Here is a 72,089-nt window from a genome sequence, read left to right on the forward strand (position 1 = left end):
CAAGCGTTTCAAGATAAAGAGATGTGCCTAAAGGAGGCACCAAAGGTCCCTTTTAAGAGGCGCACAGCAAACCTTTATAGTATGTAGCCCTTTTTCTGAACGCCTACCTAAGGGACTACTGGTAGCTGTATAACACCTGCGGCTCCAGGAGATCTGAGCCTCCGCTAGCTGGGAGCCTGGGGTAACGCTTACATACTTACAAACACCTGCGGCTCCAGGAGATCTGAGCCTCCGCTAGCTGGGAGCCTGGGGTAACGCTTACATACTTACACAGCGCAGCGCCTCCACCTGCGATGGCTCCCGCCGAAGGGGGAGTGGTTCCTCGCAGGACACTTAATAAACACATACACAGTAGGGATAATAACTAACACTTTACTAACACACATATAAAACATATCATAACATCATAACCTGTGTCCATCTCATTCTCGGGAGACACCACCCGTACGTCCCGCCGGACGCTTTCCCAGCACCCGGTGAATCCCCACCCAGTGTTCAAAGGAACCCCTTAAAATGTCCCGTAATCCTACAGAGAGTCAATGGGTGACTGCGCAGTCACTAGGAACTACTAGGCCTGTTGGTGCACATATGTTTGATACCTGCCGAGCACTCCGATGCTCGGGTCAGCAACGATCTTCTCAAAGGGTCAGTCGGCGATGACTCCTCCAACCGAACTCCTGCACTTATGGACCGCTAGGGCGGTCCCCTCTGGAACACAGTCTCTGTGGACCCCAACGTGGGTCCAACCGCTTCACGGGAACAGCAACCGCCTTACGGAAACAGCAACCGCCGCTCTTTCCCTATCTATCTACAGAACACTAACTTGACAGGAACCCTAACCTAGGGCCTGTCCCTGTTGTACCGCAACCTGTGGTGTCTTTGGGGAAACTCCTAGGGCCTGCGGGGTAATAACCTGCCCCACTCCCCTCGCTCGTCCCAGTCCTACCTCTAGCTACTAACTCGCTAGAACTAACAACGCCTGCAGCAGACACCCGCTCACACAGTCAGCCTGCAGACATCCACACACGCTGCACACACTGCACTCAGTACATGCAGCGACAACACACAGCAACAATACACCGCACCTGGAACCCGCAGCAACACTCTACGTACACTCAGCATCCGCTGCACACCCTGTGTCTATTTGTCAGTGCTCACAGCACTACCCGCTGTGGCACTGCCAAACCTGCACCCTCACACGCCTAAGGGTGACCTCACTATCTAGGGCCGTCCTTCTTCAGTTACCCCCTGCCCTAACAGGGATTTGGGGCCTGCCTGGGACTTGGGGAAACCTTACCTGGTGCAGGAGCCACTCGCTCCCTGCACCCTTCCTTCCCCTTCCTCTTCCTCAGCCTGACTGACGTGACACAAAGCCCGCGAACTGTATCTATTCTCCCGGGCTGAGAATCCTCCAGCCCTATTGGCCGCTATGAGGCACCTGGTGCCTGTCTCCCTATGCCTCCTGGGAGTTGTAGTTCCCAGGAGGCTGCTACAGCATTGGGGCCACGTGCGCGCTTCTCCCGCGAATGCGCGAACGCCTAATGGCCGCCGCAACCTCTCTCTCCCCTTTCCTGCCCTCGCGCGATCTATCTGGGGCCTTCCCTGCGCCTGCCTGTCCCTGCGCATGCGCGAACCAACGCGCAATGGCGGCGCCCTGTTCTCTGAGCCGCCCGGACCTCGGCAACACGATCGCGGCCCTAACAACGGGCCGCTCGCGTCCCCGGCAACCGGCCGCATCAGGGAACAGCGCACAGCTCCCTGCACTAGCCCCCACCCTCGCGTTGAGCCGGCGGGTCCGTCGCTGGCTCCGGCGGCACCCGCGATCGCTCGGCACGCTACAGAGGGGGTCTCTGGAACAAAAATAACCTCGGGGCTACAAGTATAACGTGGTCAGGGGTGAATAAATATGCATAAGGTAAATGCCTCCTAGGAGTCTCCACTGAAAACAGGTCAGGTATTTTCGGTAAATATATACAATGTGGGGTGGTCCCCTCTATGTGTTGAGGAAAAGAAGGGATCCAGCGCTCCACGGATTTCTGAATAAGAAAGATTTATTGTGCCACACTAAATCTTTCTTATTCAGAAATCCGTGGAGCACTGGATCCCTTCTTTTCCTCAGTGTACTTTGGAGTTTATGGCAGGTACTTCCTTGAACCAGCAGCACCGGTAAATTATATGCATCTTTCTCTTTTTTGTGGAGTGCAGCCTTAACCCCTCTTACAGTGTGATTATTTCCCCTCTATGTGTTAACATATATATTTGCAGTGTATATTTAGACTGCAGTGTTGGACAGGATCGCGATGTCACACTGTACACGGCAGACTTGCTGCAAATAATGTCGGAAGGCTCTCCAGAACTCCTCTGTTCACCGGGTGATAAGAGCACAGCAAAAAAAGTTATAAACACCTCTTTAAATGGGTGTATCAGGAATAATAGCCATGAGCATTGTTCAAAGTGCAAATGGCAAGTATTAATACCATGAGTGAGTTAATTGGTAGTGTTAGGTAATAGTCTGGTAGTACTTTGTCGGCAAAGGACCCCATCGCGACCACGTCCATGACATATGCATAGGATCCAGCCCACTGAGAGCCTTTACTTTACTTACTGGCTTCTGCTAGCAGATATCCACTGCATACTCAGGTCACCTATGTGAGACTTAGCACCGATAGCAACGGATTTATACTATTTAGTCTGGACTCAGTGATCAGCTTTAAGCAACAACACTTCACGCCCTGGTAGCTCTCCAATGAGTGCCACTCCAGTATACCGTCTCTTTAGCATTGTTCATCATTGGTAGTGAATAGGATAACTGAGCAGTACAATAGACTCAACTAGTCTATTTTTATCTGTGTCATATACATCACACTACACAACACGATTTTAACGAAGTTATTTAATAAACCTTTTTTATTTTATGCATATTTATTCACCCCTGACCACGTTATACTATAGAGGTTTGCTATGCGCCTCTTAAAAGGGACCTTTGGTGCCTCCTTTAGGCACATCTCTTTATCTTCATAACCTACACTCCCTTGGCAGCACGCTAATACCATCCAGGGGTTTCTGAGCGAGGTTTTTTCCATAAAGAGATGCAAAGCTTGAGGAAAGATATGAACAGCATAGGAGATCGGACGGATGAGTTGGGTACTAAAATGGGCGCCTACATTAGGGCATAAAAGGATACTAACGGAGACTTCCGGTGACATCACCGTGAATGTTTGGCTAGGTGGAGAGCTCCCTACACCCTCCAAAGAAAGCGACTAAATTAAGCACCCCACACAGCGAAAAAAAAACCCAAAAGTGGCCAGTACCCTTCCTGAAAGCACGGTCATGGCTGGAAAGCAGCAGAGGAAAACCCAAAACCCAGTTACAATTTTTTATCCGCCTGCACAGCGCCAGATGGAGTCGTCCTCTGACCCCCAAGATGGCGACGAGGAGCACGCGCACGCCGTGGAGGCCGCAATGCTCGGCCAATTCAATCCGGCCCAGCAGTAACTGAATAAAGACTTTTTTGAGTCCCTGTTCCTCAGGATGAGAAGGGGCTTTCTTGAAGACCTAGAGATGGCCCTCCAGGGAATCAGATCAGACCTAGGCACCCTCACCACGCGAACCGAGGTCTTAGAGGCCAAAATGGACGCTGCCACGATAGCCCAATCCAACACAGAAGATGATATGGCCAGAATGGGTCACGAAATCGCAGGACTAAAAAGCGCCCTCGAGGACCAAGAAAATCGAGACCGAAGGCAAAACCTGCATTTCAGAGGTATCCCTGAGTCAGTGCCACCAGAATCTATTCAAACCTACCTCAAGAAAATATTCCTAAGCTTGGTTCCTGAGCTGTCTGAGCATGACCTCCAGCTTGATAGGGCACAAAGAGCCCTGGGACCTAAATCCCCAGACCCGAATCGCCCTAGGGACGTGATAGTGAAGTTTCACGCCTATACCGCAAAGGAAAGGATAATGTCGGCCGCAAGAGGGGCAGGGGATATCCAAGTAGACGATAACACCATCCAGATCTTCGGCGACTTATCCAGGATCACTGTCATAAAGAGGAAGGAGATGAAGCCCCTCACAACTCTCCTACGAAACCGGGGAGTTAAATATCGATGGGGCTTCCCCTTCAAATTAATAGTGCCCAGGAATGGCAGATTCTTTACCATCTCGGACCCAAAGGACTCCAACGACTTCCTAAAGGCTCTCGGCATAACTCCCCCGCGGGATGAGGACCGCCCCTCTCGCGGCATGGCACGGCCAGAGTCTACGGAGACCCCACGAGCATCCGAACGTCTCGCTAACCAGAGGATCCACTGATCCATGCACCAACCAGCTATTTGCCAGATGGCTCATCTTTTCACTCCCCCACACGAGCACCCCCATACTCAGCAATCTACTTATTTTCTTAAGTACAAACCTGCTGCTCCACCCCGTTAGCTGTTAAAAGGATGCCCCGTTAGTGGCTGGCACTGCATTCCCCCCTCCCCCCTGCCCCCACAGTGGCATACCCCTGACCAAAACTGTCCTCGATACCCAACCCCCCTCCTCCCCTCCCTCGCCTTGCTTCACCTCGCCCCACCGTGCCCAGACTTACCACACCACTCCTCGCCCGGCTGCCGTCGTCCTGTCCCGTTGAATCCCGCTCGAGGAACCGTTGAAGGGAAGGCTCCCTGCGAATCCTTCCCTCCTCCACGCTGATAGATCCGGAACCGCGAAAGACCTGCTGCCAACGCACTTCACCGCACAACGATCCACAGAGACCTGAAGAATGGAGATTATCTCTGAACGGAGGCGCAGAGCACATCCCAGGACCGCTTTCTACCGGATAATTATGTTCACCAAGCCTCAGTAAACCAGACAAGATACAAGGGAAACCTCCAGGAATAACAGACACTGCACAAGCTCGGAAACCCTAAGTAGAGGACTTGCACCCCTCTCCAACAGCCCCTGAGGGAAGGTCGTATATCTCCAATCTCCCCCTCTCCCCCCCCCAACCCAACCCACAACCCAAAACTCCCCGCTCATGTCCATACTCCCACACCCAATGGTATTACCCCCCCAAAGGCTCACCACAGAAGAATATTATAATGTTGAATGTACACGGCTAACTGAGTCTTATATCTCTTCCAATGCAATGTTTTGAACGCACTCCACCCCCTTGTCCCCCCCCTCGTCCCCTACCCCCCCATCCCCTACCCCCCATTTCCTTCTCTCTCCCCCCGTTTCCTCCCCCCTCCCCCCTCTTCCCTCCCTCTTCCCCCCACCCGCATCCCGTATACACGAGTAAAAAGGACGATTCGAGCTTTCCCTCACAATTGTTTGCACAGCCCAAAGCATGTGATGGCCCCCCAAACAACCCTCAAGGGGGAAGAATATTATGTTGACTGCACAGCCATTGAATTGTTTTGTAACGGTCCTAACGCGATGCCTCCAAAAGCACCCATCTCCCCTACTCTCCCCCCCCTCCCACCCCCTTCCCCCCCTGCCTTCTCCCCCCCCTCGCCTTCTCCCCCCTCCCCGCCTTCTCCCCCCTCGGCTTCTTCCCCCTCCCCTCCCCCCCTCCCCACGGATATATGAGTACAAAGGGCACTTTGAGCTCTCCTCCGCGACTGTATACTCCTCTCATGACATGTGATGACCCCCCTAGCAGATTCCAAGGGGGTAGAAAACTATGTTGATTATAAAGTGATAGCATTGTTTTGTATCTCTCCTAATGTGATGCTTCCAAAAGCGCCTACCCCCCCCTATCCCCCCTCCCCGTCCCCACGCCCCTACCCCCCCCCCCATCCCCTCACCCACACCCCGTATATTTAAATAAAAAGTGCGCCTTGGGCTCTCCTTTACAACTGTATACACCCCTCATGTGTACCGGTACTAATGCGATGCTCCCAAAAGCACCTATCATCCCCACTCACCCCCCCCCTCCCCTACTCCACCCCCCCCCCCCACAGTTATATGAGTAAAAAGGGTGCTCAGAACTCTCTTCCGCGTCTGTAGGCAACTGCCAGAGCATGCAATGGCCTCCCAAACAGATTCCAAGGGGGAAGAATACTATGTTGATTATACAGTGATGGAAATGTGTTGCACCTGTCCTAATGCTATGCTCCCAAAAGCACCCATCTCCCCCATCCCCTCCCTCCCTCCCCCTCCCTACCCCCCCCCCACCCCCACAGATATATGTGTAAAAAGGGCGCTCTGAGCTCTCCTCCGCGTCTGTATGCACCTCCCAGGGCATGGGATGGCCTCCCAAACAGATTCCAAGGGAGAATAACATTATATATATGTTGATTGTATAGTGATGGAAAAGTGTTGTCCCTGTCCTAATGCCATGTTTCCAAAAGCACTCATCTCCCCCACCCCCACCCCTTCCCCTCTCTCCCCTCCCTTCCCCCCCCTCCCTCTCTCCCCCCCTCCCCCTCTCTCCCCCCCTCCCCCTCTCTCCCCCCCTCCCCCTCTCTCCCCTCCCTTTCCCCCCTCCCTCTCTCCCCCCCTCCCCCCCTCCCCCTCTCCACCCTCTCCCCCTCCCCTCCCTCCTCCTCCCCTCTCCCAACCACCCCCCACACTAGTCCCCAGCACAATGGTTTATAAAGGTTAATATGTTCAATGTGTTATCTTCCCCCCCCCCCTGCAACTCGCAGGGACCTGCTACAGTGCGGCAGAAATGTCTCTAGTTTCACTGCGTTATTCCCCCTCCCCTTCCTTTCTGGAGGGTGAACTGATCCCAGGCACAAATAATGTCGTCAATTAAAATCATCTCCCTTAATGTTAAGGGCCTTACCTCAGTCAGAAAATGTAAATTAGCACTCCAAGAACTTAGAAAAACCAAAGGCGACATTATCTGCATTCAAGAAACCCACTTTAACTCGAATGACCCCCCTAACACGTTCAAGCACGCCTTCCCCCAAGCTTTCTTCGCATCCTCCTCCAACAAAAAAAGAGGAGTAGCTGTACTGATAAAAAAAACAATGTCCCTTTCGTCCCCACAAAGATAACAAGAGACCCGGAGGGAAGATACTTGCTCCTACAGGGCACCCTGTCGGGATCTCCGATCTCTATCATTAATGTATATGCCCCCAACGAAAATCAAGTCCAATTCCTCCAGAGCCTACTTGACTCCCTAGACCAAACCGTTCTTTCCTCATTACTAGTGGTTGGAGACTTTAATATGGTCCTCTCTCCAGACCACGACAAATCCACACTGCCCGCAAACACCCACACCGCTCAAACTCAGAAAAAGGCCAAAAAGTTCAGAGAGATCTTACAAAACTTCTCTCTTATGTGTATCTGGAGGACCCAGCACATAGGCCAGATGGACTATACGTTCTTCTCAGCTCCGCATCAGTCTTACTCGCGGATTGACTATTTTCTAGGCACCAATAATGTTCTCCAGGCTTCCTCCCACTCCAACATAGGTCCAATCACATGGTCCGATCATGCTCCAGTCGAATTGACCCTCTCCCTGCCCTTTGTCAAGAGCTCCGCATATAAATGGAAGCTCAATGACTCCCTCCTCAACGACCCGCAGGTAGTGGAGTCAATCAAACAAAAACTAGCCTCATTCTTTGAAATAAACAGAGGTTCTGTTTCAACAGCGGCAACGCTCTGGGAAGCACACAAAGCTACAATTAGAGGGGATCTTATCTTGCTAGCCTCCCACAAGAAAAAAATGAAGCTTAAAACGCAAAAAGAACTAACAGATAAGATCCTAGCCCTGGAGCAACAACATAAAAAGGCACCCTCTAAAAGATTATTCAGAATACTCGACAAAACATGAACAGAGCTAAAACTATCCCAGCTCGAAGAGGTAGAGAGAGCGCTAAAATGGACCAACCAAAGGTTTTATGACAGGGGTAACAAGGCAGACAAACTCCTGGCCTCAAAACTTAGAGGTATAAAGGCAAAAGCCCAAATCACAAAGATTCGCACCAAAAGTGGCCAGATTTCCTACTGTATGTCGAGAAAGAGATTGCACAGGAGTTTGCGAACTTCTATGAAGATCTTTACAATCTTCACCCCCCTAACCAAAAGAAGGATAGTACCGAAATATCCTCACAATACCTGGCTCGGTGTAATCTACCCTCTCTAACTAGGGAGGAGCTCGAAACCCTGAACCAAAAAATCTCACAAGAGGAACTGACCCAAGCCATAAGCTCTCTCAAAATAGCCAAAACACCAGCCCCAGACGGTTTTTCCAATGCCTACTACAAAAAGTTCACAACATCCCTTTCCCCCTACCTAATCGATATGTTCAACTCCTTTCTGGAGGGTGAACCGATCCCAGGCACAATTTTGGCCGCCAACCTAGCTATTATCCATAAGGAAGGAAGGGACCTGCTACAGTGCGGTAATTACAGACCGATCTCCCTGCTTAACACAGACCTCAAACTCTTCAGCAAGATCCTCGCAAACAGGCTAAATCCTATTCTCCCCAGACTAATTCATATAGACCAGGTGGGCTTTGTGTCAGGAAGACAGGCATCTGACAACACCCGCAAAATCATTGACATTATCGACCACGTGCATCTCAATAAACTCCAAGCCATGATACTAAGCCTTGACGCCGAGAAGGCATTTGACCGAATCAAATGGGCCTTCCTTGACCAAACTATGATTACATTTGGCTTTACGGCCCCTGCCTCGAGGGAGTCCATGCCCTTTATCAGAATCCCATCGCATATCTAAAACTCCCAGGTGGACAGTCAAACCCAATCCCAATAAAAAATGGAACCAGACAGGGTTGCCCCCTTTCCCCATTATTATTTGCTATCTCAATTGAACCGATAGCGGCCCAAATTAGAGCCGGACCAAACATCAAAGGCATAACAATCGCAGATATAGAATATAAAATCTCCCTTTTCGCTGACGATGTTATACTGACCCTTGCCGACCCACATATTTCCCTCCCCAATTTACAGAAACTATTAGACCAATTTAGCCAGGTCTCAGATTACAAGATAAACATGGATAAATCCAAAGCGCTTAACCTCTCCCTCCCAGACCCCATTTGGAAACTGCTGCAGTCGAATTATAAATATAAATGAAACACCTCCCACATAAAATACTTAGGAATAAAAATAACTAACTCATATAGTTCTCTATATCAAACTAACTACCCGCCCCTATTTGACCAAATCAAAAGAGACTTGGACGCTTGGAACTCCCACCAGATCTCCTGGTTTGGTAGAATTGTGTCCGTTAAAATGAATATCCTTCCCCGTCTACTTTACTATTTCCAAACACTTCCAGTGGCAGTCCCATTATCGGACCTAAGGAATATACAATCTCATATCCTGCGCTTCATATGGAGACAGCGCAAACCCAGGGTCCCGAGGTCAGTACTCCTGTCCTCAAAGATGAGACGGGGTTTGGGGGCCCCAGACGTGGTCAGATACTATCAGGCAACTCAGCTGAGACAAGTGGTGGTTTGGAATAATCCCCCGAACTCCAACTGCTGGCTGGCGATAGAGTCCCACCACGCATCCCCCACCCCCCTCCCGGTACTGCTATGGTCCCAGGCGCACAAAGAAAAGAGACCCCAGAAACTTGAGCTTGGGGCAATGAAATGCACGTGGTCCACCTGGATTAAAAACAAAGGAAAATATGGCCTAGCTTCATCCCCCTCCCAACTCACCCCAATTTTCGGAAACCCAGAATTCCCGCCTGGGTGCTCCCGTCAATTCCAGGACCTAGATATTAGAATGGTTGCAGATCTGCTGAAGAATGACGAAGCTCTGACCTTCCAAGAGCTCAAAACTAAATTCTCCGCCCCCGACCTCCCCATCTTCAAATTCCTTCAGGTAAGGCATTTCCTTGGAGCTCTGTCCCAAATTTCCAAATTCCCCCCGCAGACCAGATTTGAATCCCTCTGCCGAAAACGCGACTAATCTCTGAAATTTACAGAACGATCGAGGCTTCACACCCTCCACCCTCCCATACCTATATGCAAAAATGGTGCACTGACCTAAACATACAAATGGACCTTGAGGACTGGGAGGATGTCTGGGAAGCAGCTTCCAAAACATCGATTTGCTCCATCACAAAAGAAAACATCTATAAAATACTATTTCAGTGGTACCTGACCCCGAGCAGACTGAGCCAGATCTTCCCTGGCACAGATGACTTGTGCTGGAGAGGATGTGGTCAAAAGGGTGACATGGCCCATATCTGGTGGTCATGCCCGGAGATCCAGAAGTTCTGGTCCAGAGTCCAAAGACTCCTATACGAAACCCTAGGACTGGAGGTCCCCTTGGACCCTCTGACTTACGTGCTGGGAAAACCAATAGAGGACCTCCCCGCCCCACCATCCAGGCTGATCTCCACTATACTAACAGCAGCCAGATGCTCGGTCGCGGCGGCCTGGAAAAAAATAAAAGCCCCCTCCAGGAGGACAATTGTGAACAGGATAAACACAGTTATGAATATGGAAAGGCTCACGGCCATGTTGAAACAGAGAATGCCCCAATTCTATAAAACTTGGGAACCATGGCCGGGCTCGGGGGCACCATCCCTTTTACAGGTTCTAGTCAACAACTGACCCACCCCGGTCTGGGAGTGATCGGAGACTCCCCTGACCCACACCCCCTCTCCCCCTCCCCTCTCATCCAACTTCCCCCCCCCTCTCTCTCACTCCTCTTGTCATCCCCTGTCCCTCGTCTCCCCCTCTTTTTAACATAAAAACGGGAAAATGATTTGTTGGTGCATCCTATACATCTCGCAGTCATGTGCCTATGACTTCTAATTTTTTTTTGTATTGATTTGACTGTTATTACTGTATGTAATTCCCATATATGCTTCCAATAAAGGAAAAAAGATTGAAAAAAAAAAAAAAAAAGGATACTAACAAAGAACTGTCCCACATAAAAAAAAATTGAGGAAATTGCAGAAAGGCAAGAAGATATTGAGAAACGGGACTGCCGGAATAATCTCAGAATACACGGAATCCCTGAGTCAGTGGTAGATATAGACGACATGATAGGAAGATGGCTGACCTCCCTTTTGCCCAGGAAACAGAGGCAGAATTACTGTTGGACCGGTGCCACAGAGTGCTACAATCAAAGCCACTGCCTAATAATCCTCCAAAAGCTGTGATTCTACCATTTCATTATTTTAAGATTAAAGAAGAAGTCTGCCGCATCACAAGATCATCCCCCCTATCTATGTTTGAAGGAGCAAAAATACTTATTTTTCAGGACATTTGCCCTTTCACGCTAGGAGGAGGAGGGCAGTGCAGCCCATAATGGGCATCCTCAGGGATAAGGGAATAAAATATAAGTGGGCTTTCCCTTTCAGTCTAATAGTTATAAGGAATCAAACAAAAAGGGTGTCAAAACGCTCACCAAATAAATCAGTATTGGGTATTTGAGGTTGCCTATGTTGCCAAGATTGGCAACTGGTGCTACCTATGTGCTGAGATAATGTCGGTTTATCAAAAGAGGACAACAGTTAGAAGGATAACTGTTACCCCAAAAAGAAGCACATTTGAATGGTGCACTCTCAGGCGGTTAAAACTTAACTTTTATTTCTGCAATTGTAATACAGAGGCGGCACATTTTATTAGAGTGCGGCTAGTTCCGCAAGCCGGGAGATGTCCCGGCTTGCTAGCCGAATCCCCTCGGCGTGCCGCGCGTCACCGATGCGCGGTCACGCTTCATCGGGTGCCTGCGCCCCCTGCGCGCGTGCCCAGGGCTCCCCGAGGGAGCCCTGGTGTCCTGCGATGTGGGGGACGGCGGTGGGGGGTTCCGGGGGACCCGGCGGACCCGGAGAGGGGAGGGGGAAGCCCCGATCGGAGGGCACTCCTCCGAGGCTTCGGCGCGCGCCCGGGACACCCCGGCGCGCGCCCGGTTACTGTCGCGGCCGAGACCGGGCAAATGCTCGAATAAACTTGGCCGCGACAGTATATGTATATACACACATCAATGAATTTTTACATAAGTGTATGTTTAAAAATAAACAAATAAAATGACAGGGTGTGAAGTATAATTATTTCTGCTGTGGTACAGTACTGTTATTGTGTGAACGTACAAGACCGTATATTGTTGGCTAATGATCCAATGGGATGGTAATGTCTTATGGTGCAAGATGTATAAACGAGATGGAGATATAGAGACTATACACTAGATATGAAAGTCGCGTGACGCAGCTCTAACATCACTGACAATTATTAATCCTCATCATTAATTTATGCTAATCTCCATATGATGCATAGGTAAGTGGGCTGTGGAAGATGACAATTGTGATCAGAGTGTTGTTTGTGCTGGAGTGTAGAAACAAATGTTATATCTATGGCGCTGGGTCAACAATATGTATGAATGAATAAAAGTTATGTACAACCAGTAAATGATGCACTCCGCTGGATCTCTTCCAATGAAGACAGTGAGTCATGCAAAAGAAACAAAAACAGACATAGTGTAATACAGTCACTAACAATACATTAAACACTACTAGACAAACATGTGCTGAGACAAGAGACAGTTAAAAATGATCACATTTAATAAAATAACATTAAAAAGAAAGGTACGTCTGCACCGCAGCCTCAGGAGAAATGCCCGCTTACCAGACACTCAAAGGGTACAGGCAGTGGATAATTTGGAGAGTATCCCCTCTCATGAGAACCACACCACGTGTCCTGGCGTCTGACCGAGGCCAAGGGGGAGTCCTTTGCTGTCGGTTTTGCCGTGGCCTCTCCTCCTCGGATACACCGGCTGGTGTGTGCTGGGACAGCCGCCGTCACGTGCTCCTCATGGTGCCAGGATACGCATAGACGTGAATAGCCCAGTGATCAAATGCACAGCCGGATCTGGATGCCTTCCGTCGCGACCGGAGACCGTAGCATCAGGGTGCCCATGGAGTAAGTCCAGGTGGTGTGGGGGGTGATAGAATGGCAGCTGTGCAGACGAAGAACCACCCTACGCGTTTCGGAAGTCTGCGCTTCCTTCCTCAGGGGTAATAAAGTAGTTGTGCTGTGTGCTGTGTGCTGTGTGCTGTGTGTAGTTGGGAGGTGCAGTGGAGATATAGTTCTATAAGCTCATGTGGAGCATGACGCAGCTCTAACATCACTGCCAATTTTTACTCCTCAACCAATTAATTTTAAGCTAATCTCCACAGTGTAATAGCCTGCATATAATATTTATAATGATGTATGTAAATATTGCAGGTTGTCTATTTATGGATGTGTAGTATGATCTGTGGTATGATTGAATGTGTGCTCATAGAAGTAGTCTCTATGATGTTATGAGAGAGAAATATGCCTTGATTCCATCAATCAGAGTTGCACCATAAAGGTGCCACAGTTTAATAGTCCTTGTGATTGGGACTCACTCTGATTGTTTAAGTATAAATTAATCTGGGCTCAGGCATCTAATGTTATTCCCTTCAATATACACACAAGCTAATTGCAAAGATCTAGCAAATTAGCATGCTCATAACCATACTAAAACACAGCCAATATCTGTAAAAGCCTTTTTAAAGCAGCATGGCTTATAAAATCCCAAGCAGCATAAATACAAGCCGTTTGAGAAGCCAAGTAATGCAGCTTGATGGCAGTTCAGAATATGGCAATAGACATGTGGGATAGCTTCACTCCAGTAAGACACATTTTTAGTTGGCTGACGTCAGTCGGCCTTTCTTTAGAAGGGCCGCGCGCGCGCACGGCAGGGAGAGGGGAGCCGACAGACAGCGACGAAGATGAAGAAATTAATCTTTTCGTGCCTCTGTCTGCGCTCAAATGTATATATTAGTGTTTATGTGTGTACTGTATGTATGTATGTATGTATGTATGTATGTATGTATGTGTGGATGTGTGTTTGTATGGGTGTGTGTGTGTGGGGGGGGGGGGTTAATAACTGCACAAATAAAAAATAAAAAATTATTAAACTTTTTTTTATTTAAAAAAATCTTACTTAAGACTTAATTTCACTCACACAACACATACACACATATACACTTACCTGCAGCACCCAGCACTATATACAGGAAAAGCATGCGGCACGTGCACGCGCGTTCGCATAGGAACGCACAGCCGCATCCTGTATATAACAGCCGTAACATAGACACTGATCATTCAGCTTGTACTGATTGCAGGTTAATCATAGATTGTGAATGGAGCTTGATACAGCCCTACATTGGCAGCTTGATTGCAATGCCTTACACACAAGACCTATGTAGTAAATATAGTCATGAGTCAATGATTTAACTGGTAGTCTCATTTGTAGTGCACAAATACAAGATGTATATAATCACAGACAGAACTAATGTCATTTATCTGTTATACCTTGTGCAACTAAATAGCTGTGAATGCAACACCTTCAAGCAGTATAGCCTATCCTTAATGATGCAAGAATAGACTACAAATCATGAGCTGGTAACAAGCTGATAAGAGTACTGTTTGTGTGTATACTTCAATTAATGCAATATGATACAGCCCTTTGCTGGAGTCTGGAGACTGGCTGCAGATCATGAACTGTTAGCACACTAATATCAATTATATTGGTGCTATTTGATACAGTTGTACAATCTAATGCAGCCCTATAATAGCGTCTGTAACGGGTTTTCTGGACTGGCCTGACCCACCCAATCTCATATTGGCCCCTGTGGTCTAACCAGTCCCCATTACAGTGTAGTGTCTGGTGGTGCACCTGTTGGCTACAGGACTCCTGAGTCTCCCGCATGATGGTGTATGGGGATTGCCTGCCCAGACAGGCAGCTGAGGTAGTGTGCATGAGTCCTACCTATATCCAGTGCAGCGCCTCCACCTCATCAGGATCCCGGCGTCCGCTTGGAGATGATTCTGATGAGGAACTCCTCTGTGGTGCTTCTCTCTGTGCAATAACTCCACACTTGCACACGAGAGTGTTGTTAATCAGGAACATCTTTATTAGTACGGTGGGCCAATTGCCCTCCACAATGGGGTGTATTCAGCCCTCCATTGTTCACCGTACTTCCCTTTGAAAGGTATTGTCCTCCTTTATTAGGGATTCCCTATCCCCGCAGGGATGTCTATTCGGTGCCAGGTCCCTGGTCACAGTCTCATTATTTAGCTACTATAACATAACCACTTAGCAAACTACTCCTCCTCCTCCTAATCACTTGGCAACTCCTAACTTTGAATCAGTGCTGTGCCTTATGTATCCTCTGGGGGCTGGCACAACTCTGACATCACTAACCATGGAGTCAGAGCCTGTGACCACTCCCATCCATACATAGGGCACCTCACCAGGGTGTGAGGGCAAACCTCCATGATTACTGCTGGCATGCCCATAACTTACCAGGCCTTACTGTCAGCAGGAGAGATGACTGCAACCATTTTACAGCATGGTTACATTCTCCCCCTGGTGAATCCCACCATCCCCGGCTGGGACCTAAATTTGAAGTACCTTTCTCCAGGAAGCACTGTAAAATGGGAACACACACATTATCAGTGAACATATAACATAATTGACATCCCATTGCGCCAAGCCCGCCCCGTCCAGCAGCCGCGAGCTCACACAACAATATGTCTAGTACCACCTAAAAATAGTGACTAGGGTCAGGCTTTTTAACCTCCCGACCACCCATGTCCAGGACAGTAACGTGGTAGTGGCGCGGCAATCCCCTCTCAGGTCTATATGTTACCCTGTGTTTGTGAATATTCCGGCCAATACTCCAAACCCTCATTAGGTGATCTATCCTATCCTCGGCCTTGCGTCCAGTTATCACGCCCCCCCTTATTCACCATGTACATCTCAATAGTTTCCCGTAGCCACCTATCCCTATTCTCCTCAATCTCCTCCATAAGGAGTTCTGGGACATACGGGTACTCCAACCCTTGGGACGCCTTGTACTTGGCGACAATGGCTCTCTCAGCCCGGCTTATTCTGGTCAGCTCAGCATTCCCTGCTCATCCAGGCAGCACCCATGATAGGGGTTCATCAGGGTCTACTGGGTCTGATATGATGTCAGGACCCATAGGCTCTATTTCCCTGCGCTCGATTTTGAACCACCTCTCTTGTTAGTTCCCTATCCCTCTGCGCGGGTGTGAATTCTCCTACTGCCCACCAATAATCTACCACGTCCTCCCTTCGGATGAGGAATCGCGTACGATCCATCCAGGCCACATAGCCGTCAAATAAGGGGGCCCACCGCCGGGTCTCCTTAAATCTATCGGAGACCATGGAGTCACCTTCCTCCGTATCCCCCCATGAAAATACTCCCGAGGTTCTTTCAGAGCGCGGTTTAGACCATCGATATGACCCCGGTGCCTTTCCCTCTGACTGCTCGGGTACGTTAGGCACCCACCGGTCCACCGCTGCTTTACCCAGTTGCCCTCCACCCCTGGAAACACCCTCCGAAGCGCAACTGCTCAGTCTCTCCCCAGTCCGTTCCTCATCCACCCCCAAGGACACCTCCACCACCTCCAAACTAGGCGGGGACCCCCGAGGACAAGTGGCTGGGGCAAAGGCCTTATCTAGGGCGTGGGGTTGGGCATAGGGGCAAGCGATCGGCCGCCACGGGGTTACGACCCGTTCCCGGCTGTCAGTTTGCTTTTCGGTAGATGAGACCTCACCCTCCGCAGTCCGCTGCTCGGCCTGCCAGCTCCGTGTCCTTTGTGGTGATCGGGAACACCCACCCGATCGCCGAAGCGTTGATTCTCCTCTTCCGGCCGCTCCGCTGCTTCTGCCGGAAGAGACGTCCTCACCGGACCCGGATGTGCCGCCATCTTGGGTTGGACCCCCATGCGGGATCTCTTCCTCCACTATGACATCCGGAAGCTCTTCCGCCGTCCCCTCACGTGCTGCCCGGGCCTGGCACGGCCTCTCCTCCGTTACGCCTGCAACTGGAGCCAGATAAGTGCACGGACTGTCCTTACCACTATGCTGGGGTGTAGGCGTACCTCGCCCGTTGCCACTGCACCCGCCGGTCCCCGGAACGGAAGGACTCCACCTCTCCACTCGCCGATCCACAGGCAACACCAGCTTCTCTTACCGCTACTCATGGTAAGTGGCGTCTCTCTTCCTTCTCCTTGCCGGAGGCCTCCTTGATCCCAGACTGGGACCTCGATAGTTCTCGGAGATCCTCGTCGGAGGAGTCCCCTTTCGCCGGCTTAGGGGTCACCAATCGTGGCGACCGCCTTCGGCTCTCTCGGTCGGTATACGGCCCGACCGCTTCCTTTTTTTCTGACCCAGCCGATGGAGTCGGCTCCGATCCCCGTTCGCCGGGACCTGCACTGTTAAGCCACAGTGCACCAGGGGACTCGGCGGACAGCCTAGCCGTATCCCTCGGGGGGTCGCTGAATTGAATTGGCACGAAAGTAGGCATCGGCCAAAGATATTGAGTGCCACATTGTGGACAGCGCGACGCCGTGCCCCCAGTGCCTCCGGGCAGTCTGCATTGCAAGCAGAGCCCCACCACGGTCTCAGTGTTGGCCACCCTGACCACCAGTACCCCGCCGGGCACTGCGTAGGGCTGTGTGGATACCATTGTGGTCACAGTCGAGGAGCAGGCCATGGTTTTAGTGGGAGCCACTTTTAGCACAGGTCTGTCCTTGGAGCTGGTTCCTCGTGAATGACCAACAGAAGTTGAAGGGCCAGCCACTCCCTGGTTCGGCTTCTCCTTGCTCTGACACAGTTGAAACCCGCCCCCAATGGTAGCAATTATGGGCGGGTCCCACAAGGGAATAGGATGTCCTTTAATTAAGGCCGCACCCTTCTCAGTCCTAGCGGGTGCGGTCACAGTTTTCGCGCCTTTATCCCCAACAGGGTGGGGTTCTTCTTTTGCCGCCAATTCCCGCCTTTTCCTTTCAGCTGCCTTGCGTGCAAAGTATCCCTCCTTTTTGCGCGCTGTGCTCCCTTCGGTAAGTGGTCTGGAATGGGCTAGAGTACTCTGGCTCTTCCATGCAGTACTTGGGCGTCTACCTCTCTTGGTCAGCCTAGCGCAGACCCTCTCCAGGATTCCTGACCACGTTAACAGGCTATCCCTTTAGGCATCCTACCAACTAGCACTACCTCAAGGTGACTAGGACAGCTATAGCCTGGCTCCAAACCCCTCACTCCTTTCAGGCCCCTAGGTCGTCCCTGCGAACTGACAACTCCATCAGCCCCCTGACTACCCCTAGGTCCGTCCCAATGCAGCACAAAGTGGCAGCAGACACTTCTCCCTGTTTCCCAGTGTGCCTAGCAAAAGCCTGTCCTGTTGACAGGTCTACTTATCTCAGCAGCGCCTCCAAATGTAACGGGTTTTCTGGACTGGCCTGACCCACCCAATCTCATATTGTCCCCTGTGGTCTAACCAGTCCCCATTACAGTGTAGTGTCTGGTGGTGCACCTGTTGGCTACAGGACTCCTGAGTCTCCCGCATGATGGTGTATGGGGATTGTCCACCCAGACAGGCAGCTGAGGTAGTGTGCATGAGTCCTACCTATATCCAGTGCAGCGCCTCCACCTCATCAGGATCCCGGCGTCTGCTTGGGGATGATTCTGATGAGGAACTCCTCTGTGGTGCTTCTCTCTGTGCAATAACTCCACACTTGCACACGAGAGTGTTGTTAATCAGGAACATCTTTATTAGTACGGTGGGCCAACTGCCCTCCACAATGGGGTGTATTCAGCCCTCCATTGTTCACCGTACTTCCCTTTGAAAGGTATTGTCCTCCTTAATTAGGGATTCCCTATCCCCGCAGGGATGTCTATTCGGTGCCAGGTCCCTGGTCACAGTCTCATTATTTAGCTACTATAACATAACCACTTAGCAAACTACTCCTCCTCCTAATCACTTGGCAACTCCTAACTTTGAATCAGTGCTGTGCCTTATGTATCCTCTGGGGGCTGGCACAACTCTGACATCACTAACCATGGAGTCAGAGCCTGTGACCACTCCCATCCATACATAGGGCACCTCACCAGGGTGTGAGGGCAAACCTCCATGATTACTGCTGGCATGCCCATAACTTACCAGGCCTTACTGTCAGCAGGAGAGATGACTGCAACCATTTTACAGCATGGTTACACGTCTAAGATCAAGCTCATCATACGTAATACATATAAGATAGCTACGGTCTTGGAACACAACACTTTGTACGTATCACACGAGCAGCATCTATTTCCCTGTCATGACGTCTTCACATCGTACGCCCTACGCGCTTCTCTCCGTGGGCGGTGCTTCGTCAGGGGCAGGAAAGTGCATGGAGGACAGCTCTCACGTAATAAATAGTGTGGACATTGCCATGGTTACTGAGGCGCCAATCATGGTGAGTTGCCACAAATCACTAGCAAATAAATGATTTCAGCAGACTTCCATTACTTGTGTAAAGGTGTTTCCCTCAGGGCCCTTCTGATCCTGACCCCTATGTGAGAAATTGCCCCAGTTACATGTCAGTGTAGTGTGGTGCACCTGCTGGCTCACAGGACTCCTGAGTCTCCCGCTCATTGGTAGTGGGGATTTCACCATGACAGGCATATGAGGTAGTGCTGAGTTCTACTCACAATTGGTACAGCGCCTCCATCTCTTCCAGATCCCCACGATAGCAGAAAGGAGTTTCTGGAAGAGAACTCCTGGGTGCATCTTCATGCTGAATAACTCCAGTCTATGGCAAGAAGGGTCTCTTGAACAAGGGCATCTTTAATTGTATCAGACATGGCAGACTGCCCATCATAGTGGCCGACACTTAGCCGCTATGGCTAACTCTCTCAATGTATGCTGTCACGATCCTCCAGTATGTGCTCTGTGGTAAGTAGTCTGGTTACTGGCTAGAGTACTCTGGCTTCTCCCATGCAGTACTAGGGCGTCAACCTACTCTTGGCTACACCTAGCGCAGACCCTCTCAGGAATTCCTGACCCATGTTAACCAGGTTATCCCCTCAGGCATCCTACGACTAGCTTCCTCAAGGTCACTAGAACAGCTATAGCCCTGTCTCCAGACCCACTTTATTCCATTCAAGGCCCTAGGGTGTACTTTGCGAGCGGGCCGTCACGCTCCTGACTACCCCTAGGTCCCGTCCACTCCACAGCACTTCCTGGCAGCATACAATTCCTGTTTCCCAGTTAGCCTAGCAAAAGCCTGTCCTGATTATCTCAGCAGCGCCTCCAATTGTAACGGTGTTTCCCTCAGGGCCCTTCTGATCCTGACCCCTATGTGAGAAATTGCCCCAGTTACATGTCAGTGTAGTGTGGTGCACCTGCTGGCTCACAGGACTCCTGAGTCTCCCGCTCGTTGGTAGTGGGGATTTCACCATGACAGGCGTATGAGGTAGTGCTGAGTTCTACTCACAATTGGTACAGCGCCTCCATCTCTTCCAGATCCCCACGATAGCAGAAAGGAGTTTCTGGAAGAGAACTCCTGGGTGCATCTTCATGCTGAATAACTCCAGTCTATGGCAAGAAGGGTCTCTTGAACAAGGGCATCTTTAATTGTATCAGACATGGCAGACTGCCCATCATAGTGGCCGACACTTAGCCGCTATGGCTAACTCTCTCAATGTATGCTGTCACGATCCTCCAGTATGTGCTCTGTGGTAAGTAGTCTGGTTACTGGCTAGAGTACTCTGGCTTCTCCCATGCAGTACTAGGGCGTCAACCTACTCTTGGCTACACCTAGCGCAGACCCTCTCAGGAATTCGTGACCCATGTTAACCAGGTTATCCCCTCAGGCATCCTACGACTAGCTTCCTCAAGGTCCCTAGAACAGCTATAGCCCTGTCTCCAGACCCACTTTATTCCATTCAAGGCCCTAGGGTGTACTTTGTGAGCGGGCCGTCACGCTCCTGACTACCCCTAGGTCCCGTCCACTCCACAGCACTTCCTGGCAGCATACAATTCCTGTTTCCCAGTTAGCCTAGCAAAAGCCTGTCCTGATTATCTCAGCAGCGCCTCCAATTGTAATGGTGTTTCCCTCAGGGCCCTTCTGATCCTGACTCCTATGTGAGAAATTGCCCCAGTTACATGTCAGTGTAGTTTGGTGCACCTGCTGGCTCACAGGACTCCTGAGTCTCCCGCTCGTTGGTAGTGGGGATTTCACCATGACAGGCGTATGAGGTAGTGCTGAGTTCTACTCACAGTTGGTACAGCGCCTCCATCTCTTCCAGATCCCCACGATAGCAGGGAGGAGTTTCTGGAAGAGAACTCCTGGGTGCATCTTCTTGCTGAATAACTCCAGTCTCAGGCAAGAAGGGTCTCTTGAACAAGGGCATCTTTAATTGTATCAGACATGGCAGTCTGCCCATCATAGCGGCCGACACTTAGCCGCACATCTTCATGTTGCATTTCATTAGTAAGGTTCCTACTGACTCTTTATTCAGCCAGGTATATTCTGCCACCTCTCCCCTAAGGGAGACTACCAGCTGTGCCAGAGCCCTGGACACAGTGTGAGATCAGCTTGTCACTCTGCAACTCACTGCAATTGACTCAGCCTTGAACTCTGCAGACCAACTGCTAGAACTGCAGAGTTGAACTACTAACTTTAGGAAGTGATGCGTAATATATATGTTCCAGAAAGACCCACCTCTGAGTCACTAACAGTGGACACAGAGCATGCTGTCACTTCCTTTGCTACATGTCACACATCACAGGGGTTGAGGGCAACCCTCCATGATGACTTCTGGCAACCCTGCCCTGTTAACAGGAGTTACTGCTCAGAATGAGAGAGCTATGTAACACCAATTTTACACATGGCTACACTTGTATAAATGTATGTATAATTTATTACAAGCGCGTTTTAAGGATCATTAAATATTTATTTAACTTTTAGGTTATTTGCATGGACGGAGTTGAAATTAAATGCTGGCAGAAAGCGACGAGGTGTAAATCCACTGAGAGTAGATTTATACATACTGTATTGTAAAGATACAGCTACAAGACATATACATAGAAAGAGGTGAATACCATACTTAAATGAAGGGGATATATGTAAAACCCTCATTTAGTCCCCAAGGACTGAGCGTTTTGAGGTTATATCCACTCAGACTCACATCTGAGTAGTTTAAGGTCACGATCACCTCCTCTCATATTTCCAACAAAGTGATCTATGCCAATGAAGCTGAGACATTTGACATCTCCATTATGTACCATATTTACATGGCGTGCCACTGGTGTATCCTGTTGATTAGCTACTGAGTTGACATGCTCAAGGACACGCCGTCTAAAATCTCTGATCGTTTTACTGACGTAGCACAGACCACAGTCACAGATAATCAGGTACACAATATAAGTGGTTTTGCAATTGATAAAATGTCTTATTTCGTATTGTTTAGGATTACCTGGACATTGGAATATCTTAGTTTGTTGGATGAAGTTGCAAGCCTTGAAGGTTTACATTGATAGCATCCCTTCAGATTAGAGGTTAGCCAGGTCTTTGAATGTTTCCTTTGGAAGTGGCTATGAACCAGTGCATCATGTAAATTTGTGGAGCGTCTACTAGTACTACTTGGTGTAGAGTGTAGTATTTTAGCCAAATCTTCGTCTGAACTGAGGATGTGCCAATGTTTGGCAAATATAGACTTGATTGTCTTCCATCGGTAATTATAAGTGCCTATACAACGAATGTCTGTTGATGGTGTTGTGACATTCGGTTGGAGTAGTGTATCTCTATTGCTATTTAGTGCACGTTTATAGGCCCATTTTACATGGCTAATGGGGTAACCTCGGTCAAGGAATCGTTGTTTTAAATCCTCTGCCTGTTTACAAAAATCCTGCCTATTAGAGCAGTTGCGTCTGAATCGTAAATATTGGCCCATGGGTATAATCAATAATTAATCAATTTCTCAGGTTAAAGAGAAATGATTCTAAGGCTGTGGATTATGAAGAACAATCTTTCTTTTTAAAGAAAAGATTCCTAGACAAAGAATATGATAGCGATTTAGTAAACTCTTCGCTCAAAAAACTAGAAAGGATTCCTAGGAAATCTTTGATGAAATATCATCATAAAAAAAGTGAGAAGAGACAAAATCAAATCCCAGCATTTATTACTCAATTTAGTGATACCCATTACAATGTTAGAAAAATTCTGCAAAAACATTGGGGGATATTAAAAGCTGATCCCATTTTGGGTCCCCAACTAAAGTCCAAACCAGGGATAGTGTTCAAACGAGCACCTAACCTTAAACACATTCTGGCTCCAAGTCAAGTCTCCAGAGAGTCCATCGTATCTGGAGATATTAAAACTCGCCTAGGCGTTAAAGGCATGTACAAATGCGGAAAGTGTAAAGCGTGTAACCATATCTGTCAAGGGAAAACAGTTACATCAGGAGTTACTAACAAGGTCTACAATATTACAAGTTTCATTAATTGTCAGACAACGCATGTGGTCTATGCCTTACAGTGTAGCTGTAATTTACAGTACATTGGTAAGACAAAAAGACCGTTTAACATGCGCATGTTAGAGCACCTGAGAAATGTTAAAAACATACCAAAAATAATAGCAAAGGGTATGCCATTAACTCCGCTTTTGAAACACTTTAAAGAAGTGCATAATAGTGAACCTGGTTGTATTAAATTTAAGGGACTTGAAAGTGTATCACTAGGTAGTAGACAGGGAAATAGAGATAATCATTTATTGAAACGGGAGCAATTTTGGATTTATGAGATGCATACTAGACATCCCTATGGTTTCAATGAACTAATTGAATTGACTCCTTTTTTAAGATAAGGTATTCCGTTTTTAATAAAATGAATTTATTAACATTTATTTGCATTAACATTTATGTATGTTTTTATATTTATTTGTTTTTATTTAATCATTTGTTCTTTTTTCCTTTATTTATATACAGGTTTCAGCATGATTTGTTTACATAGTATATCATTTATGTTGTTAGAGGTCTTTTTCCTGTATTTTTTCATAGGGGTGAGTGCAATGATTAATTTATACTTGCACTCTCCAACTGCAATCCAGGGGGAGCATAAAGGGAAATAGAACAAAAAACAAAGAACAATCTGAGTGCAGACAGTTTTTAAAAGGGTGTATAAATTTGTGTTCTGTCTTGGCTCCTATGTGTTGCCTACTTACAAGATATAAGTCAAAAGCGAGCGGTTTGGTCCCACTTCTGTGGGGGCACCGCCGACCCGTAGGTGCGGGGATGATGATGTGTGGTCCCACTTCTGTGGGGGCACCGCGGACCCGTAGTGAGCACTCGTGAGTTCCCCAGACCCCCGTGGGAACCACCCGAGGCCCCGCAGACACCTGTGGGTCTGACCCGGGGCTCCCAGACATCCGTGGGCCTACCGTGGGGACCCAATTGTGGCCCACGGTGACCCAAGGAGACCACCTGGAGACCACCATATAATATACTGCATTACAATTCATGAATTTATGCCATCTGGCGGACACGCGAAGCATTGCAGCCTATTAAATCCTGAACCATTATCAATTAACACATCAGCCGTGCGTCAGCCGGGCATGACCCGTGACTGGGAACGCAAAAGGAATGCGGCATGCTCCAGGTGAACAGTGTCGCATTCCAGGAACTAGCCAGGGACAAACCGGTGATTTGTTAGAATAAAGTCTGTCGCAGCAGTATATACCAATAAAGGTTAATTTTATCCTAGTACATTGCATACACCACTTCATGAGTGCTTGTTCATAGGGGTTCTTGTACTTGTCTAGGCAAGTGTATCTGTTTGCTTCATGTCTCCCTCACCCCTGGCACCATTCCACAGACTGTAGCTAGATCTTACCTCCTCTCCTCTCTCCCCCATTTCCCCATTATCTAACATAAGATGGCAATGATGTTACAAACGGTCGTAAAATTTTATTCAAGTACAGCTGAACCCCGTTATAACGCGGTACTCGGGGTCCACAGTCCACAGACCGCGTTATAATCGGGATCGCGGAAGGAGAAGGGGGAAAAAAATACATTTTAAATGGCCGCCGCGATCGGGACTTATCCGGAGGTGCAGGGTATCCGACACCACGGGGTGGGAGGGGGGGCGATGTGCAGTGCAAACTCCTCCGGTGTCCCTGGCTGCTAACCCCTTCTCTGCCTGAGGGGCCAGCAGTGTATTGCAGATTGGGAGGGGGGAGGGGCTAAGCTGTGTAAACTCCTCCTGTGTCCCTGGCTGCTAACCCCTTCTCTGCCCGAGGGGCCAGCAGTGTATTGCAGATTGGGAGGGGGTATGCTGTGCAAACTCCTCCTGTGTCCCTGGCTGCTAACCCCTTCTCTGCCCGAGGGGCCAGCAGTGTATTGCAGATTGGGAGGGGGGAGGGGGTATGCTGTGCAAACTCCTCCTGTGTCCCTGGCTGCTAACCCCTTCTCTACAGACAAAAAACACAAAGAAACAGCGCAAACTGCATAGTGAAGTAATTCAAATATTATTATTCCATATAAAAGGGTAAGTATTAGGCGTACATTAAGTAGATAGAACAAGCGCATTGAGTGCTAAAAGCACAATGAGTTACCACTCAGCAAACAGGCATCAGGCAACCCTGGATATCGCAGCAACGGAGATTCATGAGGTCATCGACACGTCCTCGGTACACGATCCTGCAGAAATCAAGTCAATCCGGTGGAGCTGTCTCTTTCGGAGGTAAATTCCTCCCAGCGGTGTCGGCAGGCGTGTTCCCGTCGGACTTCCGGGTCGCGTCTAAATGACGTCACGGCGACATGCATCAGTGTCCTCGTGGTACACGTTGATCGTGCAATGAGTCCAGTATGTGCCAGAGTCCCGGTGCACACAATCAATGGGGATAGAAGGTCGCAGCACCAACAGTTCAATAAGCCACCAGGTAGTATAGCACAAATAGCAAAGGCTAAAATTGGACAATAAAATCAACTAATCCTACTCGTTTCGTAGCTCACGCTACTTCATCAGGGAATAGTTTGACAATGAATTCTGTCTGCATTAAGTACACCTCCCTCTGTCCGTATTGGACAATGATTAAATGTTAGCCACCAATCGGACTAATAATAGGAAGGGGGTGGAAAAGAGGGGGAGTTACCCAAGCAGAACAGCAACTCACTGACAATCAAACACATTAAACACATTATTTTTTGACACAAAAAGATACAAGCCTAAAATAAAAAAGAGAACAGTGTTAATAACAAAATCTTAATCTATAAAATGGCAAACAAAGTTACACATAGAAATATATAAAAAATAGTAATAAAATACCAAAACCATGATCAAACTAGAGAGAGAGAGAGAAAAACTCCTAATAAATCAGTACAGAGCCCAGACATCTATATCCTCATTTAGCCCCTTAGGGGACATTGTATTTAGCTTAAATATCCAAAATGTTTCTTGAGTAGAGAGTTTCTTAACTCTATCACCTTTCCTCCTTTCACAGGGTATATGCTGGATACCCCTAAATCTCAGACCTGAAGGATCTTTCCTATGATGTGACAAAAAGTGTCTGGAAACACTATGTTTCTCATATCTACTTCTGATGTTTCTGATGTGCTCCTGAATGCGGATTTTTAGACAGCGCTTAGTCCTGCCTACATACTGTAAACCACATCCACATTCAATTACATAAACCACAAACATTGACGTACAGAGTATAAAGTCATCCACTGAAAATATTTCGTTGTTACTTTTCGAAATTATCTGTTTCCTATCTGGATGCATATATTTGCAAATAGAACACTTCCCACAGATATGATTGCCGCTAGGTTTACCACTTAACCAATTAATGGGGGTAACTATAACGTAGCTCAGAAAGATATCGAATACATTGTTGGTAAACACTGGGGTATTTTGTGCAATGATGTGGTACTAAGCCCTCATCTTGTGAAATCACCCAAATTTGTATATAGAAGGGCTAAAAATCTGAAAAATGTTTTAGTCCCCAGTGACATTGGCAGGAGTGTTATTAATAAAACCCCCATTAATTGGTTAAGTGGTAAACCTAGCGGCAATCATATCTGTGGGAAGTGTTCTATTTGCAAATATATGCATCCAGATAGGAAACAGATAATTTCGAAAAGTAACAACGAAATATTTTCAGTGGATGACTTTATACTCTGTACGTCAATGTTTGTGGTTTATGTAATTGAATGTGGATGTGGTTTACAGTATGTAGGCAGGACTAAGCGCTGTCTAAAAATCCGCATTCAGGAGCACATCAGAAACATCAGAAGTGGATATGAGAAACATAGAGTTTCCAGACACTTTTTGTTACATCATAGGAAAGATCCTTCAGGTCTGAGATTTAGGGGTATCCAGCATATACCTTGTGAAAGGAGGAAAGGTGATAGAGTTAAGAAACTCTCTACTCAAGAAACATTTTGGATATTTAAGCTAAATACAATGTCCCCTAAGGGGCTAAATGAGGACATAGATGTCTGGGCTCTGTACTGATTTATTAGGAGTTTTTCTCTCTCTCTCTAGTTTGATCATGGTTTTGGTATTTTATTACTATTTTTTATATATTTCTATGTGTAACTTTGTTTGCCATTTTATAGATTAAGATTTTGTTATTAACACTGTTCTCTTTTTTATTTTAGGCTTGTATCTTTTTGTGTCAATAAAATAATGTGTTTAATGTGTTTGATTGTCAGTGAGTTGCTGGTCTGCTTGGGTAACTCCCCCTCTTTTCCACCCCTTTCCTATTATTAGTACGATTGGTGGCTATCATTTAATCATTGTCCAATACGGACAGAGAGAGGTGTACTTAATGCAGACAGAATTCATTGTCAAACTATTCCCTGATGAAGTAGCGTGAGCTACGAAACGCGTAGGATTAGTTGATTGAGGACATTAGTCCTTTGAGGACATAAAAAGGTGTCTATCAGAGGGTCCCATCCTTAGAAGCCCAGACTTCAACAGCCCTTTTATAGTGCAAACAGATGCATCAGAGATAGGGTTAGGGGCAGTGTTGTCACAACAGTTTGAGGGAGTTGAACATCCTATCCTTTTCCTGAGTAGGAAATTGTTCCCAAGGGAAAAAAACTACTCAGTGATTGAGAAAGAGTGCCTCGCAGTAAAGTGGGCAATCTAGGCTTTGAGGCATTACCTGGCAGGAGTCCATTTTACTTTGGTGACGGATCATGCTCCACTGAAGTGGTTAAATAGCATGAAGGATTCCAATGCTAGATTGACCAGGTGGTATATGGCCCTCCAACCCTTCTCATTTGAGATTCAGCATAGGCCGGGAAAAGAGAACGCAAATGCTGATTTCTTTTCTAGAGAAGGGGTGGATGGTCGGGCTTCAGCCAAGCGTAGCCCCAGCCACACACTAACAGGGGCGGAATGTGACAGAGTAAATAAAAGCCGCCAGTTATATGCCTGGAAAACCTATGTCTAGTCTGCAGTGCAGCACTGACTAGCTTAACTTCAGCTGGGAACGTCAGGACAATTAGTTGGATCCTAGCTGCCTAATCAAGGTGTGTTAAAACCCAGGCTGTAGACACATGGAGCCTGGCTGTTGAGGAGTAAGCTGCTGAGAGATTTCCTGATACAAGGTCTGATTAGAAAAGTAGATGAATTGTGAACTGTCTGTCCCCTGCATAGAAAAGGGCAACTGCATATACACTGTCTGCTAAAGAGAAACTGTTTTTGTCTGTCTGCTGAAGAAAAGCCATTTTCCTTTTGTTGCTGATGAAAATCTATTTTTGTTTTGTATGCTGTATATTTTTCAAGGCTAAATAAATAAGCCTTGTCAAAAAACCCGCGTGTGTAGTTACATGTACCCTGCAACAGTTACCAACCAGGATATGTTGTAGTCATGCCCCTGTGTCTGTGTGAGTGAAGCTTGTATGTTTTATGCAACAAAAAAAAACTTTTTTTTTTTTACTTTGAAAACGGGAGCCACGCCAGACCGCGTTATAAGCGGATCCGCGTTGTAGCGGATCGCGCTATAACGGGGTTGAGCTGTATATACTGTACTGCTGGTTTCCATAAGATTGTTATTGCCGGACACAATTGGACGGCCAGGAGGTTTCTGATAGTTCTTATGAATTTTTGGAAGTGTGTAAAAAGTAGCAATGGTTGGTGCTCTTATATTCATAAATTCATATTCCTTCTTATCCAGCAGATTTTGATCCAAGGCTCCCTTTAATATAGATTGTAATTCTATTCTAAATTGTATAGCTGGATCTCTGTCTAATATGCGATAGCAAGTTTTGTCCTTTAATATCCTTTTATTCTCTGTGATGTAATTAGATGTGTCCATAATTACAATGTTTCCACCTTTGTCTGATGGCTTTATTGTTATATCTTTGTTTGATGTTAACTCTTTAAGAGCTGCCTTTTCATCTTTAGAGATATTGTATTTGGAGGGGTGGCTTGGTTTAAGTTTTTCTAGGTCCTGCGTAACAAGATCAGTAAAGACCTCAACTTGGGGACAAACTGACATGAGTGGGGTACATTTACTCTAAGGTTTGAGACTCATAAATGGACCTTTTTTATGAGTACTGGTGCTCTCATTATCTTCAAGTAAAGATACAAGGTCATTCAGGCACAGTTGGTCTTGTGCCGAGATTCCAACAGTATCAATCTCATGTCTTGGATCATTATCCAACAACATACGGTCTTGTACTTTCACACAATAACACTACCACAGCAGAAATAATTATACTTCACAGCCTGTCATTTTATTTGTTTATTTTGAAACATACACTTATGTAAAAATTCATTGATGTGTGTATATACATATATTACAATTGCAGAAATAAAAGTTAAGTTTGAACCGCCTGAGAGTGCACCATTCAAATGTGCTTCTTTTTGGGGTAACAGTTACCCTTCTAACTGTTGTCCTTTTTTGATAATAGTTATAAGGAATGACAGGACCCACACACTTAAGGATATCTCATAGGGAAAGGGGTTCCTGAAAATATTGGATTAAATGTTGAATTTACTCACCAGGTGGAGAAAAGACCCTCCCTCGACGAAGGCTGGAAGAAATTAGAGCGTTACTGATTGACTATTTACAACTCTCCAATAACTCAACTAAGTCTTAAAGGGGCATGCCTGTATGGGGATTACACAAAGTTTGGCAGTTAAAAGGGCATTACCAGCTGCCAGTTTATGGTTTTAAAGCATTTGGTCCCAGTTGTGATCCGATCCGGTACTTTTACGGCCCATGGAACTCTATAGAAATAAATAAAAAGTGGCAGACATTTTCCCTGGCTTGGTGAGAATTCCTGGAAGAACAAGGCAGGACTTACCGGTCCAAGATGGAGGAGCCGCAGATGCAGCGGGAAGAGGGAGGAGAAGACGGAGGTATCAGTCAGCGTCAGACGGACAGTGGTGTACCGGAAGTGGCACTGCTCAGCAGTAAAGGCTCCAAATCACAAGAGCTGCAACATCGGAGGTTTACTGCCACAATGGGGGCGAAGGCGATCCAGTTAGAGGAACGTCGCAGCTACTGGAACATTATGCGGCATGTGAGATCTGGAGCAGTAGAGACAGGCAGGGAGTTAACAGCAGCACCCGGCATGGGTCCACGCATTCCACTCCACAGGTAGAGAGGGAAATTTAAGGGGGGAGGAGGAGAGGGGGGGGCGAGGGAAAGACTGTATGGACAATGAACGATAACACATAAGGGTCCCTACTGGTACATCTGTTGGGGTATGATACAATAATAATAGGGGAGTGTGATGGTGAAGGGGTACCCAGGCCATTAATAAAGGTATTTGGCCCGGCTGGGTGCCCCTGAGCCATATTGGGGAATTGTGAGTGTCAGCTCTTCAACCCAATTGTGGCATCTAACTTCATGTGTAATAAAGATATGTGCGTTTTTACTGTTCCAGGAGTGCTGACCAACGGAGATGTGCAAGGCGTGAGTTTCAGGGATGATTTTACGGTAAAATGTTGTCAGGATGATTTTGGGTAGAAGGGGCCAATGTTGCGGGTTACCCCAGACTCCTGAGGACATGAGGAACATAGACCACAAGATAAAATCCTCCCTAGAAAGCAGTTTGCAGCTCACAGCCAAATCTCCCTGCTTTAGCACAAACCAGGGCAATAAGACCAGGCAGGGAACTGGGTTACATCACAGGTCCCGGGGTATGCCCAAATCCCAGAACCCAGTGAGGGGTTCCGTACTTCTCTCACCAGATATAAGGTGAAGAGAGTTATAGGGGTTTTTAAGTTAACATGTAGAGTGTCAGCTCTGCAGCCCGGTATTGGCTGCAGTGCTGTGAATGTGTTATAATTGTCTGTGTGTGTCCCGCTAGGTATAGGGGAACCACATTAATACCCTGAGTGAAACTGTATAAGTGTTGTAACAAGTGAAGTATCAACTATGAACATTGTAACAGTGTTTCGCTTCCAACCGAAAAAAGTTAAAAAAAGTTTTTAAAACACAGCAGCTTGCTGCATAGCGTATACGTGGTAAAGCTAACTTTGGCTAGGAATGTTCTAGTGCTTTGAAATTTGCTTTGCAAGCGGTTGGGGGTTAATCATTAAAACGGTTACAGTTTATGTTTTATAAACTTTCATGAAAAATCATGAATGAAAGTCCCCCTCTTTTAAGTGTCTTAATATTATAAGAACCAAGGAATTTACATTCGGGCAGGCGGAGCAGCGGAACACAATTCTCAAGTACAGTGATCAAAAGGTATATGGCAGGGAATTCCGGAGAGTGAGTCCTGCAAAACTTAATCCGGACTTCCAAGGCATCCTGCTGATATGGTCCCAGAATGTCTGCCAGGGTCTGGAATGAACAAAGGACCCACATGTTAAAGTGTTAAGTTGGGAGGGGGAGATGTACACTGGCGACACACTTTATTCGAGCTCGGCTAGTCCCACGAATTCGGGTATACCCGGGTGTATTGAGGTTTGTGACTGTTTTCTGCCCGAGTGCATTGAGTTATTTTCCAAGCAGGGATTGAAGCATTTTATTCCCGCTGGCTGCAATACTGCACAGTATATATATATATACTGCATTACAATTCATGAATTTATGCCATCTGGTAGACACGCGAAGCATTGCAGCCTATTAAATCCTAATCATTATCATTTAACAGATCAGCCGCCCATCAGCCAGGCATGAACCCAGGCTGGGAAGGCAAATGCAACGGGGCTTGTCAGAGGTGAGGAGCGGCGCATTCCAGGTATCTGCCAGGTACATACTGGGTATTTGCTCGAATAAAGTGTGTCGCAGCAGTAAACAGTACTCCCCTGGCATATGTCCAGATGTCTAGAGGAAGGGAGACAAGATGTCGCCGGGGAAGTGGGCTTGGTTAGGTATGCTAAGCAGGACAGGTGTGAAGTTCGCGCATGGCCTTGGCATACCTTGAAGCCCCTTTCCCCAGTTCATGAAGTCCTGGCAACCTTGCCAAAGGTGGGAAGTTTGGATCTCACACAGCGATTGGCTGCAGAGTATAGAGATAGAATTTTGGTGCTTTTAAAAGTCTGTGGAGCCAATCAGGAGTTAGATTCATCATGTGGTAGAAAGATTAATGTAAGCTGGATTCAAAACGTTATCACATCGTAACGCATGTCTATAGTTCGTAAAAACTATGGAATCCAAGACAAATCCTACAGCGGAAAAACGAAAAGATTATCTTCGGCAGAGAATGAGAGTTGCGAGCGCCGCCACTAGCCAAATACTGTTTTGCGGCTCTGTTTGCGCACAACCCCTCTCCTGTGAATTTGTGCCTAGAGACTTTATTTCTGTGAAGTTCGTTCCAGGAACATTTTATTTCGTTTTGCCCCGTCCCAGTAAGTGTTAATTCGTATTATTTCGTAAATCAAGCTGTGTATATTCATGTAGAAAATAAATCACAATTTATTTTATCTCCCGCTTTGCTCAATCAAAGGATCCGGATATTAAGGTTTTAAGAGCATTGGTCTTCCGTAACAGGGAGGGGGTATGAAAAGGGAATTTTGCGGGGAGAAGTCTGCATTAGGCTGGAGAGGGTTTAGATTTAGGGGGCTTAAGGCCCAGGGGAAGGAGTAGAGAGGGGAAGATCAAGCTGATACAGCAAGGGATGAGGCTAGGTCAACACGAGTAGTTAGGTAGAGAAACTCAAAGGAATTAGAGAGGATAGGAGAAGGTCAACTTTGAAATAGCCTCACAAGGATTATAAATATATATTTTTTAAAGTATATAAAATAAAATAAAAAGATGGGGAAATGCAGAGTTGAGTCAAGAGGAAGGTATAGGATTAAGCAAAAGCCACCCGGATAGAGAAGGAAGCTGGGAAGATTAATTAACTGGGTAAGAGTAGGTAGTGAGGAGCAGGAATGTAGGTAGAGTTTAGATCTGTTTAACAGTTTAGGGTGTTTTTGTTTGGTCACTAGGTATTATATAGGTAAGATGTGAGTCGGGGATAAGGCAGAGTTGTTGTCACTCGGCAGTCGGTATGTGCTGGAACCCCGTGGAACTGGACCTAACCCAGTTCGGGGGTAAAGTCCTGAGGGAACATTGGTATGCCTGTTACCCATATCTCTGGATCCACAGTTGGGGGGTCCCGGAGAAGTTCTGTAACCCAAAGGCAGAAGCGCCTGAGTCATGCGAGACCGAGAGAGGCTCAGTTTCTTTAGTTCATTTTTTGTATGTCTTTTCTCCACTGTCCACCCTCTTGTGTGATCCTCCCCCCATCCCACTTCCCGGTCAGGAGGGTGAAGAAGCTGATCTGTGGAGTGAGCTGAATATTCGGATATGGAATCCTCGCATAGGTTGGTGTTCTGGAATAGAGTAAGAACCTTACATTACAAACACAAATTGCAGTAAACTTTCTCTCTCATAATGAAGAAAGTTTTAATAGCCTACACCAGCATTTCCCAAATGGTTGGTCGCGACCCAGCACCGGGCCACGGAAGCAAAATTGCTGGGTCACAGCGAGGCTGGCCGCGCAGCGTCCCTCCCCCCCACCCGCTCCTCGCCTGGCGTGATAGGAGGTGGTAGTGGGGGTGTACCTGTGCATCCTGTGCTGGTGCTCCCTTCCCCCCGTCCCCTTGGTGCGGGAGATGGGCGCGAGGGCGGGAAGTGGTGGTGCGCAGTCGCTGGCGGGCAGTGGGTGCAGGGGGATGCGGGGAGCCACCTGCTTGGATCGCCAGCCTTTCCTCTCTCGCCCCCCAGTCACTCACATCCGTCGCTGCCTCTGTACTCCACTGTGTGTGTGGGTGTGTATATAGGGGTGTGTGTGTGTGGGTGTGTATATAGGGGTGTGTGTGTGTGTGTGTATAAAGGGGAGTGTGTGTATCAGTGGCTGTGAATGTGTGTGTGTATAGGGGAGAGTGTGTGTGTATGTGTCTGTGTGTGTGTATCAGTGTGTGTGTGTGTGTGTGTGTGTGTGTGTGTGTGTGTATCTGTGCAGGCCAGCAGTGGCTGTGTCTGTGCAGGTCTGTCTGTGTGGGTGTCTGTAGGTCAGTGACTGTGTGCGTCTGTGCAGGTCAGAGGGAGATGGGGGGGGGGGGAGAATAGAGGTGATTAGGAGAATATATGAAAACAGTATGGACATTCATATCTGTTTTATTTTACAGTATAGGCGATAACGTTTTTAGTGTGTCACGAAGGAGAAGTTCAAAAATAACCGGGTCACGGAAAAAAAAGTTTGGGAAACGCTGGCCTACACAAATGGAGAATTGCTTTCTCAAATACAAAAAAAGGAAGGCAGATGTTTTGCTGTTGCAGGAAACTAATTTTAGTAAAACAAGTTATCACAAGTTCTTAGATAAACATTTAAGAGAAGTTCAATTGGCCCACTAAGGAAAAAAAAGGGAGGTAGCTATTCTCATACACAACAAGCTATCCTTTAAAATAGAGAAAATCAATAGAGACAGTGAGGGGAGATTCCAAATAGTAGTAGGCATTATTCAAGGATGCTACTTAACCCTGGCAAACATATACGCCCGTGTGAGAGCGACCCCCAATTCTTTAATACATTCTTCAGCATCTTGAATAACACAGGAGAGGGAAATATTATTTTTGCCGGAGATTTCAATAAGACTATAGGCCCGGCACTGGACAAATCATCTCAAGCAAAAAAGAGGAGGAACAAGGGCAGCGTGGCACTACTCGCAAGGCTAAAAAACAAACAGTTCGTCGATATTTGGTGGGATCAACACCCTGGAAAGAAAGGTTTCATGTTCTATTCTCACCCTCACAACAGCTTGGTAGATTTGATTACTTCTTCGTGTCCAATAGACTGGTTCCAAAGATTGACTACTCTAGGATCCATGATATTTCATGATCAGATCATGCACCTATTGAGCTGAGGTGCGCACAAATTAAACTGGATAGACCAGGAGCAAACTGGAAACTTAACGAATCAATTATAAAGATCCCAGAGGTAATGCAAACACTTAAAGAGGAGGTAAAACAATTTTCCAGGATTAACAGTGGATCCATAGACTCCCACTCCATCCTATTGGAGGCTCACAAGCCTACCATCAGGTGCACTTTAATTAATATACTGTAGCAGCAGGTAGGAAAAAGAAAAGAGAGGCAAAATTGAATCAACTAAAAACGTTGCATGAGCTCTCTCTTCAACATAGCAGAAGTGGTACAGACAATACGTTAAGGGAGGTAAATTATGTGAAAAGTTAACTCAACATGCTCCTTAAATCCCAGGCTGAGAAATCTCTTAGTTGGTCAGAGGAAATGTTATGACAAAGCAAACAAGCCAGATACCATGCTAGCTAACAAAATCCATAGTAGACACCCAAATTATAAAATTCACGCCATTAGGAAACATACAGGGGATTTGAAATCTAATCCTGTACTCATAGTGGAAGAGTTTAAGGCATGCTATGAAAAACTATCATGTGGACAAGGTGATACATAACGCAAACACGAGCAACGAGCTCGAGAACTTTTTGGCGGATGCGACCTTGCCTGGGTTGGATGGAGCGGAGAGGGAGCATTTGCAAAATGATTTTACATAAGGGGAATTGTTACAGGTAATCAAAAATCTCAAAGCATCTAAAGCATCGGGACCAGACGGTTCTACAATCTCTATTATAAAAAGTTTGCAGCAATCCTAGCCCCTCATATGCTGCGGATGTTTAACTCCGTCCTGACAGAGGCTCCATTCCCGGAGAAGATTCTCCAAGCGCCCATCTTGTTAATTCACAAACAGGGTAAAGATCCCAAAAATTGCCAAAGTTATAGGCCGATTTCATAAATAAAATCAGACATCAAAATTTACTCAAACATAAAGGAGAAAAAAACGCTCATCCCATATGTGTAAATATAATAATGAACAGGTGCTCAAAGGAAATTAGAAATCTACTAACAGGGTTGATCCAGAGGGGATCAGAAAAGATTTCCTATATACTTAGCACTCAATGTTGGGTTCTAATAAACGGATAACATTAATCAAACAGATAATTACTGTATGGGTCTTTAGACCCTAAGTACCTGAAAAGACAAAGAAAAAATAATAAAATTGTATTAATTCCAAAATATGATTAAAAGCACATAACTACATTCACACATTTAAAATGACTCCTAATGGAAGTAGCTATATAGGTGACTGTGTCTCAGTCAGTATAGCTATCTCTAAACATCTATTCCAAAATAGATACCATAGTGTTAGAATCTATGGTGTGATCCCAGCAAGATAATACATGTATAATGAATGTTTTCACTCTCCTGGATATCTGTCTAAGAATACACATATAATTATCATTCAAAACGATATCCTAGGGTAACAAAGTATAGCACAAATAGTCAGGATGTAATTATAACCTGTATATATGTATAGTGTGGTAGTACTTGCGGGATATTCACATAGTATGCTTATAACAGTGAGAAGATAGTGCACACACTGCTACTGGAGATGTATGCTTCTATATCTGTAGAGCAGGAAGCATGACCAGGTAAGTAATAACCATAGACCACAGCGGGTCTAATATCGCCGCACAAAAACCACTTTGGATACAAGCCTGACTGAGTATCCGTCTAACCGCACAGGATCGGAGATGTCGCTACTTCAGATGACGTCACGCATGACGTGTCGCCCGACGATCGTTTCACGTGTAAAGGCCACGCTTCTTCAGGGGGGTGGAGTCTATTCCCTGGTCTAATCGGTGTGTATTTATACTCTATTGAGTGCATTTGTACTGCCCACTCTGACGTATGGGGGTGGAGCCAAAGTCCGTGATCCAATGGACATTTGTTTTGAATTTAATACTCTAAGAACGTAATTCAAGGTGAATAGAGGGTATAAGTATCGATAGAAAACCTCATATACTTATATCTTATTGTGGTATGTATATACCATGATGGTAAAAGGCTTTATATTTCCCTATAAGGTAAGTCTGATCTTAGAGAGTCCTGAAATAAATCAATAAAATATATAGATACGTGTGGTGTGTTTCTGTGTCCGTGTGTATTTATTGTTCGTGATGCCACTTGAGAAACATATACTTAAAAATAGTGATTTATAGGCGTGAAAATAGTGGTAGTTTATAGGGTCTGCCCCTAATGGTCAAAACAGTTCCATAGATAGGGATATAAATGAGGGCTATAAAAACCGGGAAAGGAAACCTATACCAGTGTAAAACTTAGAGTGGGGTGTGGAGGAGTGATAGGAACTATTATTGAGATCTGCCCCGATTGGAGAATACAGATCAAAAACAGTGTTAATTACTGTACAGTATACCTGTGTCCCCAAAGAAAAATATTAGTGAAATAAGAAGCTAGTGATAATATTATTGATTTATTTATAGGAAAGAGGAATATATAAATCCCTCATTGAGTCCCAGGGGGGAGAGGGTTTGAAGTTGGTAGATCCACCGGCATTCTTTTTGTAGAAGCCTTTTATCCCAATCTCCCCCTCTGGGATCTCTAGGGACGTGTTCGATGCCGTGAAAATGCATGACCTTTGTATCATCTTTGTGATATTGGATGACATGTCGTGCTATAGGTGTACCAGTAGCATTTCGTACATTCCCTATGTGTTCTAGGACTCTTGTTTTTAATGGTCCATGAGTTTTACCAATATACATCAAACCACAATCACAAATCATAGAGTATATAGCACAGCACGTCAGACAATTGATAAAGTCTTTGATTTTGAAAGATTCTGTTTGGGAAGAATTTGTAAAGTCTTTGTTGATGGACATAAAATTGCAGGCTTTGCACCTTCCACGTGGAAAGGATCCTTGTGGTTTGTTGCCTAGCCAAGTTTTCTGAATTGTGTGGCTAAAGTGACTGTGCACTAATCTATCCTTGATATTGGTGTTACGTCTACAGCCTACGGTTGGATTGTCCTTTAGGACTTTCTGGAGATCTATGTCCTCCAACAGGATGTGCCAATGTTTCCGTAGAATATTTCTTATATCCTGCCATTGGTTATTAAAGGTGGATATAAATCTAATGGTTTCATCATTGGTTTTTCTCTTGTTGTTCACCAATAGACTAGCCCTAGTACTGTAGATGTGAAAGCCCTGTAGTATGCCTTTTTGATGAGTTTGTTACTGTACCCTCTGTCTTTAAACCTTTTTGACATATCTTCAGATTGTACAATAAAATCAGATGAAGTGGAGCAATTACGGCATAATCTCAGAAACTGTACGATTGGAATATTTTCTGTGATATGCCTGGGATGGTGGCTGTTAGCCATCAGAAGAGTGTTCGTAGCCGTAGGTTTTCTATATATACTGCTTTCAATATTTCCTCCAGGTGATTTGGAGATACAGATATCAAGAAATTCTATTTTCTGCTTATCTATTTGAAACGTCAGTTTCAAATTGTGTGTATTATTATTCAAAATAGTGATGAATTCTTGAAGTAGCTCTTCAGTACCTTTCCAAATCAGGAGGATGTCATCAATATATCTGACCCACAATTCAATGCACTCAGTGTATTTCTCTTGACTTTCTATGAAGACCACCGTTTCCTCCCACCAGCCTAGATATAAATTGGCGTATGTGGGAGCGCAGGTGGTCCCCATAGCTGTACCTTGTATTTGATGGTATATGGTTTTGTGGAATAAAAAGAAATTGTTGGTCAAGACATAGTCCAATAGTTGGAGCACAAGTTCATTATGCGGTATACAGTCAGTACCCCTTGCTTTCAAAAAATGTGCTACAGCCTCAATTCCGTATTTGTGTGGAATACTAGAGTATAACCCCTCTACATCAAATCCGACTAGGAATGTATCAGGTTCCAAAGTGACACCTTCGATTTTGCGTAGAACATCTGTAGTATCTTTAACAAAAGATGGCAAAGTTTCCACAAAAGGACGTAAGACACGGTCTAGGTATACACTGGCATTGGAGGTCAAATTTCCAATGCCAGAGACATTAGGTCTTCCTGGTGGCGGTCTTGTATCCTTGTGGATCTTTAGTAAGTGATAGTAAGTTGCCACTTTGGAATTCCTGATCAGCATAAATTCAAATTCCTTTTTTGATATGAGTTTCTATTCTAGGCCATAGGTAAGTATGTCAGTTAGTTGTTTCAAGTAACTAATGGTGGGATTAGTTGACAGTACTGAGTAACATTTTTTGTCAGATAGTAGTCTTACATTCTTGTATGTAATCCTCTTGGTTAAGGATAACAATGTTTCCACCTTTGTCAGATGGTTTAATGACAATGGTTTTGTCCTGTTCAAGGTCTCTTAAGGCTAGTCTTACATGGTAAGTCAAATTCTGTTGTCTTTTCGCAATCAGTAGATTCTGTAGATCTTTAGTAACAAGCTTGTTAAAAACATCAACGTTAGTGCAACAATCGTTGGGGGGTACAAAGGTCGATTTTTTCTTTAAGTCTGTGAAAGAACCTTCACCTGGAGGTCTAAGGCTTTCCTCTTCTAATTGTTCCAAGATATCAATGGTATCGAGTTGTTAAGTGTTAAGTAATTCCATAGGGGTATTTGCGTTTTGCCATTGTCTACGTTTCTTAAAGAATTTGTGTAATGACAATTTTCTACAGAATAGGTTGGGGTCTTTGATACATTCAAAATGATCCAGTTGGCTTGTAGGACAGAAAGATAGACCCTTAGATAGAATATTGATATGGTTGGGGTTCAGGGTTTTAGATAATAAATTTATCACTTGTGTCGTCTGCTCCGTCTGGACCTCTTGGATGGTTCCCTGTAACCTCATACCTCTCGATCCCTTAGATAATCCTCCCTTCCCCCTCCTCGTCCTCCTGGGACTCAATGAGAGATTTATATATTCCTCTTTCCTATAAATAAATCAATAATATTATCACTAGCTTCTTATTTCACTAATATTTTTCTTTGGGGACACAGGTATACAGTAATTAACACTGTTTTTGATCTGTATTGACCAATCGGGGCAGATCTCAATAATAGTTCCTATCACTCCTCCACACCCCACTCTAAGTTTTACACTGGTATAGGTTTCCTTTCCCGGTTTTTATAGCCCTCATTTATATCCCTATCTATGGAACTGTTTTGACCATTAGGGGCAGACCCTATAAACTACCACTATTTTCACGCCTATAAATCACTATTTTTAAGTATATGTTTCTCAAGTGGCATTACGAACAATAAATACACACGGACACAGAAACACACCACACGTATCTATATATTTTATTGATTTATTTCAGGACTCTCTAAGATCAGACTTACCTTATAGGAAATTATAAAGCCCTTTACCATCATGGTATATACATACCACAATAAGATATAAGTATATGAGGTTTTCTATCGATACTTATACCCTCTATTCACCTTGAATTACGTTCTTAGAGTATTAGATTCAAAACAAATGTCCATTGGATCACGGACTTTGGCTCCACCCCCATATGTCAGAGTGGTCGGTACAAATGCTCTCAATAGAGTATAAATACACACTGATTAGACCAGGGAATAGACTCCACCCCCCTGAAGAAGCGTGGCCTTTACACGCGAAATGATCGTCGGGCGACACGTCATGCGTGACGTCATCTGAAGTAGCGACATCTCCGATCCCGTGCGGTTAGACGGATACTCAGTCAGGCTTGTATCCAAAGTGGTTTTTGTGCGGCGATATTAGACCCGCTGAGGTCTATGGTTATTACTTACCTGATCATGCTTCCTGCTCTACAGATATAGAAGCATACATCTCCAGTAGCAGTGTGTGCACTATCTTCTCACTTTTATAAGCATACTATGTGAATATCCCGCAAGTACTACCACACTATACATATTTAAAGGTTATAATTACATCCTGACTATTTGTGCTATACTTTGTTACCCTAGGATATCGTTTTGAATGATAATTATATGTGTATTCTTAGACAGATATCCAGGAGAGTGAAAACATTCATTATACATGTATTATCCTGCCGGGATCCCACCATAGATTCTAACACTATGGTATCTATTTTGGAATAGATGTTTAGAGATAGCTATACTGACTGAGACACAGTCACCTATCTAGCTACTTCCATTAGGAGTCATTTTAAATGTGTGAATGTAGTTATGTGCTTTTAATCATATTTTGGAATTAATACAATTGTATTATTTTTTTCTTGGTCTTTTCAGGTACTAAGGGTCTAAAGACCCATACAGTAATTATCTGTTGGATTAATGTTATCCGTTTATTAGAACACAACATTGAGTGCTAAGTATATAGGAAATCTTTCCTGATCCCCTCTGGATAAACCCTGTTAGTATCAAAATTTACTCAAAATTATTGAGTTCTATCCTGCCCAGGTTAATTTACCCGGATCAAGTTGGTTTTATCATAGACAAGCGGCCGACAACACAAGAAGAATCATAAATGTGATTGAGTTTATGAATACCAACAAGATACCGGAGGTAGTATTAAGTCTAGATGCAGAAAAAGCCTTTGATAGGATAGACTGGCCAAATTTAGATGCCACACATGGGGCCTTTGGTTTTGGGGGTAAAATATTATGGGCAATCAAAGCCTTATATACGAAGCCGGCAGCGAGGGTCATATAGTACATCAAGGCTATCTCTCAGAGCTATTTTCAATTAAGAGTTGCACAAGACAGGGCTGCCTGCTATTACCTTTGTTGTTCGCCCTTTGCATAGATCCATTGGCCACAAACATTAGAAGTAATGTAGATGTAAAAGGTATTCAAATGCATTAGCAATCCCATAATGTGGCGTTATATGCGGACGATGTAATCCTGACGTTAACTAGGCCTCTCACCTCTCTTCCCCACCTATTCACCCTACTGGGCAGATTCAATAGAATATCAAGATTTAAAATCAATCCAAATCGGAAGCCCTATACATAAACAGACCTACAGTATAAACATGGAAAAATTGATAGCATTGAAATTTTATTTCAATTGGCAGCCCACGTCTGTTAAGTTGAGAAGAGAGGCTGCCATGCGCTCTGGAATGGGTTCAGAGAGGCACTGCAAGGGGTCCTTACTGAGAGCGGTGGGAGTGTATTTGAAAGTTGATTCAAGACACCGCAATGTGTCTGGTAGAGGGAATGGTTCCCATGGGAGGGATGTGATAAGAAGTCAATGGGGGTAGGGAATGTTGTCTTACCCCTCCTTGCAAACCCCATGTGAAATATCACTTCTCTGTTTGGGATGGTGCAGAATTGCTCCGTCGGGAGGGCTGGTTTCAAGGGCTATAAGGGTAAGGAAATACCATCTTACCTCCCTGCATGAGCCCAGTATCAATCTTCACCTCCCGTTCTCCTCAATTCATCTGTACTGCACGTCCGCAGTGAAAACTCCTCCTCTCCCCCGGTGGTGCCGCTGAAGGCAAAATGTAAATAGTAGCAATGGAAGTTGCTCCGAGGCACTCACAAACGTTCCGGATGGCCCCCTGACGAAGTAAAAAGCTAGGGTCTCCAAAATAGAGACAAAAAATAGGCTCTATTAGGACATACAAAAAGTGGTGAGCATGCTAGTCCTCCCACGCGTTTCACATAGAATATGCGCTTTATCAAGGAGTGATGAACTAGCAGAAAATTAACATTCTTATAGAAGCTGAGTAATTACAAAATTGCAATCAGATGTGACTAATTGCAAAGACAGTGCAATTGCACTTGTAACATAAAACAATGTTAAAAAGACAGGAAAACACATATAAGCGGAGATCAGCAGACAAAGAATAACCTGCACGCATAGAAAGACCCTATAATAACAATAAAATTATATTTAAATAGGTATCACATCATTTAAATCTAATGCTGAAATTTGACATTGGTAACTGATGTCAGAATCGAATCTAATCGCATATACAGTAGCTGAACGCATAAACACCTGATGACGTTATAAGTTCATATACAGAATCACTATGAGATAACATACATCTTAGAATTAGAAAAAAGGAAAAATTGTGGTGTTCATGTAGTAAGCACAACATACTAAACAAAATGCATCAAAGAGCTCAAAACAGTTCAGAATATAAAAATAAATATAAACTTCATCCAACACTATCCAATGAATGGAATTAACAATGCAGATGGTCACAATATGCGTGTCCCTTGTATACGTCCCTTGTATATTGCCAGGATAGAAAAAGGGTAACCCTGAATGTAGTCTCCATGTGTCACATTTAGATAAAAAATGATAATAATATTAGAGGCATAAAGCCACAAATGACATGTCATAGTAATGAGACCTGTGTTTCAAAAGATCTAATTGCAGGTATCACCATTGTGTCGCTAAACCGCTTCCAACAGGTGAAACAAAAAAGACCAAGAGTCAAGGTTACATGTTACCATGATATTATATATCATGGAGCTCTACAATATGGGAACACCTAAAAGATACAATGCAAGTCAAAAAGTGACTTCACAATAACAGTTGGAGGACTATATATAACTTATATTCATAAAGTCCAATTGGATAGGACACCGCATCAGAGGAAGCAATTGAGATCCCACTCTGAGTTCAGCCCAAAAGGTTGGAGTGTCCCCAGAGTGAAGATCCAAAAGGCCTCATTCTGATGCAGAATCCTAGCTCTATCTCCACCTCTATTGGAAATAGGGGGGTGTTCCAAAGCTGTACACTTTAACAATCGGAGAGAGCCTGCCTTACATGACAAAAAATGCTTTGATCCTGGATGTTTAATATCCTTGTTAACAATAGATCTAACATGTTCTTGTATGCAAATCTTTAACAATCTAGTGCAGTGTTTCCCAAATCCAGTCCTCAGTGAACCCCAACAGGTCAGATCTTAAGGATATCCCTGAACCAGCACAGGTGGCTCAGTCAAAATGACTGAGCCGCTGATTGACCCACCTGTGCTGGAGTAGGGATATCCTTAAGACCTGACCTGTTGGAGTTCCCTGAGGACTGGAGTTAGGAAACACTGATCTAATGGTTAGTCCAACATATTGCTTCATACAGCAACATGTCAATAAATATATAACATGATTCGTCTGGCACGTGAGGAGTGTTTCTATGTTATACAGTAGAGGCAACGTTTATTCTAACATTTGCCGTAAACTAGCCGGGTTACATTCTGGGTATGTGCTGGGTATGTGCTGGGTATGTTCTGGGCTGGTTTGAGGCACGTTTAAGGTATTTCTGCATTGACTAACGACCCATAGGATTAACACAGCAGGGATCCCTGGCAGTCCAATTCAGTTTGAATGGGACTGCCAGGGACCCCCGCTGTTACTCTGATAGGCCATTAATCAATGCTGAAATGCTGGGGCTAGTTTAAGGAAAGTTTAAGGCATGTATTCAGAATGTACCTGGGTGTTTCCTGGTTTTTTTGGGGAATTGCCACTGGTTTTTGTTAGAATAAGAGTTGCCTCTACTGTATATATATATGTGTCTTATCCATATTTTCAAAAGTTAGTGTCTTTTGCATATACAGTAGGGACAAATGTTACAGTGGCCACATTTGTGGGATCCCTTCAAAGCTGGAAAGCATCCCCGATTGCGATTCTTCTTTGATTTGGTATTAAGCATAGAGGGTGAGATGAGATTACCAATGGTTTGAGATCTAGAAAAAACTATCCTTGGGTCTCGTGAAACCATGTCCTTAATCTGGGTGTCTAGGGAGAGAATGGACCAATGCTTTCTAATAATGGCCGATATAGCCAAAGCTTGACCACTATATTGAGTAATAAAATACGGTGGCTCCTCGGTATTGATATTGGGCCAAATGCTGGTCCCTGTGTCAGTATTAACATTGGACATGCTTATAAGGTCCTTCCTATCCCTAGATAGTGCATACTCAAAGGCTCCATTGAGATCCTGAACGGCATAGCCTCTATCCAAAAAGCGTTCTCTTAAGTCTGATGACCTCTGTAGACAATCATCCACTGAGGAACAATTTCTGCGTAAAAGCAAAAATTGCCCTCTTGGTATCCCCTTGAAGAGACATCTGTTGTGGCAACTACCTGCATGCAGTAAAACATTACGGGAATGCTCTTTGCAAAAAATATCCATATCCACAAAGAGATACAGATCCAATAACTGAATGTGGTGTCTATGAAAACAATAAGTGAAATATAGATTGTAGGTATTATCATTGAAATAATCAAAAAATGAATGAAGATCTGAAATGGAACCCTTCCATATAATGAGTAAGTCATCAATGTAGCACTTGTATAGCACCACATTGTGACGAATTGGATTGCTATCTCCAAACAAGTGGGACTGCTCCTGCCAACCCATGAACAGGTTGGCGAAAGATTAAGCAAAGCAACTGCCCATGGCAGTCCCAGGTGTTTGGAGATAGAAAGAGCCATAAACTGAAAATAATTATGGTTGAGTAGATATATGATGTTGTCCAAAATAAGTGATGTGCGCTGGTGATAAAGTGATATGTGTTCTAAATAATATCTAGTGCCTGTGATAGTTACATAGTAGATGAGGTTGAAAAAAGACGTACGCTCATCAAGTTCAACCTATGCTAAATTTAGACAACATATACTTTATCCTTTATATATACTTACTTATTGATCCAGAGGAAGGCAAACAAAAAAAAACATTTAGGGGAAAAATAAATTCCTTCCTGACTCAAAGAATTGGCAGTCGGATTTATCCCTGGATCAACATTCTTCCCATGTTTACTTATTTGGTATATCCATGTATACCTTTTCTTTCTGAAAAGATGCCCAACCTTTTTTGGAACAAATTTATTGTATCTGCCATCACTGTCTCCATGGGTAATGAATTCCACATTTTAACTGCCCTTACTGTAAAGAACCCTTTCCTCCAACCTAAAGGGATGCCCCCAAGTCATTTGTACTGCCCTTGGGATGAATAGTTCATTTAAAAGCTCCTTGTACTGTCCCCGAATACATTTGTATATAGTTATCATATCCCCTCTTAGACGCCTCTTTTCTAATGTAAATATATCTAATTTAGCTACCCTCTCCTCATAAGATAGATTGTCCACCCCCTTTATTAATTTGGTGGCTATTCTCTGCACTCTCTCTAGTTCCAGAATGTCTTTTCTAAGGAGTGGTGCCCAAAATTGTACTCCACACTCAAGGTGTGGTCCTACTAATGCTTTGTAAGGGGGCATAAATATGTTTACTTCCCTTCCATCCATTGCCCGTTTAATGCAAGATAAGATCTTGTTTGCCTTTGCAGCTACTGCATGTCTTTGGGCACTATTGCTAAGCCTGCTGTCTACAAGCACTCCTAAATCCTTCTCCATCAAAGATTAACCCAATTTATCCCCATTTAATGTGTAAGTCGTCGCCAGTTTGTTCTAGCATCCCAAATGCATAACCTTACATTTATCTGTATTAAACCTCATCTGCCATTTACCTGCCCATGTTTCCAGTCTCTCCAAGTCCTTCTGGAGAGAAATCACATCCTGCTCTGATTCTACTACCTTACACAATTTAGTATCATCAGCAAAGATGGAGACTTTGCTCTCGATGCCAACCTCAAGGTCATTAATAAGCAAGTTAAAAAGCAGGGGTCCCAGTACTGATCCCTGAGGTACTCCAGTACCGATCCCTGAGTTACTCCACTCACAACTTTAGCCCAACCTGAAAAAGTTGCATTTATGACAACCCTCTGTTGTCTGTCCTTTAACCAGTTTTCAATCCAGGTGCATACAATTTTACTGAGTCCAATTTGCTTTATTTTGTACACCAACCTCTTGTGTGGAACCGTATCAAAGGTTTTTGCTAAATCTAAGTAGACCACATCAACTGCATTACCATGGTCTAAATTCCTACTTACCTCCTCAAAGAAACAAATAAGGTTAGTTTGGCAAGATCTATCCTTCATAAATCCATGCTGACTATTACTAATAATTTTGTTTTCCATTAGGTATTCCTGAATATTATCCCGTATTAAACCTTCAAGTAGTTTCCCTACTATTGAAGTCAGGCTTACAGGTCTGTAATTCCCCAGGTGTGATCTAGCTCCCTTTTTAAATATAGGCACCACATCTGCTTTACGCCAATCTTGTGGTACTGAGCCTGTGGAAATGGAGTCCTTGAATATTAAATATAATGGTTTTGCTATTACTGAGCTTAACTCCTTGAGAACTCTTGGATGTATGCCATCGGGGCCAGGTGCCTTATTTACTTTAATTTTTCCAAGCTGCTTATGAACTTCTTCCTCAGTTAACCAATTGTTCATTAATATGGAGGTTGTGGCTTCCTCCTGCGGCACTACTATTGAAATTGATTCTTCCCTGGTAAACAAATTGTTTAATACCTCTGCTTTTTCCTTATCTCCAATAATCTGCCTGCCCATCTCACACTGAAAGGGTCCTATATTTTTTTTTCTCATTTTTTTCTTCTTATTAAGGTACTGATGCCGTGTGTATGTGAGATAATGATGTATAGTGATGCCACATCTAATGTGACCAAATGTTACCTGGAGAGTCTTCCTTGCAATAAGGTTCACCCACTTCCATGATCTTTTGTGGGCTTTTGCTTTTCCTCCTCTGAAGTGTACAAGGCACAGGACAGGTCTTGTGTGGTGGTGAAGGGTTAACCAGGCCAATAATAAAGGTAGTATGCCTGGCTGGTTAACCCTAAACCTTGTTGGGACTGAAGGGGTTAAATTGTATGGTCACAATATTGCCATGTTTTCCTCTACACTACCTTTATTGTCCCTGTTTGCAGCAATATGCAAATTGTATTCACGACACAAGGGGGAGCTTCTAGCGCTGTGCCAAGCACTAAATTGCATAAGTGTGCCTGCGAGCAAGTAGCTGTTTTAAAGATAGGGATCAGTTTCCAGACCACAGACGTCGAAACCGCAAACTCAATTGAACAAGTGGTCTGCTGTTTAGCTGAAGTACCTTCTTGCTACAAATGTATTCAAGGAGAGCAAGAAATCCAATTGAAGCACTCGATTCCCTAATCTGAATGTTACATGAATGATTTAAAATAAATGTTTAATGGTCATCAAGTTAAAAGAATGGGGGTTAAAATCCAAAATATGGACACATAATGGAATCCTATGTTGAGTGCTTAAGGCACTCTGGATTGTGTATAAAATAAAACGATTGAGTGGAATTAGACACGGGTATATTTCCACTACCCTTAGCACCAGCATAATTATAATCATTACCAAGCTGTAGCGGGATACCTCTTATATATTAGCACGAAATCCAAAGATTGCAGCGGAGCACAGCTGAAGAAGGGGACCAGCACCATCAATAAAGGGTTAAAAGCGTAGATTTATTAGTACATGGTATGGGAGGGAGGAGACAGAACACACTCTGACGCGTTTCAGGCTGGGACGCCCTTTATCAAAGAGTACCCTTTATTGATGGTGCTGGTCCCCTTCTTCAGCTGTGCTCCGCTGCAATCTTTGGATTTCGTGCTTCTTTTACAAACTCTGCGTGATGCACGCACACATGGAGGAATTGCTATTTCAGTGAGTATTGTTTCTCCCCATCATGGATCTAAGGGGAGTTGCTGACCTGTAACAGTGCTGCAGGTAAGATTTACATAGTCTGGTGAAGTGCCATCAAGACTTTGAACATTTCTTCACCTAAAGACATTATATGTTATTGATTATCCCTGCCATAAATTGCAATGGGTCCAATACTTGACATAGCTTTATTCTATTTCTCCTTACTTTGGCTATACATTGATACCAATTGCCTACATATGTATCCAACATGCTGAAGCGCTGCTTCTGGGATTTTTTTCCTGCCTTTCTACCTCTTATATATTGTTACAAATGTATCCAGCCGTCTCGTTAACCACTTAAGCTGAATTGGTGGCGTGCGTCTCCGGTTACCGATCAAAGCCAGGACAATATTTGTAAGTATCAGATACCGGTGCGAAGTATGGGTACTTCACACTTGGTAACCAAACCCCAGACTTACTGTCGCTAGGTAAGAGGTTGGGCTCGGTATGCTAAGCAGCTTAGGTGTCAGGTTGGCACTTGCTCTGAGCAAACCGGGAAGCAACTTCTGCTCTTTTTGTGAGCTTCTGGCAAGTCTGGAATAGGTGAGAAAAGTTGTTCCCACAGGAGCATTGGCTGTGTATGTTAGGGATAGGGCACTTAACCCTATAAAAATGCCTGCAGCCCAGTCCTAGTCAGATTCAGCTCAGCTTTACCAAGATACGTCCAAGCTACAGCGGCGGCGGTTCCGGAGTATGAGGGGTTAACTACATCGTAACGAAGTTTTGCACCCCTCTTCCAGAATTCGTTTGAGCTAGGGATTCCCGAACGAATCCTGTAAGGACTAAACGAACCTCTTTCCTCCGGCGGAGATACAGGGGTGGCAACATGTGCCCCTAGCTGAGGACTGTCGCATGGATCAAATTGCTCACCCACTTGCATGCGTGCAGGGGTGCCCAGAGACTTTGTTTTCAAGTTTTTCGTTCTATGGACATTTGATTTAGTTTCTCCATCCCAGTAAGTGTTTATTTAGTGTAATTGTGAATATTGTGTGTTTGTCTTAAAAGGAAACAAATTACAATTTATTTTGCCCCCGTTGTGTGCTCAATCCAGAATCCCGGTATTAATGTGCTGGTAAGACCTGGTCTACCGCGACATCTGGTTCGTTCGCCAAAAACATTGGCTCATAGATGGTACGCCAATAAAGAAGATCAGTCTTTCACTGGACTCACTGCTTCGCCATATTAAGATTTTCTTCATTAAATGGGTGCAAATGAATGTCCCACCTTTCAATATATATCAAATAGTCAACGGCATGATTATTTTCTTAATTTAATCAAAGACTTATAGAAAACATCTGTTACAGCATTATTTCAGTCATCAGGTTTGCATCATTCAGGCATATACAGTAGAATGTAGTTATAGAGTGGACAATCTGTAGCTTGGTGATGTTAAAGGATTCTGAATTCCATAAACTAAAATGCAATCTTTATACATTTCTCTCAAGCATGTTTCTCTTAATGTCAGCTCAAAATGCTCTTGGTTAATTATCAATGTTTAAATCAATATTCCTTCATTTACTTTGATGTAGAACAGCGTTTCCCAAACTTTTTTTTTCCGTGGCCCGGTTATTTTGAACTTCTCCTTCGTGACACACTAAAAATGTTATCGCCTATACAAAATAAAACAGATATGAATGTCCATACTGTTTTCATATATTCTCCTAATCACCTCTATTCTCCCTCCCCCCCATCTCCCTCTGACCTGCACAGACGCACACAGTCACTGACCTACAGACACCCACACAGACAGACCTGCACAGACACAGCCACTGCTGGCCTGCACAGATACACACACACACAAACACACTGATACACACACACCCCCTGACACACACACAGACACATACACACACACTCTCCCCTATACACACACACACACACACAGCCACTGATACACACACTCCCCTATATATACACACACACACACCCCTATATACACACACACACACACACAGTGGAGTACAGAGGCAGCGACGGATGTGAGTGACTGAGGGGCGAGAGAGGAAAGGCCGGCGATCCAAGCAGGTGGCTCCCCGCATCCCCCTGCACCCACTGCCCGCCAGTGACTGCGCACCACCACTTCCCGCTCTCGCGCCCATCTCCCGCACCAAGGGGACGGGGGAAAGGGAGCGCCGCGCGAGGAGCAGGTGGGGGGGAGGGACGCCGCGCGGCCAGCCTCGCTGTGACCCGGCAATTTTGCTTCCGTGGCCCGGTGCTGGGTCGCGACCCACCATTTGGGAAACGCTGATGTAGAAGAAACTCTTTGTTCTGTCAGTAAATAACTAAAGTTATAACTATGTTCTTAATCCTTTTAATACTTAACTCCATTATATTGTCTTACTAACTAGCTACAGACGCGGCGACCGCTATTCGAACAAATCTCGGAATGGAATTCAGTATGCAAGTGCCAGGTTGGCGCATGCCCCTTTTGCAGACTGAGAAAAGGTGCCCTCTCGGCTTTGCAACTCGGCAAATTGGGGATTGGCTGGTAGGAGAATTCCCACACTCTGATAGGCTGTTCAGGTTAGTGAATGAAAGCCTGAAAGCCTTAAGAGAGCTTGCAGCTAACAAGAAGCGCAGATTCCAAATGCCAAACCAACAGCGGCAAATTCAAAGATGCTCAGAACTGAATAGACGCGAAATGGCTTCAAAGATTTTCAAGTCAGAAAAGTTTCTAAGTCCAGCTTTTTAGAACGTAGCGGGCGCGTCTGGCATTGCATGCCGAAAACAGTTCCAGGACTTTTGTGAGTAACTACTGGTCATTGGAAAGTGCTCTAAAAAGGTCACCTTAAGGAATTTCATCCTGAAAACGGATTTATTCTTTAGCCTCGTTCCCAGTAAGTGTGTTTAACTTGAATTGTGTAACTTTGTGTGTCTGTCTTCTACGAGAAATAAATTACCATTTATTTTACCATCTTGTTTTGCTCAATCAATGATCCCGGTAATAAAAAGGTGTTAAGAAACCTGGTCTCCGTGACACATATTTAATTTTTTTACATACAGGATTAATACTACAGGCCGTCGGGGGTCTCCGGGTGGCCCTGACGGGTATCCGCAGCCTGGGGGGTTCCAATGGTTGTCTGGGGGCCCACAGGTGGTCCCTGCTAAGCTCCGTGGGCCTCCAGGTGGTCCCCATGGGTGTACGAGGGCCCCAGCGGGGTCCACGGATGCTCCCCATGGGTGTATGGGTGTCCCCAGGTCGTCCGCATGGGTGTCTGGTGGCTCTCGGCTGGTTCCCATGGTGGTCTGAGGGCCCTCGTGTGGTCCCCATGGGGGCCCCATAGGGGTCCCCTGTTTCTCCCCGCAGATGTCTGTGGGTCCTCAGGTGGTCCCCATGGGCATCCGGGGTTCCTCGGGTGGTCCCCGTGGGTGTCCGGGGGCCCTCGGGTGGTCCCTGTGTGTCCCCACTTGCCTGCGGTACCATTCCTGTATTTAAAAAAAATAAACATGGCCTACATTTCAATAAATACACCCGTGTCCCCACATAAAACCAATATTTATTTTTTATAGACACAGGATTAATATCACAGGCCGGGGGGTACCCACGGTGTCTGGGGGCCCTCAGGTGGTCCCCACTAGGCTCCGTTGGCCTCCAGGTGTGATCGAGTAATTTGTGGGAAAGGATGTGACATCATCCAAAGGGAGTCACATGGTCAACTACAACCAGATTGGGGATCTAGTTCCCACAATCAGATTGGATGAAGTACCCCGTGAGGGCAGCCATTTTAGATTTAATGACATCGTGTTAAAGGGAAATGAGGCACAGCCATTCTGATTGGCTGGCTTCATTCCCTTTAAATAACGCAATTGGAAAAAAAAAAGGCGCATGATTCTCACAGCCAATAACAGATGTGAGAACCATTTGCCAATCAAATGTGACGTCTGTCATGGGAGAACAGTGCTTTTAACACCTTAATTACCTGGATCCTTTGATTGAGCAAAGCGCTAGATAAAATAAATTGTGATTTATTTACAAAATGAATATACACTGCTTGATCTACAAAATACTACTTAATAACACATGCTGGGACGGGGCAAAACGAAATAAAATGTTCCCGGAATGAACTTCACCGAAATAAAGTCTCTAGGCACCAATTCCCAGGAGCCGGGTTAGTGCGCAAAAGAGCCGTGAAACAGTCTTTGGCTAGTGGTGCCTCTCGCAACCACTCTTACTCCGCCAAAGGTAATCTTTTCGTTCCCACAATACAGGATTGGTTAGCAAATCCTTACGAATACTGGAAGCTGGATACAAATCTTGGTCCCGATGTTAAAGTCTTTGTACACCACGCTGAAGCTTAGATGAAATCTTAGATGTCTTTCACTACATGATGAATATATCTCCCGATAGGCTGCACAGACTTTTAAAACCACACCAGTCCTATCAGTATAATGTGCAGCCAATCACTTCATGGGTACCACCTATTGGCAAGGTTTGCCAATACTTCATGGAGCCGGGCAGAGGCTTCCAGGTATGCTACGGTCATGTGCTAACTTCGCAAGAAATGGTCACAGATCTAGATAGAAGGAGGTATTACCACATGAAAGAAAGAAGAATTTTGTTACCTGGTTCAGATCTTCACTGTGGGTGGCATTGGATTGTGTTTCATGACATCACCGGAGGAGAGCTTGCTGATTCCCCGGGATTCAGAGGGCCAACGCTTCTAAAGGTAAGAGCAATATTGAATGTATGTACTTTTATTTTTACAGGTTTTTGGTTTGGATCATTCTACTTTTATGTTTTTCAATTCCCATTGACTGCTAATGTATTAATCTGTACCTGTTTAGGGTACAGATAAATACAGTAATAGCCAATGCATTTTTTGGCAAATGCATTTCTTCTATTGACTGTTCTATTTTCTATGAATGTTTATTGTTTTGATTAAATTGTTTTTAATTGTGATGGCTTGTTTTGATTTGTATTTTTTTTTACAGATTGTTTAGCATTTTTATTTAATGATGTAATTAGTTGGCTAATGGTTTAATTTATGTTTCCAAGTGGATGTATTAATTTATTGATGTGTTGATTACTGCTTTTATATATGAAATGTATTGTTTGGCTAATGGTGTGTATTCTTTAATTGATTGTCTAATGGTGTGATCTATTTAATTGATTAGCTAGGGGTTGTATTTCTTTAATTGATTGGTTGGCTAGTGGCTTTATTTAGGTAATTGATTGATTGCCTATTGCTTTTAATTTTACAGTTTGGGAGTTTAGGTGCTTGTTGTATATCGTAGGTTTTATTATTGTGTATTTTGGAAACTTTGGCTTTTGTATTAGAGTGACCATTGACTGCTATAGTAGCTTATCATGCCCCTATTATGTGGGTAAGATGTACTACTATAACAAATCAATGGGTACAGGGTGGGTATAGTGGGTCCGGGGTGGGTGACTAGGCCTCCCGGGTGGGTAGGGTTAACCCCTTAATTACTATAGCAGTTATTAACTGCTAAGGTGATAAAGGGGTTAGGGAACATTAGATTGTATTTTGCTATGTATTCTTTCTGGCAATGGAGGACATGGACCTGCAGTAAGCCGACGAGGGCAACCTTCATATTGCCAGGGGTAAGTAGAATGGTTTTTTTTTCCTTTATTTATGCTTCATGGCTAATTTTGTGTTTAATAATGAGCAAATAATCTGTTATCCATATCTGGATACTTATTTTGCCCATTATTATACTGTATGTGTTTTGGTGGTGGTGGTGGTGGTGGTAGTGGGGGGTGCTGGAGACAAAAAAGCCTACACTACTACAGTTTATATTCAGTGTGAGAGCGATTTAAGCAATTAGGGTAGTGTTTACAGGTTTAAAGCTACTGCGCATGTTCAGAAGTGGTATTCTGATAAGCAAGACTGACTACACTGCTGTTTCTGTTTGGTTAAAAACAGTTTTGGCGCCTTTCGTGTGTGTGTTTCTCCTATATATTCTGTCCCTGCTTCATTGACAGATCAGAGCTCGAGAAAGGACCTTGAAGTCTGAAACGTACGTTGCTCTGGAGCATGTTGATTTATTACATTTAAATTACCATTTTTCTACTGAGTATGCTGCGGACTTCACTTTTTTGTGTATCTACTGGACGGTTTGGTGTTCCCTGTTAATCTGCGAGCACCTTGATCTCTGTTAAGTATATTTTGCATTTTCTTTTTGATCTATATGTAGCCCTGCTTCCTATCGCTAGTAAGCCGCTACCCTGTGCTGTGTTACCTGTAGGCTCGCAGGGCCTAAGTCTCTGCCACGGAGAGCCTGGAGTGCGCGCAATATCTATAACGGGTGCAGCGTCTCCACCTGCGACAGCTCCCACCAACGGGGGAGTGGGTCTTCGCAGGACGTATATGCAAGAATTACACTCACACAGCCAAGTACTATAACCAACCTCCTTTACTTGCCGGCAAAACTCACGTTCAGGTACATACAATAACATTACAGTGAATACACTTTATAACACGCCACGGTGGACGCCAACACTATCTTGCGCCATGGCGGACGCCAACACTATCATGCGCCACGACTGACGCCAACACTCTCCCTCACCCTCCACCGGGTGATCCCACCCCGTGTCTGATCCTTACTGATTAGTCCTCCCACTCCACTATAGGCAACTATATGTGTACTGAAGAAAATCCAGCACACACAGGGTGTGCTGGATTTTCTTCAGTACTTTATTGTGTTTGAGAGGGATTGGGCCCTCTCTAGTCCGTGGCACCCCGCTTTGTGTATATTTATCTACTTTGTGTGAGTGCTGTCTATTACATTGGCAACTATATGTGTGTATGGGTGACTGCTCAGCCACAGTGTCTCGAACGAATAATTGGTACCGTTGGTGCACTTGTTGAAATACCTGCCGAGCACTCCAGTGCCCGGGACTGCTATGTTCTTCACAAAGGGTCTCTGTACGTCGACAACATTCTCTCTCGCTCTCTCTTTCTCTCGAGTGTCCGGGGCGATCCCACCCGGACTCCGGCAACAACAAGCGGGGTCTGAGCCCAGACCTCCCACTCGATAGTATAGTCCCGATCAAGGTCTAAACATACTACGGGAAAAGGAACCTCGCTAGGGCGATCCCTAATTCCGCTTGTCTCTACCGTGACTCAGGGCTAACTGGGCCTGGGGCACATGTCCTGCGCCGAGGCGGATCAACCTCCCCTACACAGACACTCCATCTCCTCTCCAACCAGCTCTCTCCCACGTGCGTGCAACCACCTCCCTATATCTCCTTCACCTCCACAGCCCATTGGCTCAACTCTCTCATCTGACCCTCCCCGCGGGGCTGCTGGGACAAGGGTCTGCTCCCTCCCACCAATTAGCACTCTCCTCCTTTGCGGGCTTTTAGCAACTCACTCTGTGCAGGCGCAACCTCCCGCTCTTTCAGGGTGAATCAGGGGTCACGGCTACATATACTTTTATGTTTGTGTGCACCCAGCATTTTAATAATAATAATAGCATGTTCTTGTATAGCGCTGCTAGTTTTACGTAGTGCTTTACAGAGACATTTTGCAGGCGAAATCTATTTTTTTGGTGCTTGGGGCACAAGGAGGTAAAGAGACTTGCCCAAGGTCACAAAGAATTGACACCGGGAATTGAACCTGGTTCCACCTGCTTCAAACTCAGTGTCAGTGTCTTTACTCACTGAGCCGCTCCTTCTCCCAGCGTGGGTGTATATATGAAACTGAAACGTGCGTCGGTCTGGTGTTTTGTTTGACTGCCTGATGATTTTGGATTAAACCTTCTATCTTCCATTTGTGAGTGCTGCAGTACTTATCTTTTTTGTATCTATCCTTAGACTGGGTTGGTGTTCCCTGTCCGTGTGCAAACATCTGGACTGTTAAGTATACTTTTAAATGTACTCATATTTTTGTGTGCACCCAGCCTCCATCTTTGTTAATACATATTGAGATCCATTTAATGTTATTGTATCTTTTGATACATTGCAGTAAATGTTAAGGCGCTCTGATATACTTTGTTTTTTGTTTTCTGACATATATAGAATATGTGTGACAGCTGGCACTCCAATGGTAAGTCATGCAGGGTAGTGCACATTCCCATAAACAATAGATAAATATACAATACCGTTCAAAAACTAAATCAAAGGGCAGCACTCAGGTAAGTCAAGTAGATAAGTATATATTTGTAAACAGCAGATATAGTTGGTAACTTTTAATAACCACAACGCTTTCATTTCACGTTAAACAAGTGAGTGCAAATTTTATAGAACTTTCAACACTGAAATCATCTGTTGAGGGTGACAATATTGCACTATTTTGTGTTTTCACTTTCTTTCCATGTCCTGATGTGATTTGCGAACCTGTTTCTCCTTCATCTTATTTATAAACACCTGCTTGTGGGAGTCTAGGAGCTGTAAAATGTCCCTTTTGTATTTTAACCTTGAGAATAACGTCACATTGATAAAAAGTATCCAATTGTGTAAATGCAAGAGATGCTTTAAAATTGTCATTCTTAAAGAAAAACTACAAGGGAATAGACATGGCTTCAAGTGTGAGACGACCAATCACACCATACATACAGAGGCGACCAACTTTATTCTAACTCGGCTAGTTCCGCAAATTTGGGTATATCCCGGTGATGTGAGGTTTTGTGTCGTTTTCGGCCGGAGTGTATAGCGTTATTTTCCCGGCTGTGATTTAAGCATTTTATTCCCGCTGGCTGCAATACTGCAATGCTGTGTAAAAACACATGGGGGCGTTTGCGAGCTGTTGTCTTTGAAGCCGTCCCCTATAACCCCTAACATACAGTACTGTACATATTTATTCATAGTGTACATGTGCAGGGGGTCTCCGGAGCTGAACCGCGTTGGTTTCAGGTCGGGGGACCCCCTGCTCCCCGAGATACAGACCCCTTTATGAGGTGCCGGTATCCCTCTGCGTTTAAAGGTCCCGATCACGTGACCGCGACCTGTAAACAAAGCAGAGGGATACCGGCACCCCCTAAAGGGGCCTGTATCTCGGGGAGCAGGGGGTCCCCGGACCTAAAACCAAAACATTTCTACTCCAGAGACCCTCTGCACATCTATAGTATGAATAAAACACATATATAAATAAACACTCATTCCTTACCTTAACGGCTATGTGCTACGGTAACGAAGCAGCATTTCTGTGTTTTTAATAATATTGTACAGTGAGCAGGGGGTTCCCTGAGCCAGAAATTAATGCTCAGGGAACCCCTGCTGCTGCACAATATTATTAAAAATACAGAAATGCTGCTTCATTACCATAGCGTATAGCCGCTAAGGCAATGAAGGGGTTAACCCACCGTGCCCGCTTTATTGTGGGTAGCGGGGGTGGGTGAAGGGGGTATTTGGCCCTTGGTGTGAGTTTAGGACTTGTGGGGGGGTTGCGGGTGCACTTAACCCCTTCACGACCGTAGCACTTAATACCGCTACGGTCATGAAGGGGTTTACCCCTCCCGCTACCCCCCGCAAGCCCTAAACAACCACCGTTGGGGCTAATACCCCCTTCACCCACCCCCGCTACCCACAATAAAAAAACTCACACACAGCAGCCGCCCAAAAAATAAATAAATAAATCTAAATAAATAAATAAATGAATATAAATAAATACATTTGAAATACATTTTTATTTATAGTGTAGATGTGCAGGGGGTCTCCGGAGCTGAACCGCGTTGGTTTCAGGTCGGGGGACCCCCTGCTTCCCGAGATACAGCCCCCTTTATGAGGTGCCGGTATCCCTCTGCGTTTAAAGGTCCCGATCACGTGACCACAGCCTGTAAACCAAACAGAGGGATACCGGCACCCCCTAAAGGGGCCTGTATCTCGGGGAGCAGGGGGTCCCCGGCCCTAAAACCACAGCGGTTCTGCTCCGGAGACCCTCTGCACATGTACAGTATAAATAAAACACACACATCAATAAAGAATCGTTCTTTACCTTAGCGGCTATGTGCTATGGTAACGAAGCAGCATTTCTGTATTTTTAATAATATTGTACAGTGAGCAGGGGGTTCCCTGAGCCAGAAATTAATGCTCAGGGAACCCCCTGCTCCTGCACAATATTATTAAAAATACAGAAATGCTGCTTCATTACCATAGCGTATAGCCGCTAAGGCAATGAAGGGTTAAGGCAGAATAAACAATAAATACATTAAATACATATTTTTAATGTGTGTGTTAAACCTCCCTGCCTTCACTGTAATCTATGTAAAACCCTCTCCCCCTATTGTATGTGTTAAGCTTCCCTGCCTTCACTGTAATCTATGTAAAAAAAACCTCCCCCTATTGTGTCTGCTAAGCTTCCCTGCTTTGACTAATCTGTGTAAGCCCCCCTCCCCCTATTGTGTCAGTTAAATCTCCCTGGCCTGTGTTTCTGTGAGTGCAGTGTACTGTATGTAAATGTGGGGAGGGGGATCCCGTGTAAATAACCACACCCACACCCACTACCCACCTGCACATGGCCCCTCCGCTGCTGCAAAAAAGAGACAAAAATTAAAACATACAAAGTAATGTCCCCTAACCCCTTAATCACCATAGCGGTTATTAACCGCTACAGTCATTAAGAGGTTAACCCACCCTCACCTACCACTCGGGATGCCTACATACCCTCCCACACTAACCCCCCCCCCCCGTGAGGCCTAACCACCCAGTAACCACAAGGGAAGCCTACACACATATCATTGGGGAAACAACCCCCCCACCCCCAGTACCCACAATAAAAACAATACAGTGCCCCACAATAAACATCATTCTATTTATTAAATACATTACCCACCCCCTGTGCCCCCCCCATAAATACATGATTTATTCTTTTACATACAGGGTTCATAACGCAGCCCCACGCGAGTCCCCGGTGGGCTGGCGGGGCACCTGGACAGACCTACAGTTTACCAGCAGCCCTTTTTACACAGGTTCTGGAGGCCTGCTGGTGGGTCCCGCCAGCACCATGGCCCCCAGGTGGTCTCCTTGGGTCACCGTGGGCCACAATTGGGTCCCCACGGTAGGCCCGCGGATGTCTGGGAGCCCCGGGTCAGACCCACAGGTGTCTGCGGGGCTTCGGGTGGTTCCCTCGGGGGTCTGGGGAACTCACGAGTGCTCACTACGGGTCCGCGGTGCCCCCACAGAAGTGGGACCACACATCATCATCCCCGCACCTACGGGTCGGCGGTGCCCCCACAGAAGTGGGACCACACATCTTCATCCCCGCAGACTACGGGTCGGCGGTGCGCCCACAGATGAGACCACCGCTTCATCCCCGCATGTGTCACCCGTGGAACCACCAGCCTGATACCCGTGGGATACCCGAGGAGATCCACAGGTGGTCTCCAGAGGTCCCACGCAGAACCACGGAACCAACCCTGAATGTAAAAAAAATAAACCTGGTCTATACATTCAATACATACAACCCCCCCCCCCCCCCCCCAACACCTACAGTACAATAATGTGCAAAATAACTATTATCCAGATATGGATAATAGATTAATTGCCCATTATTAAAAACATTAAGTAGCATATTCAAATAAATAAAGTACTACTGACCTCATCAATACGAAGTGTCCGTCGCCAGCAACATCCTTGTCTTGCCCACAACATACATAGCAAATACAAAGCCAATACATTGCAATTACATTCAGATATCAATTAACCCCTTAAACACCTTATCAGATAATAACCGCAAAGGTGATTAAGGGGTTAAGCCACACTGGCCCGATACCCACCCTTCACCCATGAATTTGTACAGTGGCTTCATCATGCAACTATATATATATACTGTATATATATACAGATATATATATATATATATATATATATATATATATATATATATATATATATATATATATATATATATACAGTATATACACACACATGATGAACCAATATACAAATAAATGTAGAAGGGTTATCAAAACCATACTGTCCTACAAATAACACTTCTCCATACAGACACACTACATTACAATGAATTTCCTTTAATAATCCTAACTGATCGTACAATCTACATCTTCAAATGCCAATGAAACACCTCACATTCCAATCAATACATTACAACCAATCAAGTAAACAATAATCAATTAGCAATCATTATTTACATTCCTAAAAAATATAAGTACCAACCAGAATACAACCTTTAAAACCAAGGCTATCCCTGAACACCATACACCACAAAATACATAGCAAATACAAAGCCAATACATTGCAAGTATATTCAGATATCAATTAACACCTTAAACACCTTATCAGATAATAACCGCAAAGGTAATTAAGGGGTTAAGCCACACTGGCCCGATACCCACCCTTCACCCATGAATTTGTACAGTGGCTTCATCATGCAACTATATATACAGTATATGTGAGTAGTGAGCACTCTTGAGTTCCCCAGACCCCCGAGGGAACTACCCGAGGCCCCGCAGACACCTGTGGGCTCCCAGACATCCGCGGGCCTACCGTGGGGACCCAATTGTGGCCCACGGTGTCCCAAGGAGACCACCTGGGGGCCATGGTGCTGGCAGGACCCACCAGCAGGCCTCCAGAACCTGTGTAAAAAGGGCTGCTGGTAAACTGTAGGTCTGTCCAGGTGCCCCACCAGCCCACCGGGGACTCGCGTGGGGCTGCGTTATGAACCCTGTATGTAAAAGAATAAATCATGTATTTATGGGGGGGCACAGGGGGTGGGTAATGTATTTAATAAATAGAATGATGTTTATTGTGGGGCACTGTATTGTTTTTATTGTGGGTACTGGGGGTGGGGGGGGGGTTGTTTCCCCAACGGTATGTGGGTAGGCTCCCTTGTGGGTACTGGGTGGTTAGGCCTCACGGGGGGGGGGGGGGTTAGTGTGGGAGGGTATGTAGGCATCCCGAGTGGTGGGTGAGGGTGGGTTAACCTCTTAATGACTGTAGCGGTTAATAACCGCTATGGTGATTAAGGGGTTAGGGAACATTACTTTGTATGTTTTAATTTTTGTCTCTTTTTTGCAGCAGCGGAGGGGCCATGTGCAGGTGGGTAGTGGGTGTGGGTGTGGTTATTTACACGGGATCCCCCTCCCCACATTTACATACAGTACACTGCACTCACAGAAACACAGGCCAGGGAGATTTAACTGACACAATAGGGGGAGGGGGGCTTACACAGATTAGTCAAAGCAGGGAAGCTTAGCAGGCACAATAGGGGGAGGGGTTTTTACATAGATTACAGTGAAGGCAGGGAAGCTTAACACACACATTAAAAATATGTATTTAATGTATTTATTGTTTATTCTGCCTTAACCCTTCATTGCCTTAGCGGCTATACGCTATGGTAATGAAGCAGCATTTCTGTATTTTTAATAATATTGTGCAGGAGCAGGGGGTTCCCTGAGCATTAATTTCTGGCTCAGGGAACCCCCTGCTCACTGTACAATATTATTAAAAATACAGAAATGCTGCTTCGTTACCATAGCACATAGCCGCTAAGGTAAAGAACGATTCTTTATTGATGTGTGTGTTTTATTTATACTGTACATGTGCAGAGGGTCTCCGGAGCAGAACCGCTGTGGTTTTAGGGCCGGGGACCCCCTGCTCCCCGAGATACAGGCCCCTTTAGGGGGTGCCGGTATCCCTCTGCTTGGTTTACAGGCTGCGGTCACGTGATCGGGACCTTTAAACGCAGAGGGATACCGGCACCTCATAAAGGGGGCTGTATCTCGAGAAGCAGGGGGTCCCCCGACCTGAAACCAACGCGGTTCAGCTCCGGAGACCCCCTGCACATCTACACTATAAATAAAAATGTATTTCAAATGTATTTATTTATATTCATTTATTTATTTATTTAGATTTATTTATTTATTTTTTGGGCGGCTGCTGTGTGTGAGTTTTTATTGTGGGTAGCGGGGGTGGGTGAAGGGGGTATTAGCCCCAACGGTGGTTGTTTAGGGCTTGCGGGGGGTAGCGGGAGGGGTTAACCCCTTCATGACCGTAGCGGTATTAACTGCTATGGTCGTGAAGGGGTTAAGTGCACCCGCAACCACCCCGCAAGTCCTAAACTCACACCAAGGGCCAAATACCCCCTTCACCCACCCCCGCTACCCACAATAAAGCGGGCACGGTGGGTTAACCCCTTCATTGCCTTAGCGGCTATATGCTATGGTAATGAAGCAGCATTTCTGTATTTTTAATAATATTGTGCAGGAGCAGGGGGTCCCCTGAACATTAATTTCTGGCTCAGGGAACCCCCTGCTCACTGTACAATATTATTAAAAATACAGAAATGCTGCTTCGTTACCGTAGCACATAGCCGCTAAGGTAAGGAACGAGTGTTTATTTATATATGTTTTTTATTCATACTGTACATGTGCAGAGGGTCTCCGGAGCAGAAACGTTTTGGTTTTAGGTCTGGGGACCCCCTGCTCCCCGAGATACAGGCCCCTTTAGGGGGTGCCGGTATCCCTCTGCTTTGTTTACAGGCCGCGGTCACGTGATCGGGACCTTTCAATGCAGAGGGATACCGGCACCTCATAAAGGGGTCTGTATCTCGGGGAGCAGGGGGTCCCCCGACCTGAAACCAACGCGGTTCAGCTCCGGAGACCCCCTGCACATCTACACTATGAATAAAAATGTATTTTAAATAATTTTTAATGTGCCAATGTTTGCGCAGAGAGAGCAGCGGATCTCTCCCTGCTGCAAACACATCTTGCCAGGGGACGGCCCATAGTATCATTGATGTGCATATACAGTACTGTATGTGTACAGTACTGTATGTTAGGGGTTATAGGGGTTGTTGTTATACAGTATATATACTGCATTACAATTCATGATTTTATGCCATCTGGCGGACACGCGAAGCATTGCAGCCTATTAAATCCTGAACCATTATAAATTAACACATCAGCCGCGTGTCAGCCGGGCATGGCCCCTGGCTTGGAACGCGGCATGCTCCAGGTGAACAGTGTCGCATTCCAGGTACCTGCCAAGTACAAACCGGTGATTTGTTAGAATAAAGTCCGCCGCAGCAGTATTATTACTTTTTGAAGCGATCGAATCACAACAAGATAAAAGAGCGACTCTCCGTGAGATTTATGAATTTATTGCTGACAAATATCTTTACTATAAAGAAGAAACAAATCAAAAACAGTGGAAAGTATCAGTCCATTACAACTTATGAAAGAATGAATGTTTTCAGAGAGTCTATTCCCGGCCTGGTCAAATTTACTGTTGCAGGAAAGTTGTGGATTCGTTTAAGATTACCTTCGAACATGGAACATATCTTCTGCTAAATAGCTTCTTCTTACGTAATCCCCATAACAACCAACGTTCACAGAGTGCTGTCTCATACCCAAGCCAACAACAGTGCGTACCACAATGTGAGATGCAATGTGGAGGTAACTACAATGGTATTGTTCACAACGTACATGGACAAAACCTGTGTATTTGGGAAAACAGCTAACCTGTGTTCCTGCCTCAGCCCGTGTCCTGGCAACCAACCGCTGCGGAACCATATGACGGTGTCACCGAGATGTATGCGCCTCCGGATCACAGGATTGACTCAACCATGGGCGATCCGTGTCTGTATTGCGGCGGCGACAGCGGCAGCAGCAGCGGATTCCAGCAAGCTCGTTTTTGACTTAGAAAAAAAGGTAAACATTGTTATACTTTAACAATGACAAAGCTAATTATATTTTACAATAACACTGCATCATCTGCAGCATATCACTCACGCATGCCCCACACAAAAAACATGTAGTGTAAACTAGCACACATTATAACATGTGTACATATATATTACAAAAGTTGCTGAACAAAATCCTTGTGTCAAAATGACATCAGACATGTCAAGGTTTTGTATCGAAATGTTATACCATTTTGTCGAACATTACACATGTATATACACACACGGTCATGTACAATCAATTGTTTACTATTCCCCATCGCTAATGTGAACGTCGCGTAACGTGTGACGTGGGTACGTGATAATGTGACAATGCGGACTCACAACTATGATGAGCTACATAGAGGCGCCAATATGATGTGCGCGCACAAGCTCTGTTGCGTGTGGACACTTATTATGTACGCATACAAAGCAACGCTCACACCAAGATAAAGGATAAACGCTTGTACTTTTACAATACACAACTTTGAATAGAAGCATATGTGTACCTTATGCGTAAACATGTACACTCATTTTCATCATATTAAATCTCAATCAAGATAACATACTGTAATCATTGTATTGCAAACTTTAATAAGTACTGTATTTCTTTTGTATTTCAGAAATATCATTTAGAGATGGAGTAACAATCAATGAAATGACCTGGCTACAAAAAGAGAGTTTGCAGATTTGACACGTGTGTCAAAGTTAGAACGAATGTTACAGTGCTTGCAAACACTGTAGCGCTGATTTATACAGTGAAGCTTCTTTCCGCTTGTAGTTAATGTTAAACATATTTTACTTCCACATTTATATATTCATAATTTCCAAGGAATGTAATAATAACAGTAGTTAAATATCTATAAATATTTGCAATTGAAATATATTTCAGTGTGATCAGATTGAAAACTGTTTGTTAAACGTAATAAATGTGATTTGATAATGTATATGTTTCCCATATGTTCTACATATAGCATTACCTATAACAAAACTGAACAGCAATACTTTTTAACTAAATGTATTCATAAAGTTACTCAAATGCATGTGTTATGATACATTTCACATTTATATTGTATTTTCAACATTCCTATTGATATAATGATTTGAATAAATGGTGACAAATCTGCCATAAAATTGTAACTACATAACAAATTGACAAGGGATGTAAATGATCACACATTATATAAAGTTTATATGAAACTACATATACTGTATATAATTTAGCATGCTTGGTAACATACACGTTCATACAATGTAATTCATATAAAGCTTTTAAAGAAATTCCTCTCTCCTCTCTCTCCTCATTATTAGTATATGCTCATTTAAATTACTTACACTGTTCTGCAAACCGAATATTCAGCATGATCACACATTGAAAAACGCTTATAATCCTGAAACTCTCTCCTCCCTCTCTCCTCCCTCTCTCCTCCCTCTCTCCTCCCTCTCTCCTCCCTCTCTCCTCCCTCTCTCCTCCCTCTCTCCTCCTTCTCTCCTCCCTCTCTCCTCCCTCTCTCCTCCCTCTCTCTCCCCTCTCTCTCCTCATTATTAGTGTATGCTCATTTAAATTACTTACACTGTTCTGCAAACTGAATATTCAGCATGATCACACATCGAAAAACGCTTATAATCCTGAAACTCTCTCCCCTTTCTCCCCTCTCTCCTATCTCCCCTCTCTCCTCTCTCCCCTCTCTCCCCTCTCTCTCCTCTCTCTCCTCTCCCTCCTCATTATTAGTGTATGCTCATTTAAATTACTTACACTGTTCTGCAAACCGAATATTCAGCATGATCACACATCGAAAAACGCTTATAATCCTGAAACTGAATAGGTGAAATGACATGCAAATTAACACACAGTGACACCTTTTACAAGAACTCACTCGATACATACATACATAAATACACATTACCAGCTATCTACAAATCCTACAGCCACCACATCATGAATATATATGGATGTAAAATAAGAGTGCTGCTGTGCGTCGGAAATGTATACTACAAAAGACAGGGGTGGCCAATGCTACTTCCTATTGGCTACACATATATGGTCAAAAGTATTAAGTTAAACAAATGCTACAATAATAATAAGAATTTAGGAGTAATTTAGTTTCAACCTATGTCCAAAGCGTACAAACCCTGCATACCAAACGTCAAGGTATATGTATAAAAAGATGATACTTATTACCATATATGTTTTGTCAATTGCATACATACATAAATACACAAAAATGCAATGTATACAATGTGCAATAAATGGATCATTTTAAAACTTAGATTTTGAAAACATATTCATGTCATGATGTTTGAATGTGCCGAGCAATATCAATGACACTTTATTTATCAATATTTTATCATTGTCAAACATGAATGGTTGTGAAAAATTTAATTACAATACTTATATTTGAATTTTATATTTTAAACCATACAAGCTATTCCATACAAACATTAGATTTTGTAACATGAAAATGTATTATTTAAATAATCTTGTACGTATCACAATATTATATCTGTGCAATAAGTATAGCTAGACAACAAACATATTGTCATGCAATTGATGTTCTTCTACAAATTAGAAAAGTGTTGGCCTACATACACATTCAGTGTTCCCTTCGCGCATGAGTGGAGTGAGGAAACTGTTCGTACGTATACGTTACACAATGTATGAAAGAACAATGTCAAACAGAGTCCAACACAGCAAACATGGAGTAAACACCAACAACACTATACAGTCACAAAATGTTGCAACACATCTATGTAAAAATATAAATATAACAACATGATACTGTAACAATACATGTCACGGTGTATGCCCCTAATCGTCATTATTCGTCATTAATTGTATTCCATTAACATTGTTCACATGAACATCCACACAATTTCAACATGTGATTATTGAACAATAAATAATATGTATGCTAAATTTAGAAGGGAATATGCTATATTTGCATAATGTCATAACATGTAATAAAAATATGTGAGCTTATGTAAAAAGTTATGAACATTGTATAGTTTTAAGTTATGTAAATTAGTAGCATGAATTCACATGTTTTGTTGGAACACTTGTGAATGTTGCACAAATATTCCATGCGTTTCCCTCATATACAGCAACAAGAGAGATGATCCAAGGCTCCACGGATTTTTTGAAAAATAATTTATTGAAGATACCCAAGTGTATCTTTAAAAAATTATTTTTCTACAAATACGTAGAGCCTTGGATCATCTCTCTTGTTGCTGTATCCCTGGATTGTTGCAGATAGCAATCCCTGAACCAGGAGCTACGGTATTGCGCAAGTATCGCAGTTTTTTGCAGTCATTTGCATATTTTTGGAGTGCTACACACCCACATATTTATTTGAATCATATACGACATAAAACATTCCATCACATTTGTACTTGCACAACATTGTTCATTCATGCATACACGATACACAATTTGATTAGTATTTGGAGTTAAAGAATTGAAGCTTCACATACCATAGCCAGGTGTGCTTGGACAAACAACACAGATGAAGAATCTTGGAGGAGGAGAGGCAACACTATCCTATGATAATAAGAATGTTACACATGTAATTCAACGAAACTTTAATGACTGTATCTATTAATATTAACATCTACCTTGTTGTTTACCTGAGAAATAGGTGTTGATCACATTCTGACGTGTCTCAACACCACTGGCTGTCTGCTCATTTTCACATGCAGCATGTACGGGAGGGTCCTTCTCAAGCCCCTCCCATATGTCACCTTGAAGATTATGACGCAGTGCAAAATTGTGCAGAATGCAACAACAAATGAACCGACTTTTCAACAGTCCAAATGTCCGCTCAATAACTGACCGAATGGATATGTGTGCAACATTATATCGCTCCTCTGCAGGTGATTGAGGGTTAGCCAGTGGTGTCAAAAGCCACAGTCGTATCCCGTAACCTGAGTCACCTAGAATTCAGCGTTAAAATTAATTATTACACTATACAATGTAGTCATGTTCTTAAAAATATGTTTTTGATATAATTGTGACAAATGTTGAAACAAAAACATATATGACATGCGATTTGATTGTCCATGCCTGAGATGCTCATCAAACATGCACATATATCATGTCAAAACAGTAAACACATATTTCAATAATGTTCACTTACACATCCATGTTTTTGTTAATGAAAAATTGCCTTATGTGATGATACCGATGTTGTATTAAAAGATGGCAAATCATATATTTCAAGTAAGACTTAGATTTATGGCCACTTGTGTTATTGTGTGTGTGTGTGGGGAGAGGGGTGTACATATTAGCAAATATGTATATAATCACAAATTATTATGAATACAATCAGAAAAATGCACAGTAACTATGTCTATGGTTATTTGCCAATATGAAACACTATACATGTCATATTAATCATAATGTTACTGTACATGTCACAAAATTAGACATGATGAAATATGTATGTTACCACTTCATAGTCTTATACTTCATAATATGTACTCACCCACCAGCCAACCATGCCCAAAATACCCATTTTCAAAGGCATGGAAAACTGATGAGTTCCTCAGTATCGAGGAATCATGGCTGGAACCACAGAATCTGGCTACCACATTCATAATCTTCATAGTGGCATCGCATACCACCTGCACATTCAGGGAATGATAGTGCTTTCTATTCCGGTATGCATGTTCACTCTGACTAGGTGGGATCAAGGCAACATGGGTGCAATCGATTGCACCCATCACACATGGCATCCCGGCTATGGTATAAAAGCCATTCCTGACTTCCAGCCACTCTGTGTGCTCTGTAGGAAAATGAATATAATTCGTAGCGCGTCTAGTCAGTGCACATAGAAACTGGCTAAAGGCCCGCGAGAATGATGACTGCGAGACCCCGTCCACTACACCCACCACAGTGTGCGGGGTCTCACAGTCATCATTCTGGCGGGCCTTTAGTAACATGAATAATTCGTCTGAAAAGACACAGCATTTTAACAAGACCAGGGACTGCACAACCTCTGGCTGTTACACTATCCAAATCTTCTCTTATGTCTTCATAAAGAGCTAAGATTGCTGCTGAACTCCATCTATAACGATTTATAATCTCCTCCTCACTCAGCCCTTCTAAAAGTGTTCTTTCCCGGTACACACGTGGACTGGCTGGCACCACCTCTCTCCTCTCTCCTCTCCTCTCCCCCTCCTATCCCTCTCCTCTCCCTCTCACATCCTGTCTATCTTCTCCCTCCAGCAAAATAAGCCTCCGCCTTCTCCTGAACAAACGTCTCATTTGCATCTCCATCTCCATGTCACAGTGAGTGTTGATTGTTCCTTCTTTAAACACATATGTTATTAGGTCACGTGACTGAAATAAATGAACGTTGTGTAAAAATATATTTGCATTGTACTCTGAGATTCGTGTTTACAAACCATGAGTAAGTGTTAATTAGCAGTTACAAACATCGGTAGATAATCATGTGAAATGTATACAAAATAAACTACACCATTATTTCCAACAAGTAAACAAGATATTTAAAATGCATCGAAATTTTAAATACACAACTGTGTGCAATAAGATTTGGGAACATGAATGTTGAGAAATTAATTGAAGCATATTGACGTATTAAGGTGTTTAGTAAGAATCTCTTTATAACTTAAACATTTTTGGGGTGAAAGAAATATCCGTCAATACAATCAATATGTAGAATGCAAAGTGATTCTTTAAAAACTAGATATATCCTTTGTCATGTCATTGGTGGCTGAAGCAGAGTTTTAACATGTAAGTCTTGCAGTGCATTGTATCCAATGTATTCCTGGAATGTTAATGAGTGTGTACACAATTGGTTATACAATTGGTTCCGTGCTCTAGAGAGGGCGGGGCTAATATGCATAATGTGTGACTTGAATCATGCTTTTAACATTATAAACATTATGAAATAAATAGCAACATTTACGACACGAGCATTGTTATTATTACAAAGTATTTTAGGTAAAGGAATAATATCACGGTTTATGTAGAGAAACATGATTCATCTTATCTGAAGTGTTCCTTTAAGAGACTATCCCTAGACTCACCATAACATAAACATTGAGTTACTCCGTAAATAATCTTAACATTAACAACTCATATTGTAAAACATACTAAACGTACGCAGTGACACTACTATGTCAATAAGCTCAACTCTTGAATGTAACAAATAATATCTTTGGTGTGACCACAGAAGCAATAACCCAATGTAATATGTTTTAGCTCCATTGACAGCATGTTTCAAACATATACAGGTAAACCCCGTTATAACACGCCTCGTTATACCGCGATTCGGGTTTTTATTTACCACCACCCGCTCCCCCCCCCTCCTCCCACGCAGGCAGCGGGAACAGCGGTGGGGAGAAGGTAAGCGGTGACAGGGGAAAGCGGGGACCGGAGGGACATCCCCGCTCCCATCTCCTTCTCCGCGGGCTGTCACACGGTGACAGGGGCAAGCGGCGACCGGAGGGACATCCCCGCTCCCATCTCCTTCTCCGCGGGCTGTCACACGGTGACAGGGGGAAGCGGGGACTGGAGGGACATCCCCGCTCCCATCTCCTTCTCCGTGGGCTGTCACGCGGTGACAGGGGGAAGCGGGGACCGGAGGGACATCCCCGCTCCCATCTCCTGTCCCGCGCGGTGAAGGGTGCTGCTGGGGGGAGAGGGTGATGATGCGCCGATGCGGCGGCCATTTTTTTTCCGCGACCCCATTACTAACGCGGTGATCTCGGGGTGGACCCCGAGGACCGCGTTATAACGGGGTTTACCTGTATTTCAACAATGGCTTTTTTTCCTAAGTGCCATTCCGCCGCCTCTCCCCAGCAACTTGCCAACTTTTTGGGGCGAGACGGATTGGCGTGAAAATCTCAATTCTAGAGCGGCGCAAAGCTACTCGCCACTACTAGAATTGAGCGGGTTTCAAAACATGGCTAGTTGCGGCGAAAAGTGCCTTTTCGCCACGCCGATGGCAGAACAAAATAAACCGCCAAAAAACGTGGCGATTTTTTTGCTTTTCGCCAAGTTTTCCGGGCTTACTGAATCGTGGTATGCATTTTTGGCGCAAAACGGGCAAAAAGTGACTTTGCGCCGCTTACTGCATGAGGCCCTTAATATCATCAAGTGAATAATGAAAACAACTGATTACGATTGCATACAGTGAAAAAGAACCGTGAATAAATGAAAAACAGTATATCCTAACAAGATGCAATACACAATGTACGTAATGCAAATACACCTAAAGTGAAACATACTCTGATGGGTGAATAGTGAACAACCCACAAAGATAAACCAATAAACCACTACAAAATAAATACACAGTAAAGGTGCATAAACAGTGCAATGATCATGATGTGCTGTGAACTATATCAGATGAACACAATTACACAAAGCAAAAAACACCCCAATGATTTCAAATAAAAAACCATAAAGATGATCTAAAAAAGGCCATAGTTGGGGAAAGGAACACTAACCATGGAGTCTCAGACGGGACACCGCAAGAGCTAATGATGTTAAAGGTCCGGACTGCAGCTACAACTCGGTACACGAATCACTGCTGGTACTTCCTGGTGGGTGCCTTCCTCCAATTGGCGAGTGCCCTAGGACAGCCTCACGTGACCACTATGCATTTCGTACTACGCAATGAGTACAAAATGAGGGACATGAATACATGTATGTGGAAATGACTCTAATTGTGTGGGAAGAATTCTTATTTAAGTTGAAGTCTATTTAGAACCAACATGGAATACAATATTGATCTTAATAGTAATCAATGGGAATATCTACTATCATACATTTGTCAATATTGACCACATTTTATAGTATAAAATAAACGAAAGAAAAGAAAGGAGCAGAACAGAACCTGAATGTCCTAGCCAGTGAGTCAAACGGCTAATAAACAACCCATCCTTCGCTGTATC

Source organism: Ascaphus truei, chromosome 5 (assembly GCF_040206685.1).
Source record: "Ascaphus truei isolate aAscTru1 chromosome 5, aAscTru1.hap1, whole genome shotgun sequence".
Lineage (NCBI taxonomy): Eukaryota > Metazoa > Chordata > Amphibia > Anura > Ascaphidae > Ascaphus > Ascaphus truei.